Source organism: Pelobates fuscus, chromosome 3, assembly GCF_036172605.1.
Source record: "Pelobates fuscus isolate aPelFus1 chromosome 3, aPelFus1.pri, whole genome shotgun sequence".
Classification (NCBI taxonomy): Eukaryota; Metazoa; Chordata; class Amphibia; order Anura; family Pelobatidae; genus Pelobates; species Pelobates fuscus.
In genome coordinates this window covers 265,418,989-265,491,077 of record NC_086319.1, presented here as the reverse complement: position 1 = coordinate 265,491,077, position 72,089 = coordinate 265,418,989, and the positions used below count along the sequence as shown (strand labels likewise).

The following is a 72,089-nucleotide window of genomic DNA, read 5'->3' as shown; positions in this document are numbered from 1 at the left end:
CTCAAAGAGGAAGATAAAAAAAGATGAGAAGAAGGAGGAGGAAGAGAAACGGAAGCGGTATCAGAAGATACCGAAATCTTTCGGGAATTGGTTACGGGCATTTTACGTGCTGGCCAGTGTATTGGGCGAGAAATCTCCCGGTTTATGCTCCCTGTTCTGCTACTTGGATGGAATTTGGGAAGCGTACCGCACCTATGGCGGATTGTCATGGTGGCGGTACGATGAGCAGTTTCCGGGAAAGGGATGGGGCGGAGGGCTGCGCAACCTAAGGTCGGTGGCGGAGTTCCCGGGAGTAGTGCGGGACAAACTGGGTAGAGAGGTACTGCTGGGTAGGATGGCGGGACCGTTCCCAATACCGCCGTTGGAGGGTCTCAGGGTTTCCCCCCTTGGGGTGGTCCCCAAGAAGGAGCCGGGGAAGTTTAGGCTCATTCACCACCTCTCCTATCCGGAAGGAGCGTCGGTGAACGACGATATCGACAGGGATCTGTGCTCGGTCTCTTATGCATCATTTGACCGGGCGGTCGAGCTGGTAAGAAGGGCCGGGCGTGGGGCACTGATGGCTAAGGTGGATATTGAGGCTGCGTTTCGGCTGCTTCCGGTCCACCCGGCTTGTCATCACTTGTTGGGGTGCTTCTTCGAAGGGGGGTATTTCGTGGACTTATGCCTCCGAATGGGATGTTCCATCTCTTGCGCTTACTTCAAGAAATTCAGTTCCTTTCTCGAATGGGTGATGCGGGTTGAATCGGGGAGCGGAGCGGTGGTGCACTACCTGGATGACTTTCTCTGACTGAGGGCCGGCGGAATCCCTGGCGTGCCTGCATGTGCTGAGAACCGTCGAATGGGTGGCGGGTCACTTCGGGGTGCCGCTGGCAGCGGAAAAAACGTAGGGCCAGACGGCCTGCCTTAGTTTCCTGGGGCTAGAGATGGATTCGATGCTCGGGGAGTGTCGGCTGCCGGTAGCGAAACTGGAGGGGCTGTGGGGTACGGCGGTGGCGCGAGCGCGCAAGGTTACCCTGCGTCAATTGCAATCGCTGGTTGGAATGCTCAACTTTGCATGCCGGGTGATCCCGATGGGTAGGGTATTTAGCCGCAGCCTGTCGCATGCGACGGCGGGGGTGCGCTCCCTGCACCATTTCATTTGGGTGTCCGGCAGGAGGGTGTATCGGCGGCGGTATTGGAACTGTTCACCGACGCATCGGGTAGCGTGGGCTTTGGGGCCTACTTTGGGGGGAAATGGTGTGCGGAGAGATGGCCGGAGGCAAGGGGGCTGAGCCCCCTCATGCGTAACCTGGCTTCCTTGGAACTGTTCCCGCTGGTCGTTGCGATGGCTCTGTGGGGAGAAGGGCTGAGGGATCGGAAGGTGGTCTTTTTCTCGGAGAACATGTCCGTAGTGCACACAGTCAATAACCAGTCCGCGGTGTCGAAACCAGTGGTTCGGCTGCTGCGGCGCCTTGTTTTAATGTGTATGTCACTTAACGTAGTCTTTCGCGTGAACCATATGCCCGGGTACTTGAATGAGGTGGCTGACGCTTTATCTCGTTTTCAGTGGTCCCGATTCCGGACGGCGGCCCCGGAGGCACTGGAAACGGGCCAGAAGTGCCCGGACGAGATATGGCAACTAGAAGCGTCTTGCTTGGGGGATTAGTGAAGGCTTTGCTGGCGCCGGCCACTTGGGCCGCCTACAATAAGGTTTGGAGTTCGTGGGAACATTCGCTAAAAGGGCTAGATCAAGTGTTAGTGGGGGAATCGCTCCTTGACGCCTTTCTGTGGTTCGCCTTTCGGCTACTGGCGGGGAGGCGTCCCCCGCGTTGGTTGACAGGTCCATGGCAGCAATGGCGTTCTGGTTTAAGCTACACGGGAGGGAGGATCTGACTAAGACCTTTGTCATTAGGCAAGCGCTCAAAGGGTACCGAAAGGGGGCGCAGATCTCCCGATACTAGGCGCCCGGTGTAGGTACGGGTGCTGGTGGACCTAATACGGATCTTGACGGAGATTTGTTTCAATGGGTTTGAGGTGTCGCTGTTCCGGGCTGCTTTCCTCCTGGTCTTTTTCGGGGCCTTCCGGATTGGGAAATTGGTGAGTGCCACTCGGGCGGCTTCGGGGGGTCTGCAGGTTTTCAGGAGTTCGGGTTCTGGAAGGAAGGTCCAAGATGGACGTCACAGGGGTGGGCCGGGACGTGACGCTGGGGCCCAGTGGCCACGGTGGCAGAGTATGTGGCCAAGAGGCCGGCGGGGGATCGTTCTTGGTACAGGCGGACGGGTCGTCCCTGTCCCGGTTCCAATTCACCAAAGTCTTTCGGTCGGGCCTGGGGAAACTGGGTTTACACGCGGATAGGTTTGGGACGCATTCCTTCCGCATCAGGGCGGCCTCGGAGGCCACATGCCTGGGTTTGGGGGATGATTTAGTAAAACAGAATGGGAGGTGGGAGTCTGTGAGGTTCAGTTCCTATGTTCGTTTGGGCCCATTGGATTAATACGATGGCCGTTGGGGATCCCGATGGGGGTGTCTTACAGTTTGTTTATTTCTTCCCCAGGCCGCGTTGCATGGATCGTGGGACATTCCTTTGTCGTCGGGGCTGAAAGGAGGGCAGCTCGAGCTCAAGGCCAGCAGCTGGGCTTTCCGAGGGACCACCTGGCGGTGCGATAGTTTGGGTACAGGGGAGGTTGCTGGGGAGATGTTTGCGGGGCGGTGTTCAGGATGGTGGCCGGCGGGCAGAGGCCGGATCTGCTGGTCCTCCATGCCGGGGGCAACGACCTAGGCTTGACGCTGCAGCGTCGGTTGGTGAAGTGGATGAAGCAGGACCTCAACAAACTGAGGGACCTGCTTCCTGGAGTGATGCTGGTTTGGTCAGAGATGGTCCCGAGGCGTCGATGGCGCCATGCACGGGACCCGGGGGCCATCGATAAGTGCAGGAAGAAAGTGAACAGCTTGATGGCAAGCTTTGTTAGGAAATTGGGGGGGTGTGGTAGTGCGGCATGGTGAGTTGGAAGGTGGGCTGCAGGGGTACTACCACCCGGATGGTGTTTATCTCTCTGCAGTGGGATGGGACCTACTGAACTTGGGTTGGCAGGAAGGGATGCAGGAAGTACTTTTTCTTCGGGGTGGCGGAGCTCAGACGGCTTAAGGGGTCAAGGTCTGAGCTTTGGCGGGATGGGGAGCTGAAGGAGAAGAAATAGGCTCCCCGTGAGGAACATGATGGAAATGGAAAATCGTGGTCATTGGTGGTTGGTAAGTTTTGAGTCCTGTCGGTGGCTCAGAACCTGGTGGGGTAGGGGTATCCGGGTGTACCCCTGCCGTGGTTAATTTATGTTTGGGCACTTTAAGTTGGTTCATGTTGGAATAATGTTGGTATATGTTATGTATATGTATATATGTGTTATTTATATTGGGGTCATTGCCTTTTATATTAACAGAAGGATACGGGAGCAAGGGCGGAGTATGGGGGGCAATGACCCATGTTTATATGTTAAGTTTTAATTGGTTATATTATATTATTATAATTATTCTAATTGTTATTATTTTAGATTTTTTAACCCCTTAAGGACACGTGTGACATGTCATGAACCGCTTAAGGACATGTGACATGTCATGATTCCCTTTTATTCCAGAAGTTTGGTCCTTAAGGGGTTAATAAAGCTGTGGACAATTTTTCCCATATACCCTAGTGTCAGTGCATTATTGGGATAGGTATGTGGGGTGGTTGTCCTGGATTCCGACTGCCCATATGGCGACTATACACCGGTCATGTAAATTGTAATTCTTTTATCTGTAATTCTTCCGTATAAGTACAGTTCCTTCCCCCCAAAATCTGGATTATGTTTTGTTGCATCCACAATTCATATTTTTACCTTTTCCCTGTATTTACCTATTCCTGGACCCCAGTGCTATCTTTATTCATTGCCAGTCATTGTTACTAGCGCTGCTCCTTGCACGCATAGAAGAGAGGAGGAAATTATTTAGTTTTTCTTGATCCAATGCAAGGTGTGCCCTCTCCTTGCTGTGATCTTGATTGTGATGTAAATTGCAAAATCTTTAATATACATATACCTGTAACACAAATGGAGCATCATATGAAACAAAGTTCAACATAAACTATGTTATTTTAATGTTTTATCAAAGGGAGTAATCTCCAGAAAAGCAACAGCAGAGGCATCTGATTGAAATTGAAACCATTTTGTCAAGTAGACTGTGTGAGTCACAGCCAGGGAAGGTGTAGTTAGGGCTGCATAAACAGAAACAAAACTGATTTAAGTCCTAAATGCCAGAGAATTGAAGAATTAGACTGCAGGGGCATGATCTATACATTAGAAATGCTTCATCAATCTAAAGATGTTTAGCTTTAAATAGATGCAGATAACATTTACTTGGAAAACTTGGACTTTTCATTGTTATAATAACCGTCTTTCTCAGTTACTTATTTATATGTGTAAATTATAGTTGAGAAATATGATCGTACGTGGATGGAAGCCTTCATTAATTCCCCATTGTGGTTTGTAGCTTTGTAAGTTGCATTAATACTATAAGTTGAGATACTGCCTATAAATGCCTTAATAGCCCTAATGCAGTAAGATGAATTAAATAGCACTGATGTTCCTAGTGGCAATCTATATACATAACAAGGTTTACCAGATGAAGATAAATAGAAGTTTCCAGCTGGCAGGTGAGTCTTGCCATCTAATCAATAGTGCTTTGTTTTCTGTTATGGATGTTCTAGGCCTGGATGGATCAGCAGCAGGTGATAAATCGCAACAACTGCAGTCTGTCAGCATGCTCGCTTTCAGTCCGTTTCCTATATTCATGGAAAGCAGGTACAGATTGGCTTTAAATGGAAATGAAGTGAAAAAAACTCAAGGTATTCACTCTTTCACTGACAAAGGAAAATGCATACAAAGATAATAACACACAATAGTAAGACAACAGTGAGACCTGTTCAGACGTGACTTGAATCCAGCTTGCTAAAAAGAGTGATATACACTGGTCTAGTATCTATGTAGATGTTGAACGGTGCTGAGCTGCTAACTAATGAAAACAGCTAGGAGTAAAAGTGACAATACAGTGACTGTATATGAGAGCCAGGTGCACTGTCCGTGATAGAGAATCTCCATGAGTACTGCTCGTGAATGTTACTTGGTGATTTGGTTGGAGATATGCATTTTGTAGTGTAAACCGCATAACCTAACAAGATGTAGAACTTGACTCAGTGGGTCTCAGGGGTATTGCTGGGGGCTTGTTGAGCTAATAGTAAAACTTGAGGACTCATACCTTCAAGGCAATACGGCTCTCTTGCTATTTATTAATTCCCCTTTCATTTCATGCCTGCCCTAAAGTCCTATGTTTGCGGATTTTCATATTATCATTCACTATTAATCTCACATGCTCACTCTTTCATTTTATACCCCCAAGATTTTACACATAACCTAACCTTTGTTTAATCTCAGATTGTGTTTTATATATCCAATCTTTCATTTCATGTTCCCCAACCATCCCATACCCCTTCTTTTTAATTTCAGGCAGTTTTGTCACAGAAAATAAACTTTATCTAAACTGCATCTGAGTCTCCTTTTATATTTTTTTTTCTTGAGCTCTTGATTTTTTATAAAACACACAATGTAAACTAGAGATTACGTTTTCTTATGTATAGTAGTCAAGTTGACGAAACCTCACAATGGGCAGAGCTTGAACAATCCTCATTAACAGGCCCTTCATAAACAGCATAAACTGTAAGTAATTGGGAAAGTGCCCTGTGATCTGCCTGACCTCACTCCACTTTATTAAAGGGACATTGTAGGCACCCAGACCACTTCAGCTCAATGAAGTGGTCTGGGTGCAGTGTCCCTTTTGCATTACGTGCTGCAATTTAAAACATTGCAGTTCCAGAGAACGGCAATGTTTACATTACAGCTCTGAGTCTGCCCTCAGTGGCTGTCTACCCAGGCACACACAGATTCTTCAAAATTAGTCAAGGGGTTTTATTGATTAGTCAAAGGGTTTTATTCTTGTGATAACGTTAAAGCAGTTGATATCTTGGAAAAATGCCAAAGCTACATCACCTGTCATCGTTTCCAATTTTCCCATGTAAGGAGGTGGTGAGAGGTTCCTATTGGGTAGGAGCAGAGTGTATAGGTGGGAGATGGCTTGTAAGAACGGGTCTTACAACGGGTAAGAACGGGTCTGGGCTTTCAAACAGGGTCAGGGTCCTAGTGTGGTCAGGTTGCTGTGGTATAATTCTCAGGAACTGTCGGATCTGTTCATATTTTAGTCTGTGTAGGAAGGTAATGCGTGGGCCGTCAAGGTAGTCACTAAGGGGTTTGATTTTGTTGTCCTTCATCATGTGTCTGACTTGAATGTGTGTCAGTGGGGTCACGAAGGCAAGCCCGGGGTAAAGTCTGGGTTGTTCGTGATTGGGTAAAGAGGGAATGGAAAGGATGAGGCCCATCTGTGCCATACTTCCAGAGTAGCCTTCACCAGTGGTTGATGTTGCGAGTGTCAGGATTACAGGTTGATCCAGCACGCAGAACTGTGTCACATCTAGGACTAAGGATAACGTATAACTGGACCTTAGAATGGCCGGACTTAACGTATCCAAGAATAGTCAAAATCCTTGCTGAGGTCAGGAACACAGAATCAGACACAACGATGAAGGAAAGCCAAAAGTCAAGGATACCAGAATTCAGGGAAGTAAAAACGAAGCCAAACTCAAATACCAGAAAATCAATATCAGGAACGCACTCTCGGATTACCATCAAGATAAAACCACGACAGGGCAATGAGCAAGAGGAGAATTGGGTTTAAATACCCCTCCCGTGTATCTGATTGGCTGTAACTGACCTATCACCCTAAAAGCAATCACCAGGTTTCCATGTGCATGATTGCTGCTCGGCACAACGTTTCCTGTCAGGACGGTAATGTTGTTCGCCACAACTTTTCCTGTCAGGAAAGTAAATGCCATCAATCACATTTTTATGTGTGGATGAATACGTGACAGCGAGATACGTCTTCCCGTTGTTGGGTTCATCCATGTCAATGCTGTCAGGGAGCCAGCCCAGAGTGAGCGCAGGACTTACCTTTTTATATTTGTATTTACTTTGTATCACAGAGCCTTGTTAAAATGCTGCCGGTCATCCCATGTGTTTCCTATTAAGGGTTAATAAGTATATAGGGGTGTATATAAAAAATACCCCTTTCTGTCTCATTAGAGATATTTTTTGCCAGAAGCTCAAGGAAGCAGGCTGAAGGGTCAGTGTAGGACCCGCTTTAGGGTGGTCTGCCTTGATGTTGGCAGGCGGGCATTCCTTCCAATGGCCATTGGAGCAACTAAATGACCTCCATTTGTCTAAATATGCATAGGGATTAAGGAGAGAGCGCAGGTAACTTTTTCTTTTCTTTGGTTTTTACTATATATTGGGGCTGATGTGTACTGTAGTCATTGCTGCCAGCCCAGTAGTGATGGGAGTGAGCGCAGGACTTATCTTTTTGTATCTGTCAGGGAGCTGCCAGCTCGAACTCTCCTGATCTCTTTCCACTGGTTTGACTTCTCCATCCTTGACCCATTCCAAGACACGTTGCAGGTGGGAGGCCCGATAATAAATTTGGAAGTCAGATACTGCCAGTCCATCTTCCAGTTTCGGACGTGTGAGTGTTTGGTATTCCAATCTCTGTGTGCCCTGGCCCCAGATGTACTTAATCATCAGAGATCACATAGACGCGAAATACGCTGTCGGGATCAGTATGGGAAATGTTTGAAACAGGTACAAGACACGGACAAGAGATTAATTTTTATCACTGCAATGTGGCCAAGCCATGATAAATGAGGCAGCTTCCATTCTTCAAGGTTTTTCTTGAAGTTGTTGAGTATCGGAGTGAAGTTTAGACTATATAGTTGACTGAGGTCTTGGGGTATCCATGTCCCTAGGTATTTGATCACCCTGTCGGACCAGTTAGAGGAGAAGCTCTGGCAAAGGGCCTCTGCCCTATCTGCCGGGAGGTTGATACTGAGCATGTTGGATTTTGTGAGGTTAATCTTGAAGTTTGAGATCCTTCCATAGAGTTCAAATTCTCGCATGATGTTGGGAAGGGTTTTCTCAGGTAGGAAAATGGAGATCATGTCGTCCGCATACGTGTCCATCTTATGCATTGAGAGTCCTGACCAGGGCCGGTGCAAGCATTTTTGGCGCCGTAGGCGAAAACAAATTTGCAGACTAACACACACGCTGACTCACGTAGACACACACTGACCATGCAAACTGACACACACGCACTAACCTATATAGACTGACACACACTGACCCATATGCATACACTGATCCATGCAGACACACACATTGACCCATACAGACACACAATGACCCATACAGACAGACATTACACACATGACATACACACACACTGACCCATACAGACTAAAATAGTAACAAATCTTGCACTCCACTCAAACAACTAGTATCACGCCTGGTGCTTGTCCAGACAAAAACATTAAAAAAATATTGAAGGATAGCACTCCAAGGACTTAATATAAAATGTAACTTTTATTACCTTCTAAATAAAAACGGTCAACGTTTCAGCTTGATCCCCTCAAGCTTTCCTCACATACATAAACATACTGACTGAAGCAGACTAACACACATTCTCTGACATACCTTGCCTTCATTGCTGTTCGTTGCCTGCGCCTGGCTGCCCATCACATCCGTTCTCAGCATATTTCCTGTCTCTGAGGGCTGTTGAGTATGCCGCCGGACCGGTATGCTACCGGGTGCTGGTCAGCAATAATGTAAAAACAGTGTAACAATGAACGACACTCCCACATACATTACACAATCTCTCCCTCTCCCCTCTGCCTGTGATACAATTAAGTTAGATAATACAATAACCTGAACAGCTGATCTGCGTTACCGGATGTGATGTGGGGCAGTGAAATCTGACAGAACACCAGCTGTTTGTGAGCTTTAGTCGAGACTGGAAGTGGTGCTCAGCTGACCCCAGGTAAGTCAATAATCTCAAACAGTTTGACAACTTACAAAAAGAGGTGTCTGGGCTTTCATGGCACCATAACCACTACAGCGAACTTCTTGCTTGTTCTTTAAAGATGAGTTTTCCCTGTATCTCTAGTATGTGGCAGTATGTGATTAAAATTCAATTTACAGAGAAGGATACAATTGTTTAAGGTAAATTACATCTGATTGAAAGTGAAACAAGTTGTTTTTTCATGCAGGCTGTGTCAATCAGAGCCAGGGGAGGTGTGACAAGGGCTGCATAAACAGAAACAAAGTGATTTAACCCCTTGAGGACGGTTCAGGACCATCATCGGCATTTTTGCGTTGCCGACCGGTGACGGTCCTGAACCGTCCTAACCGTCCAATGTACTTACCCGATTGCCGTCGTTCCCCCGGCGGCGATCGGCGGTGCTCCCGGTGTGGGGAGACTGCCTGCAGCCCAGACAGTCTCCCCATGGTGGTTTAGGACCCCTGTGGCCATGTGATCGCCCAACAGGGCGACCACATGGTCACAATAGGTGTCCAAGTATCTGCCTGCAGGGGGACTGCCTGTGCTGACAGGCAGTCTCCCTGCAACTGTAAAATCATTAAAAAAAATTAAAGTGAAAGTAACTAAAAAAAATAATATTATTATATATGTGTATATATGATATATAGACATATATTATACCTATATAATATGTCTATATATCATATATATAATGTCATGCTAAGTGTATTTTTATATTAATATGCACATATATTAATATAAAAATACACTTATAATTAATTTACACACGTATATATATATAATATATATAATAACTATATATATTGTATATATATATATTATTATAAAATACAAATAATAAATAATTTAAATTAAATTTAAAAAATTAAAAATAATAATAAAAATTAAAAATAAAATGATATATCTATACGAAATGTTATTCTAACTGTATTTTGATATTAATATATATATATTTATATCAAAATACACTTAGAATGAAATTGTATATATATCTATGTATATATAAATAAAAAGAATGCGAACTATTCATATGTCCATATACAAAATTACATAAATAATTATATAAATATACACATAGACTTCAAATATATAAATATGCATATATATTTAAATTCTACGTGCGTATTTATGCAATATTTTTACATAATTAAGTTATTTTATTGATTGCAATTTAAGGGACCTGCCTGCCAACCCAGGCCGAAAGTCCAGAGAATTTAATTTGCTATCACTGTATTTTACCCTGTAACGTTCTACGACTCCCTAAAACCTGTACATGGGGGGTACTGTTTTACTCGGGAGACTTCGCTGAACACAAATATTAGTGATTCAAAACAGTATAACATATCACAGCGATGATATTGTCAGTGAAAGTGACTTTTTTTGCATTTTTCACACACAAACAGCACTTTTACTGATGATATAATTGTTGTGATACATTTTCCAGTTTTGAAACACTAATATTTGTGTTCAGCAAAGTCTCCTGAGTAGAACAGGACCCCCCATGTACAGGTTTTATAGCGTTTTTGAAAGTTACAGGGTCAAATATATGGGTCAAATATTTTTACATTGAAAATAGCCAGGTTGGTTAGGTTGCCTTTGAGAGCGTATGGTAGCCCAGGAATGAGAATTACCCCCATGATGGCATACCATTTGCAAAAGAAGACAACCCAAGGTATTGCAAATGCGGTATGTCCAGTCTTTTTTAGTAACCACTTAGTCACAAACACTGGCCAAAATTAGCGTTCAATTTAGTTTTTTACTTTTTTCACACACAAACAAATATGAACGCTAACTTTGGCCAGTGTTTGCGACTAAGTGGCTACTAAAAAAGTCTGGACATACCCCATATTGAATACCCTGGGTTGTCTACTTTTAAAAAAATATGTACATGTGGGGTGTTATTTAGCAATTTATGACAGATAATAGTGTTACACTGTCACTATTGATACATTTTAAAAATGTATGTTTTGAAACCGCAATATCCTACTTGTACTTATAGCCCTATAACATGCAAAAAAATAGCAAAAAGCATGTAAACACTGGGTATTTTTGAACTCAGGACAACATTTTGAATGTATTTAGCATTTTTTTTCATTCGCTTTTGTAGATGAGTAAAAGATTTTTCACCTAAAATTCAAAAAACGTGTATTTTTTTCAATTTTTCATCATATTTTTTCATTTTTTTTAAAATTAAATTACATGAGATTATATAAATAATGGTATGTAAAGAAAGCCCCTTTTGTCCTGAAAAAAACAATATATAATTTGTATGGGAACAGTAAATGAGAGAGCGGAAAATTACAGCTAAACACAAACACCACAAAAGTGTCAAAAAGATGCCTGGTCGCAAATGTACAACATCGCAAAAAAAGTCCGGTCCTTAAGGGGTTAACTCCTAAATGACAAAAAATTGAGCAGTAAAACTTGAGAAGCATGATCTATACACTAAAACTGCTTCATTAAGCTAAAGTTGTTTAGGCGACTATAGTGTTCCTTTAACTGCTCACCATTCGCTTGTTAGTTTTTACATTTCTATAGGAATAAATTAGTTTTGTCCACTTACAATATCGCAAACCTTCCAACATTTTAAATAGACAAAGCGGGACACTTGAAATTTAGGGGTGTGAGTTGGGTGTGGCCAGGCGCATGGCTTCTCTTAAAAATTTGAAATGTCTTACACATAATTTATGCAGCTAAAATGTAATTTAGAATAAGAACAATGTATCTTATTTACACAGACTGATTTCTAAACACATTTATTGTAGTTTAAAGACACATTACTGTATTATTACTGTGAAGCTCTGTTATACACTCAGATACACGAACAATATAAAAGAAGGACTTTAGGAGAAAAAAATAGGGACTGCCCCTCCTAAATAGGGACAGTCGGGAGGTATGCTATTGCCTACCCATTTTGTTTCTTTTTCCTGTATAAATGATTTCCTCGCTGTGATATGGAAATAGATGACAAATGAAAAAAGGATCTCAAAAGGCCTCCTAACAATCCCACTTTTGGAGGGACAATCCCAATTTCAGAGTCTGCATCTGGGGACACAAGTGAACTAGGCGCCACAGTGCACTATTATTAGAAGCATTTGTACTGTGCAGGGGGCACTGGAATCATACAGTGAGTGCTTCAGCAGAACTGCATGGTTCTAACTGGGAGGGAAGGGCAGGGCAGGCCAGGCAGCCTCTCAGGGAAACACCCAACATGTCTGATTCTCTTTTTTCTGCTTGATAGGAGGTGATGGAATTGATCAGTTGACCTTTCATTTTCAGGAGGTATGCCTCAGTGTGGGATATTTCCCTCTCCCATTTTGTGATAAAGTCCAGTTACAGATGGTAGACACTGGTAAAAGTGAGTGTGCAATTTTAAAAGTGTGTTTTTGCAATGGCGAACATAATTATATATTTGAACAATGTGTATTGTGCTTTTGAATGCATTTAAATGCATAAGATAAGAATATAAATATATTTTTCTCTTTGTGTTTTGCATCCACTATATACACACTACACGAACACACTGCATTCACTATACACACTACACGAACACACTGCATTCACTATACACACTACACAAATACACACTACACAAATACACACACTGCAATCACTGTACACACACTACACAAATACACACACTGCAATCACTGTACACACACTACACAAATACACACACTGCAATCACTGTACACACACTACACAAATACACACACTGCATTCACTATACACACACTACACAAACACACACTCTGCATTCAATAAATATGCATAACACAAACACACACACTGCATTCACTATACACACACTACACACACTCTGCATCCACTACACAAACACACACTGCGTTCACTATATACACATTACACAAACACACACTGTGCATTCACTATACACACACATTCTGCATTCACTATACACACACTACACAAACACACACTCTGCATTCATTATATACACATTACACAAACACACACTGCAATCACTGTACACATACTACACAAACACACATTTCATCCACTTCACAAACACACACACACACACTGCATTCAATAATCAAATACTCTTACTGCATCCACTACCCACACATATATTCTTGACAACATAAAAAAATCTGACTGGCATGTATATTTTGTGCATTTACCTTAATAAAAAAAAAAGATTTGCAAAAAAATAAATAATAAACATGTTCAGTTAACAGTAGATTTGTGTAGAAATAGTTTATTTTTTTAAATGGTAAATGTACAGAATATCGGTATTGGTAAGTTATCGGCTATCGGCCTGAAAGTTCACAGATTATCGGTATCGGCTCTAAAAAATCTATATCGGTCGATCCCATCCTTGAGCAATGGTGGGGGCTATTAACATACCTGGGGTGGGAGGCATGTCTGTGTCCCATCCAGCCCCCACACTCTTGCTTGGAATCTCCAAACCCTTAGCCACCTCACCAACCTAGTCTTCTCACCCTAATTTTAGTGGTGGGGAGCGGGGGACATAAATCTAATATCTGTAAATAAAGAGATGCTTTCAGAGATGCTTTCAGCCAATGAGCAAACCCTGCAATGCGGAACTTAGTTCAGAAGAGCTGACAGCAGCTCCTGAGCAGGAGTTTTGTGTTCTCAATCAGCTGTAGAGCAGGTGGGAAGTGGTGTCTGGCAGACCCCAAGTAAGAAGTCAAACTACAGTTGAGTGGTATGCTCCTGCATACTGCATCTCTAAAAATATACCCACTGTAGAATTATAAACACTATAATGGACTTCCTGCTAAAGTAGTTTTAAATACCTTAATGCAACAGTGACACCCACAGGTTTGTAGAAGGAAAAACACTAGGGACAAAGATAATACATAAATATACATCAGAGCTATGCAAAAGAGAAATTAGCTATACAATTAAATAAATTAATTTCCTTTACTTTGCTAAACACTAACTTAACATTTTGCTTATCTCCGGGAGACAGCTTCTCTGAAGATGCAGTAAAATTCAAAGAGTATTATAGGTTAAGAGGTACTTCATGCACAATAACATACACATGGAGCATTTTTAAAGTCTCAGCATTCTCTTCAGACTTAAAGGGACACTATAGTCACCTGAACAACTTTAGCTTAATGAAGCAGTTTTGGTGTATAGAACATGCCCCTGCAGCCTAACTGCTCAATCATCTGCCATTTAGGAGTTAAATCCCTTTGTTTATGAACCCTAGTCAAACCTCCCTGTATGTGACTTGCACAGCCTTCCATAAACACTTCCTGTAAAGAGAGCCCTATTTAGGCTTTCTTTATTGCAAGTTCTGTTTAATTAAGATGTTCTTATCCCCTGCTATGTTAATAGCTTGCTAGACCCTGCATGAGCCTCCTGTATGTGATTAAAGTTAAATTTAGAGATTGAGATACAATTATTTAAGGTAAATTACATCTGTTTGAACGTGAAACCAGGTTTTTTTTTTCATGCAGGCTCTGTCAATCATAGCCAGGGGAGGTGTGGCTAGGGCTGTATAAACAGAAACAAAGTGATTTTAACTCCTAAATGACAGTGAATTGAGCAGTGAAATTGCAGGGGAATGATCTATACACTAAAACTGCTTTATTTAGCTAAAGTAATTTAGGTGACTATAGTGTTCCTTTAAGTAGTGCTGTGGGCAGCGGCGTACATACCGCGGGTTGCAGGGGTTGCAGCTGCGACCGGGCCGTTACTCCAGGGGGCCCAGCCTCCCTGCGGACCCACGCAACCAGGTACCAGCTGCCACGTTTTGCAGCTCCGGCCCGCACGGCAAACCACCGGGGCCGCATGTTAAGGGGTCCATCGGGTGGCCCATGCTGTCAGGGCCATCTGATGGATATGGATTGTCAGGGGGCTCGGTCAGCGCTGCCTGTGGGTATAACATCTTAAACCACACTGTAATGGTTATGGTTCCAAGAGTGCCTTTATCCACCCTCATTGTAAGTAGGAAAACCATTTTAGAACATTGTGAGGTCTTACCTGGATGCATTTGGTCACAATTTTGTATACTATGTATAGGGTTCAGATAGAAGAAGAACTGATTTCAAACAAGACCCCAAATGCATCCGGTTGATGGATATCTAGTTGGGTTTACCAAATTCCAACCTTATTTGGCTTATGTAAATATGAGAATTGCTATTTCGCCATTTTAACCTAATTTTGTCCTTCCAGACAAAATTTGGTGTTTAGTGAACCGGCTCAGCATTTGAGCAGGATGAAATCTGGACACAATTCTGGATCATTAAGAATCAAATAGTGTGAACAATATTCCGATTTGGCTGTCCAAATGGCCTTGTTTGGATGAATTTGATTTATTCGGTACGGGGTCATTCTGACTATAGTTCAGATCCTGCAAAAAAAATGGTGGGGTCATTGCATGGATATCTTTACAAAGACATGTGAACTGTTGACATGGGAGTTATTTACTAAACACTGAATTGTAATGGATTGAAAACAAAATACAAATGGCAAGTTAAATAGTCATGCAGTGAATCAAGCTGAGTTGGAAATATAATATAACACATAATTTACATTTGTAGCACAATAATAACATACTGTATCTCCACTCAGGCTTTACCCAAACACTATCATCAGCTCATTGAAGTGGTCTGGGTGCACGGTCCCCTTTTCCCTGCAATTTAAAACATTGCCGTTTTAGAGAAACGGCAATGTTTTGATGCTTACATTGCAAGGTTAAAGCGGCACTGTCATGGCCAAATCCAGTTTTTTTTTTTAATCCCCCTCACGACTCCACTACATCTAATTGTCCCCCTAGTCACCCCCAAATGCCCCTAAGCCCCCCATATTAGCTTTTTTTTCATCTTTATTTCAAGCCTGGACCTAATCTCCCTCATGCTATTATGGGGGACATATTGACCCCCCATAGAGTGAGGTAGGACATGGAGGGGTTAGGAAGTGGTAGGGCGTACTGCTCCCTGACGTTTCTATTTTTAGATATTACAAGGAGGGAGCTGCGCGCCGGTAGCTCCCTCCTTGTAATTTAAACAAATTAACAAATGAACGAATGAAGAGGTCTTCGTTCATTCGTTTGAAATTACTATTAATTTATTTGTCTTTCTGATGAATGAATAGATGAAATTCATGTTCGAATGCACTGGAATTTCACAGCGCTGTCTAGTGTGGGCAGATGACTTCTCTCACAGGGACTTCATCTACCCACACAAAGATGGTGGCGCCCAGGACCTAGGCCTAGTTGAACACTGCCACTTTGACACTTGCCTGGCACTCCACCACAGACTCACACCTCACTCAGCAGCTCTCAAGCGCCTGTCCTGTTCCGACCCTCCAAATAAGCAGGTCTAATTACATAGGGTCGCTGACTGTCAGTTTGATGGCGCGGGGACCATGCGGTGGTAAACTCTTGCTTAACATGCTTCCCACTTGAAAAGCGTTATATGTGCAAATTGCATGAAAGTTTCACTGCTACTCAACAATCCTATGCTGACTTATAGATCAATCAGTAGCCGGTTATACCGGGGAGGCATGATGTAATCTTGTTATATGCCTAGATATTAATTAACACTCTACATAATAAGCATGACATGACAAAGTTAACCCTATGTATTACTCATTATTTGTTTATATCCAGCAAGGCTTAACTTACATAACTTCTTGATATTCTACTTTTACCTAACGTGTAAACTACACTTTATTAGGCATACTTATAGATTAAGATAAGATTGTTTGTGTATCACAAAAACAAAAATTGTGCAAATACCCATGCCACTGTTTAACTGTATACAACGTGTGCACTGTTGTGGCGCTTACTCTCGCAATGTACCTCCCTGCATGACAAAAATAAAAAACTATATGTGAGAAGATAGTGATTTATGTTAATGTTTCAAGCCATGTGGCTTTATTCATTGCTTTTCACAAGAAGAGAGTGGAAAATATATGTTTAAAAAATGGGAAAAAAAAGAAAAACCAAAACAGGCAAAAAAATATTTTTTATTTTGTGTAATTAGCTGCAACCTTAAAATAGCTTTATTTTACTGATCATGGTCCAGTGTACTATCTGACAAATGATGGTAAATTTTCACACAATCATATAATATACAAAATATGGAGAGAATACTCAATAGTATAGACATTACACTGTGTGCAGAATTATTAGGCAAATGAGTATTTTGACCACATCATCCTCTTTATGCATGTTGTCTTACTCCAAGCTGTATAGGCTCGAAAGCCTACTACCAATTAAGCATATTAGGTGATGTGCATCTCTGTAATGAAAAGGGGTGTGGTCTAATGACATCAACACCCTATATCAGGTGTGCATAATTATTAGGCAACTTCCTTTCCTTTGGCAAAATGGGTCAAAAGAAGGACTTGACAGGCTCAGAAAAGTCAAAAATAGTGAGATATCTTGCAGAGGGATGCAGCACTCTTAAAATTGCAAAGCTTCTGAAGCGTGATCATCGAACAATCAAGCGTTTCATTCAAAATAGTCAACAGGGTCGCAAGAAGCATGTGGAGAAACCAAGGCGCAAAATAACTGCCCATGAACTGAGAAAAGTCAAGCGTGCAGCTGCCAAGATGCCACTTGCCACCAGTTTGGCTATATTTCAGAGCTGCAACATCACTGGAGTGCCCAAAAGCACAAGGTGTGCAATACTCAGAGACATGGCCAAGGTAAGAAAGGCTGAAAGACGACCACCACTGAACAAGACACACAAGCTGAAACGTCAAGACTGGGCCAAGAAATATCTCAAGACTGATTTTTCTAAGATTTTATGGACTGATGAAATGAGAGTGAGTCTTGATGGGCCAGATGGATGGATTGGTAAAGGGCAGAGAGCTCCAGTCTGACTCAGACGCCAGCAAGGTGGAGGTGGAGTACTGGTTTGGGCTGGTATCATCAAAGATGAGCTTGTGGGGCCTTTTCGGGTTGAGGATGGAGTTAAGCTCAACTCCCAGTTTCTGGAAGACACCTTCTTCAAGCAGTGGTACAGGAAGAAGTCTGCATCCTTCAAGAAAAACATGATTTTCATGCAGGACAATGCTCCATCACACGCGTCCAAGTACTCCACAGCGTGGCTGGCAAGAAAGGGTATAAAAGAAGAAAATCTAATGACATGGCCTCCTTGTTCACCTGATCTGAACCCCATTGAGAACCTGTGGTCCATCATCAAATGTGAGATTTACAAGGAGGGAAAACAGTACACCTCTCTGAACAGTGTCTGGGAGGCTGTGGTTGCTGCTGCACGCAATGTTGATGGTGAACAGATCAAAACACTGACAGAATCCATGGATGGCAGGCTTTTGAGTGTCCTTGCAAAGAAAGGTGGCTATATTGGTCACTGATTTGTTTTTGTTATGTTTTTGAATGTCAGAAATGTATATTTGTGAATGTTGAGATGTTATATTGGTTTCACTGGTAAAAATAAATAATTGAAATGGGTATATATTTGTTTTTTGTTAAGTTGCCTAATAATTATGCACAGTAATAGTCACCTGCACACACAGATATCCCCCTAAAATAGCTATAACTAAAAACAAACTAAAAACTACTTCCAAAAATATTCAGCTTTGATATTAATGAGTTTTTTGGGTTCATTGAGAACATGGTTGTTGTTCAATAATAAAATTAATCCTCAAAAATACAACTTGCCTAATAATTCTGCACTCCCTGTAATAATAAAAATCGCTAGGGTGCTATTCAATAGTGGTACTCCCTCAAATACCAAAATAACCAATCATTAAATAAACAAAGAATGCACACCAAAAAAAAACATAAAAAGTCTCTATCTATATTTATTACATCACTAGTAAGTATACAATACTAATACAGCAGTCAGTGACACAATAGGCTAAATAATAAACAATAATAAATATTTACAATTCACAAGCCTAATCGGGCAGAAACAAGAGTCAAACAAACCCCCCAACGTTTCGGCTCCTCCTGGTAGCCTTTATCAAGGGTGTCTATGCAATACTATTCTCTTCATTCTACAATACAGTGGTCTGATTTTATAATATATTCACACTTGATGGCCCTGCCTTAAAATTCAGTCTATATGGAATAGCATTTTGATCATTCTTATTATTATTTATATGTCAAATACACTTGTTGTTATATAAATAAAGCACTATTTTGTTGGTTGAAAAAGCATGTGAAGGTGTTTTAAAAGCATGTCACCCACACTGTTTAGTGTTAAAACAAATAGCTCCACTGAAACTATGTATTTGGATGCCTTATGCCCTCCAGTACAGCAAACAGCAAACAAAATCTACAAGGACAAATTTGTAAGGGTCTGTATGAAACCACATAAACAAAACTCTGCTAAGAACAAAACTAAACTGTTTTATAATAGGATCCAGATTTTTTTTGTAAGCACTACTCAGACATGGTTGTCATATCCGTAACACTCATTGGTATTTTAGAAGGTACATTGATATTTGACCCAACACTAGACATTTTTAAAGCTGACCTCTAATAAATCAAGAACTAATTCACTCCACACTCCTTCTTCATAGATTTGGTATATGAACTAAATAACTAATGTTGTTTTTTTTTTTTTTTTTTTATCTAAAACTATGGAGAAAAGAACAATGTAATCCAAGCACTCAAGGTACAAAAGGTAGCAAGTTTATTGATGAATCAGAACACAGACAGCAACATTTCGACTTCCAATGTAGACTTTATTAAGCTAAAACCACAATAAACACTATCCATATATATAATGCACATAATTAATAAGTGAAATAACAAACATACACTTACTTTATTAGATGAACTGCATCAGACTCTCATTGGTTGAAACTAATAGGCTGAAGCCAAATGAATGAGTGAAAAACATGTCACAAGAAACTATATTAATTACACAATAAATCAATAAGTTGTAGGAGGGGTGGTCAAGGAAAAATCCAATCTTCCTTTCAAACCAAATAAGGATATAATATTGAAAGGAAACCAAGCATCTGAGGACGCATACAAAGCCAGCAATGGCCAAAATGCAGGCCAAAAAACTATTGAGGCATGGACAGAAAAACAAAGTAGCCAAACTAAGAATTATTATAAGAATGTTGGGAAGCCGCGAATGCAGTGCATTACATGGCACAGTCACTTGGCACTCCAACGTCATCACACAAGGCTCCAGCTATAGGGATCATTGCCATGTGGTTCAAGAAATACAGTTCACGCAATAAACATTTCTTTATCATTTGTGTGACAAATGCTCCTTGCCAGAAACGTTTGCCACAAACTCCTGCAGGAGTGTGGAAGCTGGCCTCCAGCCCACTCACTACGTTCCAGGTAGGAGACCCCATTCTGGAGTTACCCTGCTCAGCCACCATTAGCAGTTTTCCCTGGGTGCCCCTGGTTTAGCACTTTCCCTTAATTAGAATGGAACCGAACGCTAGCTCCCTTGCGGCCGTTCGCATGAACCAAACCCACGAATGGTCCTCAGTGGTATTTAGCTGCGACCACTATGGAACTAATTTTGGCATGAGGACTTCGTGGGTCCCCGGTCACCTCAGCGGGATTTAGCCGCAAATGGTATGGAACTGGTTTCGGCATGAGGTGACAGTGCAGTTCCCGGACAACTTGGTCCAGGGTTTTGAACCACTTTGCAACCCGCCAGGAGAGCGCTTTTTGGAGGGAAGGTGTCTGAGACTAAGGGGAACAAACACTACCTGAGAGCCAGGTGGAGCACCCAGTATTTCAGATTGCAGGAGCTCCCAAAAGTTGACCGGAAAACGCATCAAACTCCCTGGAACTATTTTGGGCATAGGATCATGTGTGCGGCCGGTCATAACTTTAACACAGTGGTGTTTCCCCTACACTGTATAGATCTGAGCGCTATTTGGACAACTTAGGTGCTCAGATCAGGGCTATTTGGGGATGTATAATATGTATGGTTATTGTATGTTTTTATTATGTTTTGCGGTACTTTTATGTTTTTATGGCTTTATGTTTGGCTTTCTGTTCCTGGGAGATAATTAGCTTACCGATCATTAACTCCATTATCTCCCTGGCCCAGAGATTCCTGGGAGGGGCTTCTTTTGAATATAATGGAGACCCCATGCTGGGGTCTGTACATAAAATACTGAGTTTGGCTCATTAAAACCAGTTTTACTCCCAGAACTATGTGTTGTCTAGTTACTGGGAGAGGAAAGGACTAGTCACTGCTCAGCATCTTATTCCAGCTTGAGGAGGATTCACCGGGAAAAGTCCTTGTAAGCACTACAGCTCCCAGGACTGTGTGTCGTCCAGTCCCTGGGAGGGAATAGAGCCAATCCCCTATACTATTCCAGGAAGAAGAAAGGGTGCAGGAGGACCCCAGTCAAGCCACGGCGACTGGGGCAGAAGCGGTGAGGTTTTCCCCGATTCCAGCAAGGAATCGATCCTTGGCGGAGGTACCCAGCCAGGATACAGGGAGCTTCACTACAATTTGTTACTCTGTAGATAGTAGGAAAATATTAAGTCTATATTAAGATAAATGTAATAACACTAATAAAAAATGCAAAATACTAAGTATTATTCAGAATCAATGTAAAAAATGACAATTCACAAAGAAAAAGTGCGCTTTAAATTTTATTTTCCAAACCAATGACTGACCTAACCCATAAGAACCTCCCTAGACAGTGGTCTCCAGAGTGTGAGGCAGCATTCAACAGACTCAAGTCAGTTGTGATAAACACCCCAGCGTTGGCAACTCCCATTCCAACTAAAAGAAAATTCTTGTTCACACAGACGCTTTGATGTTTGGATTTGGGGCCATGCTGAGCTAGGTAGGGAACCATGGAGGCAAGTTGTTACCCTGGGAAGTTAGTTATTCGGCCTTCGAGAAAGAAGCCCTGGTTTGGGCACTGAGAAAAATGACAGCCTTACCTATATGGACATTCTTTGTCACTTCTCAAGGATCATAACCCATTGGTTTGACTTAACCATGGAGCTGGAGACAGCGCAAAGCTTCTACGATGGAGCCTTTCCCTACAATTGTATGACTTTACTATACACTGCCACCTGGAAAACTGAATGAGCTGTGTGACAGAACCACAGGGTTGGGTTTAGATGGTTCAAGCCGTGTAGGGGCCGTGTGTATACCCGTTTCTAAATAAACCAGTTCTTATATACCCTTTACTAAGTCTTGGCTTGTGCTTGGCTGAGACAGCTATAACAGCTATAATCACTCCAGGTATCCAGCGCTGAAAGTTAGGCACCATTGCTGGAGACATTTAAGCTGAGTTCTGAGCACCATCACATACATCAAACACCGTGCTGGACCATGGGAGTAGAAGAGAATTTTCAGGAACTCCTGAGTTTAATCTTCATTATATATAAGCAGTCAGCTCAAACTTTGAGCTGTTACCAGGTTTCCTCAAATTGAACAGTATGGAAACGTAACTTTCCCTGAGCTAAACTACTTACTTTACATGAAATGAATTGTCATTAAGCTATAATTAATTCACTGTGATTATGTGGGAGTGGACCCTAAAGGATATGCTGGGTTATGGCATAGGATGTGAGAACATAAAAATATCTGAAAATATGTCAGAGCATTTCTGGGGTAAAGTTCTAAAAGAAGTGCAGTCAGCATTGGCACCAATGCAGTGTTCCACTTTTCTTCTCCAAAATGCTTCTTTCACATAACCATTAATATGTTGGTGTCTTTATTTACTGCTGAGTTTAAAGGGAAATATTTAAATCTGTGTGCTCTTTCATAGCATGTGAACTAATTTATCTGCAAACTATGTAGTGCATTAGTAGCATATTTACTCCCAGTGCTTTCTGGTCCCTGTGCAGACTGTTTCAGTTTGCACTTGGATGTTGCAGTGTGCACTGTGCAGCTTACACAATAACCAGTCAAGGACCTCGAACTGGTTATCCTACATTCACTGTTAGTTCTTCTCTTATCATTATATCTGGTTGATTTATTTCAATCTTCTTTTGGGAAGGTCCATGAGGGCAATTCTCTAAGTTTACTTCATGTATCTGTCCAGCCACTGAATTTATTTTCTTTGTTGTAATCCTGCTTCATACCATGTTGTTGCGGATTATGTCTTGTCTTGTCTTGTTCAGTCCTTAACTTGACTTGACTTTTTGGCTCTTGACTTGTTCGCTTCTCTTGCTCCAGCCGTATCTGCCTATATTTGACTCATAAACTTCCCCAATCTTTGACCTGTAAGTCTGTGCTCATTTTGGTATTAAAATTTGATTTGTAAAATTCTAGACTGAACAGTGAACAATAAATGATTGCTTCTGAAATCTTTCATATATTACATATCATGTTACCCTCCATCTAAAGGAGTATAATAGTTCATATATTTTTTTTTACATATCGGATAATCAAAAATATATTATAATAACATTCATATGCTATTGCACCAAATTATTTTTTGAATTTTGTTTACTTAGAGAAACAGTATTGTAACCTTCTATTTATCACAACCATTCTTGAACTCCCTTTCTAGGTAAAAAATATTACAATATCCCTAAAGATACAGAAGAAAGTTTTATAATACCTTACAAAGAGTGGCGTACACATGACCTATGGGGCCCCGGTGCGAAAATTGATCCGTTGCCCCCCCTCACCCCCGCACGCTTACTATGCGCAGGCCGGGGCCGCAACACATGGCGGCGGGCACCTGGTTGCAGGGGTTGCAGGGCTGCAACCGCGGTATGTACACCAGTGCATGCAGATGCACACACACTTAAAGGACCACTACAGACACCCAGATCACATCAGCTCAATTAAGTGGTCTGGGTGTCAGGTCCCTCTAGTTTTAACCTTGCAGCTGAAAGCATAGCAGTTTCAGAGAAACTGCTATGTTTCACTGAGGATTAATCCAGCCTCTAGTGGCTGTCTCACTGACAGCCGCTAGAGGAGCTTTCGCGATTCTAAGACACTGAACATCCATAGGAAAGCATTGATTAATGCTTTCCTATGGGCGGCTTGAATGCGCGCACGGCTCTTGCCATGCATGCGCATTCGGAGCTGAGAGGCGGAGGGATCCCCAGCGCCAAGGGAGTCCGGCGCTGGAGAAAGGTAAGTGCTGAAGACACACACACACTCTCACGAACAGACACATACACACTAGCTAACAGACACACACATTTACTGACAGAGACACACTCGGCGACAGACATACATACACACTCACTTACAAAACATACACTCTCACTGACAAACACACACTCACTAACAGACATCAAATAGACTCACCAACACAAACACACTCAGTAACAGACACACACAGTAACACACTCACTGACACACACTCAGACACACACACTAACACACACACTAACACTAACACACACACTAACAATTTTGTTTTTAAAATTTAATCCCCCCAGCCTCCTTACCTTTTGGAGTGCTGAGGGGATTCCCTGGGGTCCAGTGGTGCTTCTGGGCTCCTGGGGGGCCGGTCACCCGGCGGGCAGGCTGGCGGGCGCGCGAGGGAGCACTCTCCCCTGAGTGCTTCCTCTTCAGCTCCCTTGCGCGCCGCGTACTGATACCGGCGCCGGTAGATGACGTCATCTTCCGGCGCCGGTATCAGTACGCGGCGCGCGAGGGAGCTGAAGAGGAAGCACTCAGGGGAGAGTGCTCCCTCGCGCACTGGCCAGCCTGACTGCCCGCCGGGTGTAAGCAGGGCCAGCCTCGGGGGGGCCGGAGGTGGCCGGCTCCTGGGCCCCCCAGGAGAAGAGGCTGGCCCAGTGCGTACATACCGGGTCGCAGGGGCGGCCGGGCCCCCTGGTGGGCCGGGCCCGGTCGCAGTCGCGACCCCTGCGACCCTGGTATGTACGCCACTGCTTACAAATGTATTTTCTTGAATGTCTCATCAAAACATGTCAAATAATAAAGTACTTCTTTCTCTTTAATTCCTTCTTTTAGGTCAATTTAACTGTGTTTTTTAATCTTTTTAAGATAAAAAAAAATCTAAGTTATTATAGACTCTCAGTGTAAAAATGTCTAAAGCTTCCATATAAGTAAATGGCTATTTTCACTACTTCTCCTTTCTCCGTCATTGTGTTCTTTTTATTCAAAAGCACCACTTATTAGACCAACAAATGTTAAGGTAACCAATAGCGGGTGCACATACATTATTCCTAAAGTTATGTGCATAACCCTAGTATCTCAAAAATGCCCTCTGAGCTGGTTTTAGATAGACAACTTCAGCATGATCTGAGAATGAATAAGTGGTGTTTCCGAGCACAAAAGATTTAAAGGAAAACTGTCATATGTGTCTTCCAATGAAAAATGTCTGATTGCCTGGTGGTGCTCAGGGGAAGAATGTTAGTGGGAAATAAGCATACAAGTCTTTTTTAAAAACTTAAATAAGTTAATCTATTGCATGATCTGTATTTTTTGTACTGGTACATTCAGGTTGTTAAACATACTGTATGTATTGTCTCAGTTATGTGTACGGTTTTCTATTTTGTGTGTATTGCCTTATTGTGTGTGAGCCTCTTGATTACCGCTCCCCTAGTACCTAAACTTGGTTTTGCCATATAAACGGTAAATTGATGTATACAGTTGTAATCAAAATTATTCAACCTCCACTGAAAATCTGATTTATTGTCAAAATTTGCAGACTTTTCACTGTTTGCAATAAACAAATTAAACAAAAGCAATTGAAAATAGCTCAACACAATGAATGCTTCAAGTGGTTTCCCCAAATTCAAGTGAAAATGCAACTTATAATGACTTCTCCAGTCTCACAATTATTCAACCCCTTCATGGCAAGCATCTTTAGTACTCAGTAGAGCACCCTTTTGCTATTATGACCTGCTGAAAATAGAATGCATAGTCAGACACTGGCTTCTGGCAGCATTCCTGAGGAATCTTAGCCTATTGCTCATGAGCAATGGCTTCCAGTTCAGTAATATTCTTGGGTTTGTGTGCTGCAACTGCCTTCTTCAAATCCTACCAGAGATTTTCTATGGGCTTCAACTCAGGTGACTGTGATGGCCAGTGTAGAATTTTCCAGGATATCTTCTTCAACCAAGCTTTGGTGGAATTTGAGATATGTTTGGGATCATTGTCTTGTTGGAAGGTCCGATGACACCCACATTTCAGCTTCCTCACAGACAGCATGTTTTCTCCTAGAATTTCTTTATACTTTAATTAATCCATCTTGCCTTTCACACGCTGCAGGTTTCTAGGGCTAGAGGATGCAAAGCAGCCCTAGAGCATCACCGAGCCATCACCTTGCTTAACTGAAGGCAGAGTGTTCTTTTCAGTGTATGTTTCATTCTTCTTCAAGTATTGCTACAGGTCTTTTGCAGTCACTCAAGGGGTTTTCACAACCTGCCTTCTCAGAAATCTGGTTGCAGCCATTAATAGCTTCCTCTTTCTGTCCGGTTCAGATAGTGTAACCACTGTTCCTTCAACTCTGATCTTGCGAACTATGCTTCCAACGGTGTCTCTAGGAACACTTAGTGCCTTTCCTATCTTTTTGTATCCTGTTCCTTGTTTTTGAAGGGCAGTGATCTCTTCTCTTAACTTTGTGGACCATTCTTTAGACTTAGTCATATTTCTAATATGCAGTCAAGTGTGACACTCAACAAATCCCTAGCCAGTTCAGGTATTTCAAGTGTTCCAGCTCAGGCAAACATGGTGCAACTAATGAAGCCCTTGATTAGTTGCATAAAATGTGCTTGAGACAACACCTGTTTGCATATTTGTGCTGTTGTGAGTAATTCTATTCAGGAGGTAAAATAATTTAGAGACTGGATAAGTCATTAAAAGTTGCATTTTCAGTTGAATATGTGGAAGCCACTTGAAGCAATCGTTGTGCTGAGCTATTTTAATTGCTTTTGTTTGATTTGTTCGTTGCAAACAGCTGAAAGTCTGTAAATTTCAACAGTGAACCCGATTTTCAAGGGGTTTAATAATTTTGCTTACAACTGTAGTTCTCTATTGTACAGGTTTCTCTTGTTAAGATCCCAAACCAAGATTACAATGTTGAGGTTTATTGCTGTTATGTATTAAATTGGTTTAACCCTTTAATGTTATTGATAATGCCATAAGTCCTGCAAACAATTGCATTACTTTCTATGCTGGCTTAGGCCCAGAATGTGAATTTGGCAGGGGGAGATTTTTTTGATGGTGCAGCAGATATTAAGCAAAACAAAAACAACAACAACAACTGTTTATAGTTTCTGTTTTACATGTTTATTGCATGTTATTGTTTTATTGGAAATGTGCTACATTCATATGCAGTGCACATTACTGTAAGATTGTAAGCAGCCATTTGATACAAAAATATATGCAGCACTCAACTGTGATTTTAATTACATGGGAGCTTTGTGAGAAAATTATACATACCTCACATTGATTGCTATGGAACTATGTAACATACGTATACACACTATACATTACTGTGAGTTTTAGTTATTTGGAGCTCTGTGATACACTCATACACACCACGCATTACAGTAAGTTATTTTTGGGGAGCTTTTTGGTACACTTTTTTCATTCATCCTCACCACTCCCTCTCTTTTTTCATCACAAACCAATCATATCATTCTATCCTCCTTGTCACATGCTTTCCACTGAAGTACGATATTAATATTTAAACTGCTTCTCTTATAATATGGATCTAAATACTCTTAGGTAGAATTTTACATGTGTTATTCAACATAATTTAAAATGTATTTAGAAATCTAATGGCACTAGCATGACAAACCTGGAAAACAAAGGGACAAAGTACTTCTGTAAACATATTTAATATGTCAAATACTCTCTCCCTTCACAGCTCCATATAATATATAATTGCTGCTATCTGCACTGGTAGGCCACTTATGGATGCAGCTTAGTACTACAGCAGAGTGAGAGAGGCTCAGAGCATTGCTTGCCCACTGGTACAGAGATTTTATGAAGAAACTTTATATTTATATTATATTTCACCTCAGTAAGTGTACTTGCACATCAGCCCAGATTGGAGCTGCTCTGTGCATGTGTGGAGAAGTTGTGAAGCCACTGGCAAAGCGCACACACAACTGTTTGCAGGTGACTCACAACTCTTATAGTCTGCAATATTATACAACCAAGTTCCTAAGCTGTGCCTGCTTGGAGTGGGTACTTGACTTGGTGCTTCCCTTGTTTCTGCCACTGCCTGTGTGTCATCAATTAGCACATTGTACCAGAGTTTATATATTGATACAATTTTATAACTTTGCTTCAGTTGCACTCTTTTTTTGTGCATTTGCCAAGAAAAATAAATAAGTTGAACCATAAAAACAAAAATGCAAATTCTATTGGGATAACAAGTATAATTAGGTATTGGTCAGATAAGGTCACATGTCACTCCCATGATGATGATGCATATATTCCATACAACCCCAAACCAACTCATCCCTTTGCCTTTTCCATTTCCTCATTAACAATATAACTTATCAGGTTTCCTTTTCTTTTCATATGAACAATGTGACTCCTGGTACATTTTAAGTATGGCAGTCTTTCAGCAGGAAGTTGCACTTATCGTTGTCTTGTGTATTTATACCACCCCATTTAAGCATGTTCAGGTGAGTGCAGCCAGCCCCTTGTTTTCCCATATATATCTAGGAGTCTAGCCAGCTCCTTGGTTTTGCACCCCTCCCTGTCACAGGTGCCTCATCTCAGGACCCTATTTAGCCTTGTACTGCAGAGAACTCGAGATGGAAGGATTTCCCCAAGTGAGTAGCTCATTTAGCAGACAGTTGGTTATACGCGTAGGACCTGCCGAATATGGGGTACATTGATGTTTGTGGCAGGCTTATGCAATGTATGATCATATAATGTAACTAAACCCCCATTATTTTTTGCCTAGATTAGGTGTTTTTAATAAAACTTACAAAATATGTCAGCACAAAAGTGGCTGTTTAGTAGATAAGGGAGTGCGCTGGATTTTCATTTTTACTTGTGTAGTTATACCAGTGCGAACTCCCATTGTTTCTCACACTCAAAGTATCCTGTCTCGTTAATAATAAATAATAATGAAAAAGGTCACAATAATTTTATAGATGTATGATAAAACAACAAATCACAAATGTAGAAGCTTGGAGTCTTGCTGACAGCAGTCTGCTTGTGTGTTGTGATGTGCTCGACCACTAATACTGTAATTAGTTACTGTTCAGCACCAAGGACAGAGGACTCATGCACGCCGCCATCTTGCTAGCCCAATGAAGTGAAGCCCCGGATGTTCAAGGGGTCTCCTCGCTACAGAGCATCAAGTGTTTACACTTGCACTCGCTACGTGTTTATGGGCTGTTTTTTCATTCATAATGCATCGAAAGAACTTGTACCGAAAATATTCATCAGGGAAAAAAAAAAATGTCACATTGGTTCTGTACAGCCCACCTACTCCCCGTGTACACTGCCAGGAGTGTTCCAATATGGCGGCTGGAACGCACGACTCCCTTCTTCCTGCTTGGTCACCTTCCACGCACGCAGCAGGCCTTGGCGCGGTGACGTCACGGAGGTTATAAGAAGACTGAGTGGAGCAGTCACACGGTTCAGTCTGAGCTGCAGAGAAGATGGCGGTCAGAGTAATGAGAGGAGGTGACACCGGTCCAGCTGCCCGAGAACATGTCCAGGCGGTCAGTAGGGACTACCTGTCCCAGCCCAGGCTGAGTAAGTGAAAGGAGAGTATGTTATATGTGTGTGCATGCTACTGAATGCCTTGACAGCTCTTATTACATGTCACCATGTCACTGCCCTGCTTGTACCTTCATCTATTTACATGGAATACTTCCTGCTGGACAGATTGATTTCCCTGCAGCATTTATTAAATAGGGATTTATTTGCAGTGATCTTAAAATACGTGTTTTGTTCATATCTTATAATGTATTGTGTATATTGACATTCTCCATTCCCTGGCCTGTGTGATGTAGCTGTCATGTTATTGAATTTCTCATTCATACAATGGCTTGGCATTTGTGTGTGTGTGTTATAAGTGCAATTTTACCAAGTTATTAATCTAGATTTGGCGACAAGAAAACATGTATACATGTCCATAACCAAAGTATAACAAGGGAATGTACATGTGTAATTCTGGATCAAGCAGGCAGTGCTGCATTCTTCTTTTCCTCTGTGGTTTATAGTCAAAACATAGAGTATCAGCTAGATGCTTTGTAAACACATTTAGAATTGTCACAATTTATGCCATGTTGACTGAAGATCACAATCTGGGGAATAAGCGCAAAGCTAAACAGAATCGTATGCAGGGGCTCTTTTCATTGGAAAAAAAAAAGAGAATCAAAATGCAATTCATTTTAGGCCACTAGGTATCATGTGATCGGTCACATGAATTCTCGTCATGTGACACACAAGCTTGTAACCACAGTTAGATGGTGTACTAAGAGTTAGAAAATTGGTGATACCAGCTATATATAATAAAGTATTTTTCTGGAACTCATTCATAGTCATGATTATATAATTATATACAAATTGTGATATAGCTATAAAGCTGGATATATAAAATGTTTTACAAAAATATATATTTATGATTGTTTTAAAGATATTATTCACCTAACCATGAAATCTAGGGAAAATCAAATTACACAATTCAGGCTAAAAAAGTCAAGATGTGACTGTAACTGATTTGGAGACTATTTGTATACCAGCTTTTATTTTGCGGTTTGCTTTTCAATTTGTTTATAGCTTAATCTCAGTTTTTTGTTTTGTAAGGAAATTGTAAAATGGTTCGTTGGCCAAAATGTAGCTCCTATGGCTTCTTTGTCCTAAAATTGTCCCAGAAACACATTGGATGTGATAAAGAGCTGCTATTAACATGCTAACATGCATTTATCCCTGGTCTGCATCTCTCCACTTTTTTTTTTCCCCGGACCGTTTTGTCCAGTGATTCTGTTTTGTCATTTTTAAATAGTGGCACTGTTGATATAATACATATTAAAAAAAAATAAAAGACTGCACTTGTTTTTCGTTGACAAACTTTTCACCACAGTCATTTAAATTCCTGAAACAAGTCTTACTCTTTCTTTAAGGCATAGAAATCCTTCAAATAGTTTCTGCATCTTTTTTCTCTACTACTAAAGATTTGTCATCTTGTTTTGAGAATGTAATATATATGGTAATGCAGTCAGGAAAAAAAACAAGATGTAAAAAGTGGCAGATTATTTTACACAAAAAAGGATTGAACAAATTTACCAAATGTATAAATGTACAAGTGTGGAGCAACCGTTTTATACCTCAGAAAATTGTGCATCTGCACAAAAACTGTCCCAAAAGTGAATGTAACTTTAATTTTTTTTTTTTTTTTTACATTTAGCAAGTTTCTGTGTGTGAGGTAGTTAAAACGTGGCGAATGCTTGTTCTTAATTACACCAAGCGTATCGCGGGATGGTAAGATTCTAAGCCCTATTGCTTTCCAGTGACAAAATTATTCCATCATGCTTGTTTGGGATTTATCATCTCATGACAAAATAATTCCTTCATGCAGTTTTTGTACCAGTGAAGGGGTTACTCCATTAGATCTCTGTCCCCCAACCAGCAACACAGTATGGGCTTTGCTTTGAGCACTACTGGTGTGATTTGGCATGGTTATCACAGATAACCCAGCCAGCCATTAACATCCAGTTTCAGAAACAGATATATCCTCTCAGATGAACTACATGATGTAGGGGGTTGCATTGTGTATAAGGTGCTGTAGTTATATTAAAGGACCGTATATCTAAATCAGTTTGTTCCCCAGCCCATACTTTCTGTGGCTGTCAAATCACAGACCTCCCAATGCAGCTCAATAATAAGTCAAGTGCTCTGGGCATTTGCCTGTCTCTCGAGTTTAGCTCCATTGAACTAAACAACCAGGAAATAACATCACTGGTTGTCTGATGGGCAGCAAGGGGATGTAACAAGGTTATAAAGTTGTTTAGGTTGAAAAAGAATAACTCCATCAAGTTCAACCCTGAAGTCCACCATTTTATGCTTTTGATTCAAAAGAAGGCAAAAAAAACCAAATTTTAGCAATTTCCAATTATGCCACAAAAAATGTATTTGGATTAACAACCTGTTTACATACAGATCAATTACATCCATGAATATTCTTTATGCAGAAAAAGCATCCAAGCCTTTTCTAAAAATATTTATAGAATCTAAGACAACCTCTTTAAGCAGAGAATTGCATGTCTTTATCGTTCTTACTGTAAAGAACCATTTCCTCTGCTGTAAGTGAAAACACCTTTCTTCCAGTCTCAACGGATGACCTCTTGTCTGTATAACAGGTTAGCTAGCATTTAGTACTGACCCTGTATAATATTGTATAGAGCTATCATATCCGCTCTGAGGTGCCTTTTTTTTTTTTTTATAAAGTAGACAAATCCAGTTTTTCTAGCCTTCCCTCACACCCACTATTAGTTTTGTAGCTTACACTTTTTCTAGTTCTGTAATATCTGTCTTTAAAACTGGTGCCCAAAATTGCAGCATATATTCAAGGTTGGGTGTCTTGCCATTTATTTATAAAGAGGCAAAATTATATTTGGATCATGCAAATCAAAAACCCCTTTATACACTAAAGCACCTTACTTAGTTTTTTGCAGCAGCAGACTTGCAAGTCCCTTTATCCCTAACTCAAGCCCATTTCATGTATAAATCAGGGCTTGGCAAATTTGTTTTCAATCTAGGAGCCAGCTAAAAAAGTTAAGAGCCAGTCCCCCCTCCCCAATGACAAAAATACAATTCTAAAAGGAACACTACAGCTTAATGGAATGGCTCTGGTATATATAACCTGTCGCTGAAGACTTTTCAATGTAAACGCTGCCTTTACAGAGATAAGGCAGTTTTGACATTACTGCCTAGTAACACCTCTAGTGGCTGTCACTGTAAAGTGTCTCCTATCTTAGTCCAAAATGTGCAGCACCTACATTCTCCACGCTCTTCATGGAGGCGCTGAACGTTACACATTAGAATGCTGGCGGGCGTGCAGAGTGGTGGGCGAGCGCAGTGTGAGGCGGGCGCGCACACACAGTATTATTTATTATTGATACACTCAAATATATATATATATATATATATATATATATATATATACACACACACAAATAAACATGTAGACATATACACACAGACACACACATACAGACATTCACACATGACAGATACAAAAAAAATACATATTTTTAACCACCCTTCTACCTTTTGGGCTCAGGAGGGTGGCTCCCCTGGGGTTCAGTGGGACTGGGAAGCAGCAGGTGACATCTGGTTAGGCAGCCGCTGTTTGACACCTCTGCCTCCTGTCTTTCCAGCCCCGTGCAACTCTGTGTGCGCCGGGATGAAGGGAAGGTAACTGTAATAACTTCCTCCCGGTGCTGAGGTCGTGCAGGGTAAAGGGCGGGCAGCCGGCCGGCCGGCTCTGCGGCATGGGGGGCAGTAGGCGGGCGGGGAGCAGGGGCGGCTATGCGGCTTGTGTCCTGCCAGGTTAGCTTGCCATTCTCCTGCACTGCCTCTGCACCGGGAGGAAGTAATTACAGTTCTTCACTCCCTCCTGGCGCAGAGAGCTGCATGGGGATTGAGACAGGAGGAGGAGGAGGAGGAGGGAATGGGCTGACCAATCCCAGGCGCCAGGGCAAAATATTTAGTTGCCATGGCGACCTGGCATCTAGGATTTGTCAAGCCCTGGTATAAGTGGTTTATGGGTTCCTTATTCCAAGATGCATGATGCATTTATCTGTATTGAATCTCATTTGCCACTTGCCTGCCCAGTCTCCCAATGTATCCAAATCCCATTGAAGAGAAGTTATTTCATGTTCAAGCTGTATTTTCTTACCTAGTTTTGTATTTGCAAATACTGACAAATGACTTTCATAGCCCACTTTGATTAAAGAGAAGGGGAAACAGTGGCATTCTATTTACCACTTTTGTCCAATTAGTAAATTTCCCATTTGCAACTACGGTTTTCTCTGCACTCTCTTTAAAGCGGCACTGTCAGGCCAAACTTACCTTTCTTTAATCGATTCCTCTTCTCTCCCTCTCTCAGGATCTGTTCTTCATTTCTTCCTGACTGCTCTAGTTTTCTTTAACACCTAAGACAAAGTAGGGACTATTTGTCTTATGAAGGTTTCCAACGCCTGACCATCTCTGACCAGCGGAGGAGCTAAGTGGGCTTCATTAACGGTGGTCAGAGAAATTTTCCCATAATTCTCACCTTTCCTCCGTATTCCCGCGATGCTTCCTTTCACTTTTCTCAACCGTCTTGTCACTTAGACAGAGCGCCGGCAAAACTACCGAATTGCGTCCTAACAGAATGAGAACAGTTTCTCCATTCGTGTTAGGAAGCAATTCAGGACTTTAAGGTCAGAATTTCATTCAAATGGAAAAACTCTGATCTGATTCATGCCGTGGCTGCATCTTGCAGCCGCTAAGTAGATAACGCCTAATACCCACGTTATTAGGGAGCTATTTACCAAAAGGCTGAAAGACCTAAATTGGTCTTTCAGCCAAATTTACTAATACTAAGTAAAGATTACTTAGTATTACTAAATTCTGCCCCTACTCGCTATATCACGAGTAGGGGCATGTCCAGTAAACAATGAGCAGCCTGTGGCTGCTCACTGTTAAAAAAAACAACAAGCAAACAGAAAACGAAAAAAACCCTAGTACCACTCTCAAGCCCCCACCCGTGCTGAGCGAGTGGGGGCTTTTTAACTGAAGGGGGGACCTAGAGCCCCCCTCCGGTCACTACCCCTGAGTAGCAGCCCTTAATGAGATTGTGTGAGGGGACGACACACCGGTTGTGTGTGGGGCCCTAAATAACATTATTCAATGCTTTTCTATGGGATTCCGACAAAGTTGGAGATCCTCATGCATAGCGTGACCAAAAGTTGTCTAAGAAGCCAGAAGTGGTAGACAGCCACTAGAGGAGGACATAACCCAACGGCAATACTTACACTTGCAGGGTTATAGGTGATGGGAGTTGCACTCAGACCATTTCAATGGGCTGATGTAGTCTGAGTGCCTACAGTGTCCCTTTAAATGTTACTAGTAACATACAAAAAGATAAGTCCTGCGCTCACTCCTATCATTCCTTAGCGGCAGCAACAACCACAGTACACATCAGCCCCAATATATACAGTAAAAACCAAAGAAAAGTTACCTGCGCTCTCTCCTGAATCCCTATGTATATTTATACAAATGGAGGTCATTTAGTTACTCCAATGGCCATTGGAAGGAATGCCTGCCTGCCTGCCAACGTCAAGGCAGACCCCCCCCCCCCCCCCCCAGGCGGGTCCTACACTGACCTTTTGTAACCTCTTGTGTGGAACTGTATCAAATGCTTTAGCAAAATTAAAGTAGATTAGATTTACTAGATAATCCTGATCTTTATTCTACTAACTTCTAGAGATTCAATGCATCTCTGAGCAGATGATGATTGGCCAGGCCGGCATTTGACTCTGCCCCCAGCCCGCCTCCTTGGCTGAGATCATCAGAATTAACAATATCACCAAAATCCAAAGCTTTCCTATGGGAAAGCATTGTGATTGGCTGGGATCATTACTTGTGATGTCAGCCAAGGAAGCAGATCAGGAGCAGAGCTAGCACCAGCAGACTGGAATAAAGATATTTTACTATATTCAGGGGGGCTAGATTGTGTTTTTAACACTATAGGTTCTGGAATTCATGTTTGATCTTCAACACTTGATCTTTTGTGGTTTATCCTGCCTTGGATTCGTTTTGTCACTTCGCATGACAATTTCCTGGAAAAATTGTTTTAGTTCTGAGTTACACAATGCATAAAAGGAAGTGAAAAAGAGTTGCAGTAATGGAGGGGTTTTGTAAGTTTCTTCATTTATGAGTTAGTGTCTTAAAGGGAATCTCCAGTGCCAGGAAAACAATCCGTTTTCCTGGCACAGGAGGTTCCCTCTCCCTCCCACCCCCCCAATCCCTGGTTACTGAAGGGGTGAAAACCCCTTCAGTCACTTACCTGGGGCAGCGACGATGTCCCTCGTCGCTGTCTCCTCCTCCGCGACGCTCCTCCTACTGGCTCCGTCGGCCGGTTGGCGAGACTGATCCCGCCCACCGGCCAAGGAGACCTAATGCGCATGCGCGGCAATTCCGCGCATGCGCATTAGGTCTCCCCATAGGAAAGCATTGAAAACTAATTTCAATGCTTTCCTTTGGGGATTTGAGCGACGCTGGAGGTCCTCACACAGCGTGAGGACGTCCAGCGATGCTCTAGCACAGATAATATGTGCTATAGAGCATGAAGTTCCCTCTAGTGGACAACCACTAGAGGTGGAGTAACCCTGCAAGGTAATTATTGCAGTTTATAAAAAAATGCAATAATTACACTTGCAGGATTAAGAGTAGTGGGAGTTGGCACCCAGACCACTCCAATGGGCAGAAGTGGTCTGGGTGCCTGGAGTGTCCCTGTAACTCTTTGGTTACATGAATAAACTTTTTTTTATGTATATTTTATTTTGGAGTTCTGTTTGATCAATTAGTGGTCTTCCTACATATTCCTTCATTCAGTTTTAAACCATTTTTTCCCCCAAGCAGTTTAACACTGAGTGAGGGTCCCTGACTTCGCATAGCCCCATGTCGTCCATCTGTCACTGAGGCAGTGATTAAACGGCATGAGCACTGTGATAGGTTCAATGCAGTCGTCTGACACAGGCCAAGTCTTCTTAATTAGCCCAAGCAGCGCTGAGGACACTTCTTTAGCATTAAAGAAAAACTGTAGTGTTTGGAATACATATCTGTATTCCTAACGGTACAGACCTCCCACCTCCCAATCCCAGCTTAAATTTTAATTTTATACCTGCCCTCCCTCTTGTTCCATGCACTTCCCTTCCTCTGCCCTTGTGGGCCGAGCTCGTTAAAACCTCCATTATATGGTTATTGCACCACAGAGTGGCTCCCGTGACATCACACAGGTTTTGCAAAGCAGCGCTGGGGAGCTTTGCCTGGTACTGGATTGAGGTAAGTAAAATGTTCCTTGAACTTTTCATTTAGAGGGGCCATACAGAATAATGCCAATATGGCGTATCTCTATCTTACTAGAAAGGGATTTAAAAACCCTTTAACATCTGATTTGAAAATGAAACCATTATTCTCATGTCCGAGTCACATGCAGGAGAAGAGAAGTGTGGCTAGGGCCGCCTAAACAGAAACAAGTGATTAACCTCCTAAATGGCAGAGAATTGAGTATTGAGGGGCATGATTTATACACCAAAACTGATTAATTAAGAAAAAGTTGTTTTGAAACGTATATCTCGTAAGATACAAATGACATAAGAAAAGGAAAACCAAAAGAACAAAGGACAGTTCTGCTTTAATATTGTCTGCTATCCATGCTATCCAAGTATATTTTACTGTGAGGTTTGACGATTTGAACATTTTTCAAATTGACTGTGTAAGTCCATTACAACCCTTCAAGCTTCTTCAACTCTTTATTTTCTACTTGTCTTAAGTTAGTCAATGATTTGTAACTCTGCTCAAAAACCTGGTACCAATTTAGAATTGTGACACAGAAATGTGACCTGGCGACAAGGATGTGTCTCTCTGGGTTTCAAATGCAGATATCTGCAAGAGAGAAAACTCTTCATGTGTCTGTAGCAGCATCAACTTCAGGTATCTTTTACGCTCCCTAGCAATATGACACGCATCATAAATCATCACGCTCTTGGCGCACAGAGCACTGTGTTTGCCGATCTGAAGGCTTGTCTCCCGGGATAGCTCACTGTGGTACTGACTAGGAAATCCCTACTATCCCTTCCACTTGGATTGCTCCCATGGGAGTCAACGGGCAGTAGGTCTTGCTTCCATGACCATAATGTCTTATTGTGAGCTGCTGTAGCTCTTATCAAGCAAGGAGTCCTAGAGTAAATATTGAAGCCATTCTTGATTAGTATTTTTGCAGGGTGCCAGGGGGCTTTTGGCTCCATAACTGCAGTCCGTAATGGCTATGTTGATGGGAGGGTTCCTTTAAGACTAGATAAACACTAAGGGCAATTGAAACAAAGTAAAAGCAACAAAGTTATTTAAAACCTCTTGTAAAAAAATATGTAAATATAATGAAGTAAAATGTGCTAACAGACTGAAATTGTGACATTGTGTAACCCCTTATTAAAGAGTAAACCTCAGATAGTTGTCACATTCTTAAGATGTTTTCATCTCCTTTAAAAAATACACACACCTTTTTGTGAAACCACATGCAACTCCATGGTTTAAATGCAAAGCATGTTTACTTATTTCCCTTCATACTTCATTGGTAAAGCCTCATTTAGAATACTTTGTCAATTTTTGAAGATCAATACTTTAAAATGACATGAGCTTAGAAAAGGAAAGCTAGGCAGCTATGGACTGTTAACAAATATTAGAAAAGGCAGCAACATCTTTATAAATACATTTTTGTAAAAAATATATGACCTGGTAGAAACTTCCAAATGTATTATTGGTAAATTATATTTCATATTTCAATGATATGCCAAAATCTGTCCTGAAAATTTGGAAATATCATTGTTTTGAATTGTCTAAGTTAGTGGGCAGTAAGAATCAAACTATGGCATTGCAATCTGTATGTGAAGATGACCCAGGAGGGACTTAAATATATTAAGTACTAGGTAACGGGCAGAGATCAGTTGTGGTGTTAGTACATATTCTAGGATTATTTAATTCACCAGATATTCTTTGAATTGGTTTTCTCGTCTAGATTAACCTTTGTCCTGTATTTTGCCTGACCGGTTACATGGATCATGTGACACAATTAATTTATGTATGATCAGTATGCATCGATGTAGAGTATTTTACTCTTTGCTCTATCATTTTAGACTTGGTTGGTGTCTTTCGAGTTTTTGTGTTTTGTGCCTAATAAACAGTTTGGTTGTATAGATCTTACTCCTGAAATCTCACTGCTTAATTATATGCCATTTAGGAGTTAAATCATGTTTGCTTCTGTTTGAGACCCTACCTACACCTCCCCTGGCTCTTACTCAAACAACTTACATTAAATGTTTTTTAATTTTTAATCAAATGTTAACTTATTTTATAAGTTTTTACCCCCTGCTCTGTAAATTGTGCTTTAATTACACGCAGGTGGCTCCTCAAAGGTCTAGAAGACTATCAGCAGAGCAGGAGAGAATACATTATAAAGGAAGTGTAAACATTAGATGACTCTTTACAGGAAGTATTTAGGAAGGCTGTGTAAGTTGCATGCAGGGAGTTGTGACTAGGGCTGTATTAACAAAGTGATTTAACTCCTAAATTACAGATAATTGAGCAGTGAGACTGCAAGGGCATGATCTATACACCAAAACTGCTTCATTAAGCTGAATTTGTTTTGGTGACTAGTGTCCCTTTAACTTGCTTCAGAGGTTTTTATCTCCTCTTCTGCAAAATGAACTTTATTTACATAAATTATATGTGTTTATTACATAAATTATGTTTTTTTGCAGTGTCTAGAAGACTATTAATAGAGCAGTGTGTGTGTACCGTCAGCTAAGTAGTGCATCGTTTATTAGCTGTTTGTGTTGAATACATCAGCCTTAATAGATCTATTGTAAAACAGGTATTCCTGCTGTTCAAATTTGCTTTTGGTTAAAGGGACACTATAGTCACCTGAACAACTTTATCTTAATGAAGCAGTTTTGGTGTATAGAACATGCCCCTGCAGCCTCATTGCTCAATTCTCTGCCATTTAGGAGTTAAATCCCTTTGTTTTTGAACCCTGGTCACACCTCCCTGCATGTGACTTGCACAGCCTTCCATAAACACTTCCTGTAAAGAGAGCCCTATTTAGGCTTTCTTTATTGCAAGTTCTGTTTAATTAAGATTTTCTTATCTCCTGCTACGTTAATAGCTTGCTAGACCCTGCAAGAGCTTCCTGTATGTGATTAAAGTTCAATTTAGAGATTGAGATACAATTATTTAAGGTGAATTACATCTGTTTGAAAGTGAAACCAGTTTGTTTTTTCATGCAGGCTCTGTCAATCATAGCCAGGGGAAGTGTGGCTAGGGCTGCATAAACAGAAACAAAGTGATTTAACTCCTAAATGAAAGTGAATTGAGCAGTGAAATTGCAGGGGAATGATCTATACACTAAAAATGCTTTATTTAGCTAAAGTAATTTAGGTGACTATAGTGTTCCTTTAACTTGAATTATATAGGTGTTATTACATAGTTTCACAAAGCTGTTTAGAACTTTGTAATGTTACCGTCAGCATGTAGTGTTCCACTGATCACAATTTGATTGTTAAAATGCTTTTATAAAATAAATTGTCACTTGGATAGATGGGAAACTGTATGTTTGTGTCATATTACCCTATATGAACACTGACACAGTAGTTGCTCTGGTTAAATACCATGTAAACATCAGCAGACTATTTATTTTCATTCATAATTTTCTCTATTCACATTTTAAATGCAGGTTGCATTGCATTTTCAATTTAATAACAGTTTCTTTTGTATTCTTACAGCCTATCGGACAGTATCTGGAGTGAATGGGCCTCTTGTTATCCTGGACCATGTTAAGGTAATTGTTAGTGCAGTGCTTGCTATAAGCCTGAACAATTATTTTTTTCCCTGCAGTTGTAATCTGTAATTCATTTCTGCGTAGAATCAAACAAGTTAAAGGAACACTATAGGGTCAATAATACAAATGTGTATTCCTGACCCTATAGTGTTAAAACCACTATTTAGGTGGCCAGCCCTCCCTTGCCCCATTAAATGAGTAAGAAAACAAAAATCTCTCGGGATGGATGGCAATGGCCCTGCCCCCCGATCTGCCTTTGTGTCCATTGTGATATACAAATGTTTAAAATATACATGGCAAGTCAGTTGTACAAAACTAAAAAGCACACAGACTACATATGAGGAGGTTGACAAAAAAAGTACAGTTAACACATGTCTATGAATACTGGATGCATTTCACATCTCTGGCAGATGCTTTGTTAACAGTTACATGTCACTACGTGCTGACTTCACTTGTACTCAATCATCACCAGAGGTAGTGCTTGGTTTGTTCTTGCTAGGTTTCATCCACAAGTGAGGCTGACCAGGTCTACTTCAAATGAATGTTAAAACATAATCTGTCTGTTGTGCTAGCAAAATGAGATGTGTATATTAAATGTTAAAGGGACACTTCACTGCCCTAATAGAAATAAAATAATCACCATAATGAAAACATGCATGCATTTAATAATGCATTTTTTTTCATATAAAAATAGCTTGCAAAAGTTGCAGTTTTCTTTATTTTCTTAAAACCCAACTTACTTTGGCTGTGCAATCACAGGCTTCCCAATGCAGCTCCATGAGAAGTCTTTGCAAGGCAGGTGCTCTCGGCAGTTACCTGCCTCTTGAGTTTATCTCCGCTAGACTATACAACCAGAAAGTAACTGGACCTATCGGACAGCCAGCGGGTTTATTTAAAAAAGTGCCAATTTCTCTTGAAATCAACATATATTTTTTTGTAAAATGAGGGGATGCACTCTTTACACATTAAATGTCAGCAACCTGAAGTGCTTTAGGAGTATGGAATGTATATATGAAGCTTGATTCAGTGCTGTTATTAAGGGCTGTGTAAATATTTTTAAATTACCAAGCATGATTGCAGAATTTTGTAAGACATTATTGGAATGCACCACAGTCTCTAATAGTTGTATAACGCTATAAGAGACATACAGAAGTGCAAACTAAAATCTCCAGGTGTATAAAACTTAAGTAACTTAGCTCATACTATGTCTTGTACATTGCGTGACTGAAATGTAATGATCTGTAAATTAGAAGTACAAGCATGCCTCTAGGTGTTGTAGATGACAGGAGGTGAAGCTAATTATGTCTCCTGTTATATTTTTCTCATTAGAAAGACCTATTTTGTTTCTTAGTTCCCTAGGTATTCAGAGATTGTACACTTGACTCTTCCGGATGGAACAAAGAGGAGTGGGCAAGTGCTGGAAGTTAGTGGGTCTAAAGCTGTAGTACAGGTAGGTCTGAAGAACCTTGCTCCATTTTCTAGAATCTTATAATACATTTTGTCACATAACTGCTCATCTTTTCATTGATGTAAACAAAAATCTGTTTGCCTTCATCATACTCAGTCCTTATTTTGCTAAGTAATCTTCAATGCTTGCAGTCCTGTGATATTTTCTTATTCTCTTTTGTTTCTGTCCATCTCAATGCCTTATTTCAAATCTGTTTCTTGGTCTCTGAAAACAACCTCTTCTTTTTAGGTATTTGAAGGCACTTCTGGTATTGATGCCAAAAAGACCTCCTGTGAATTCTCAGGGGACATTCTGAGAACCCCTGTATCCGAAGACATGCTGGGTATGTACTTTGCTAGTAGACTGAGCATCTTGTAGAATTAAATGGCAGAATATTTATGAAAGCACAAAACTTCTTACTCTTCAAATGCCAAAATTTCATATACTGTTGATTTTCCAGGTCGTGTTTTTAACGGCTCAGGGAAGCCCATTGATCGAGGACCAACTGTCTTGGCTGAAGATTATCTGGACATCATGGGTAGGTGGACAGTTCACTGCTTCTGTAATGACAGTTCTGTTGTATACTAGGTAAACTGTTTAAATTGGTGAGAATAAATGATCTAGTCAAAATCCAGCACATAAAGCCTCACATTTTTATTTTCTCTAACACATTTCTATGGCAAAGTTTCATTCAGTCTCTCATACTGTAAAAAACATAATAAACTTTATTCCTAGCATGTGTTGTAATCCTATCAATCGGTAGAAGGGATAGACTGAAAGAATGCTTAGTGTCCTTCAGCACAGAAATGTATTATTATTTTTTTTAATGTTATTTGGCAAGCCCTCTGTATATAGTATACTTTTTATTAGTTTAGTGTAATTGTACTTTTACATGTGGGCGCTAAGCCCATATACAAACATTATTTTTCTATTCAATATATCAACATTGCTACAAATGCAGTATTTGACTATTTTATCACCGTTACTCTAGCAGAATTGGTATTTATGCTTCCATGCAATTATTTCAGTCCCTGTTTAAACTATTAAAGACCAGGGACATTATAGATGCTTGGGCCCACTCTTATGAGAGAAAATACAACAATATTTATTTTAGTGAAAACCTGACCTCCAGCATTGGAGAATTACTGTATATACTAGAGTATAAGTCGAGTTTTTCAGCACATTTTTTGTGCTGAAAAACCCCAACTCGACTTATACTCGAGTCAATGTCTGTATTATGGCAATTTACATTGCCATAATACAGACAAGGGGCTGTGTAGGAGGGGGGGCTGGCTCACACCACTGGACCACCAGGGAGTGAGAGCCCCCCTCCCTGACCAGCTAACAAGCAGGGAGGAGGGACGAAAAAATAAATAAAAATTTAAATAATAAAATATAATAATAAAAATGCCCACCCCCCACCAAGGCTCTTCATCACACACACACACACACACACACACACACACTGCACTCATACACACACACTGCACTCATACACACACACTGCACTCATACACACACACTGCACTCATACACACACACTGCACTCATACACACACACTGCACTCATACACACACACTGCACTCATACACACACACTGCACTCATACACACACACACACACACACACACACACACTGCACTCATACACACACACACACACACACACACTGCACTCATACACACACACACACACACACTGCACTCATACACACACACACACACACTGCACTCATACACACACACACACACACACACTGCACTCATACACACACACACACACACACACACTGCACTCATACACACACACACACTGCACTCATACACACACACACACTGCACTCATATACACACACACACACACACTGCACTCATACACACACACACACACACTGCACTCATACACACACACACACTGCACTCATACACACACACACACACACTGCACTCATACACACACACACACACACTGCACTCATACACACACACACACACACTGCACTCACACACACACACACTGCACTCATACACACACACACACACACACTGCACTCATACACACACACACACTGCACTCATACACACACACACACTGCACTCATACACACACACACACACTGCACATACACACACACACTGCACATACACACACACACACTGCACTCACACACACACTGCACTCATATTTACACACACACACACACACTGCACTCATATTCATACACACACACACTGCACTCATACTCATATACACACACACACTGCACTCATACTCATACACACACACACTGCACTCATACACACACACACTGTGGCGAAACCGACCTCGCCACGTGTCCTTGGAGGGGGCTGCTTGCCCGCCTCTTGCCTTTGGACTATGGACCAGACCTTATGTGAATGTGTTAACCCAGATAGTTATGCCATGGAGCCCATTCGTGTAGTTAAAGACTTCGGCTCCTGGGCGAGTGAACTGTGTGAGTAGGATCTGCGCGCTATTCGGTAGTTTTGTGCACGCAGATCCCAGCTATCTGGGGATAGGTGAAATGTCTGTGTGTTATGGATGAAAAGTAACTTTATGTATTTGAAAGTGTTTTATGTCTTTATGTAACCATGTGGTTAATGGAGTCTGTCTCTGTGCTGGAGATAATTGGATTACTTCTCCAGCACAGAGAAGGCTCTGTAAAAAACGGTCTGAGCTGGAAAGCTCTAGGGGTTTTAAAAAGATACTTTACTAACTTTTGAACCCCTGGTCTGATCCATGCCATTTTTTAATATGTTGTTCCCCTGAATGGATTGATTGTGGATATGTATTTTTATGTGAATGTGATGTATGGTTTTGAAGTTACAGATATTGTGTAAAAGTTATGTTTTAAACTGTATAATAAGTGGATTATCTCTCAGGCTAAGGGGAGGGGATGTGTGGGTTGTACCATATCTCGGATTGGTTATTTTATGCCTCCCCCTGGGTCTGGCCTGTATGTGTGAGATGGAAATAAAAGCCAGGCTGGATGAGCCAGTCCAGAGTTCCTGTTTTACCCTCAAAGTGAAGTGTCGTCTCATTATTGGGGGAGGATTTATTGCATGCTGTTCCAGTTGACTGGTAGGAGTGTAAGCCTATTCGTATGGTTCCTATTCAACGGTCTACAGCATTCAGAGGCTTGAGAGGATTTATATGCTTCTCTGATTCGGTGATTGTGGTGTCTGCCAGAGTGCTTGGAGTCCTCAGGAAGCGCTAGGAGCATCCATTAACGGAGGTACCAAGTCGGGGTGCCAGGCGATCCGTTACACACGCACACACACACACACACACACACACGCACACACACACTGCACTCATACACACACTCATACACACACTCATACACACACTCATACACACACACACACACACACACACACACACTGCACTCATACACACACACACACACACTGCACTCATACACACACACACACACACACACTGCACTCATACACACACACACACACACACTGCACTCATACACACATACACACACACACACACTGCACTCATACACACACTGCACTCATACACACACACACACACACACACACACTGCACTCATTATATACACACTGTAAATAAATATTCAATTAATATAATTTTTTTAGAATCTAATTTTATTTAGAAATTTACCAGTAGCTGCTGCATTTCCCACCCTAGTCTTATACTCGAGTCAATAAGTTTTCCCAGTTTTTTGGGGTAAAATTAGGGGCCTCGGCTTATATTCGGGTCGGCTTATACTCGAGTATATACAGTAAATACTGGAGATCTAATTCCTGGTCTGACAAATTATTTGTATTTGGTACAGGTAGATTACATTGGCAGCCTGGGATGTTTTCTTGGTATCAATTGAGCTATATTTAAATGCCAAAACATTGTTGCTGGCAATGTTCACCTTAAATCGGCAGGATCTGATATTATCTTTAAAACTCCTATAGGAGTTTCCTAGAACCTTGTTCATTTTTTGACAAATCCATGATTGTAGCCCTCCCAATACTAGTATATATGTATATGTGTATATATGTGTGTGTGTATATATATATATATATATATATATAATATTTCTTATGTGAAATTAATTGCATTATTGCAGGACAGCCCATTAATCCTCAGTGTCGTATCTACCCGGAGGAGATGATCCAGACTGGTATCTCTGCCATAGATGGCATGAACAGCATTGCTCGTGGTCAAAAAATCCCAATCTTTTCTGCTGCGGGGCTTCCCCATAATGAGGTGTGTAATTATGACAAGAAGTATGTGTGCGAAGACATTTGAAAGCTACTGTGCTACAGTGTTAAGTTTGTCGACTAACAATTTTAGTCAACAAAAAATTTTGAGATTTAATCGACTAAAACCAGACCAAAACTAAAGAATTCAGATGACTAAAATATGACTAAAACTAAAATGGCATTTTAGTCAAAAGACTAGGACTAAAACTAAATTGAAATTTGCAGCCAAAATTACCACTGCACAGAGGGGCCGTGGAAGGGGCAAAGGAGACTGACCGGTGCTGGGAGGGCACAAAAACATAGAGGATTTAATTAAACCTATTAGATTTTGTCATGCCAACTAAAATCTCCAGTAGATTTAGTCGACTAAAACTAAAGCCATTCAGATGAATATGTAATTGATAAAAATTCACAAACTACAAATGACTCATAATAATATTAAATGTATGCTTACTAATGCACGGAGCCTATATAACAAAATGGGGGAACTAGTCAATAGCATACACTAAACAATACGATATAATAGGCATAACAGAAACATGGTGGGATGAGACACGACTGGGCAGTTAACTTAGATGGGTACACGTTATTTAGGAGGGATAGGATAAACAAGAAGGGTGGTGGGGTATGTTTGTATGTCAACCATGAGTTAAAGTCAAATCTTAGGCATGTGGAGTGTGATGAGGAAAATGTGGAAGCTTTATGGGTAGATATCTGCTTGGGGCAAACTAAGGGAAATCAATTATTGGTTGGGCTATGTTGTAAACCACCAAATGTAAATATTAAGAACAGCTGTTAGAGCAAATTGGGAAAGCTGCAAATTGGTGGAACACGTTAATTATTGGAGATTTTAATTACCTGGGCATGAATTGGGATAGAGTGACTAGTACTTCAGCAAGGGGAATCAGGTTTTTGAATGTGTTAAATGACGCCTTCGTGTCACAACTGGTACAAGCACCAACTATAAAGGATGCTTGTCTGGATCTTGTTATAACAAACTGATCATTTGACCAACATTCAAGTAGGAGGGAGCATTTGGGATATAGTGATCACAATATGGTAATTTTTTAAATAAACTCAAAGCAAAAGCATGTGGGGTATACTAAAACTTATAATATTTAAAAAGCCGATTTTAATAAAATTTAGGGCAGCTCTAAAACATATCGTCTGGCATAAACTCCTTAGTGAAAAAAACACTGAGGATAAATGGAAACTATTCAAACAAATATTAGGTCCATTTCTCAGTATGTACCATTGGGTAATAAATATAAAAGAAACAAATTGAAACCAATGTGGCTTAGTAGAGAAGTAAAACAGATTAAAAATAAGAAAAGGGCATTTAAATTGGACAAATCAGAGGCATCCTATTTAAGATATAAGGAAGTCAATAATGCTTGCAAAAAGGCAAAGTGGATAAACTAGAAAATTAGAAATTGATGGCCAAAAAATGCAAAACAAACCCCAAAAATTTACATCAATTCTAATATAACAAAAAAATCTAAGTGTAGGTACACTGGAAACAGATGGGTATTGAAGACCAGGAGAAGGCAGAAATTTTAAATCATTTTTCTTCAGTATATATTGATGAGGATCCTATGGCAAGAGATGCAAATTATTGCAGTTAAAGAAAATTAATGTAAATAAAGCTCTGGGGCCTGACTGTATTCACCCACGAGTACTTAAGGAGCTAAGTGGGGAAATAAGTGAACCTCTGTATTTAATCTTTCTAGATTATTTTGTTTCAGGTATTGTACCGGAGGATTGCAGGAAGGCAGATGTTGTTCCTATATTTAAAAAGGTTTAAAATCCTTGCCAGGAAATTATAGACCTGTGAGCTTAACTTCTGTGACTGGGAAAATATTTGAACGGCTATAAAGGGATAATATTCAGGAATTAATTGGGAAGAACTTTATTAGCAAAAATCAGCATGGTTTTATGAAACATAGGTCATGTCAAACTAACCTACCGTATATACTCGAGTATAAGCCGAGTTTTTCAGCACATTTTTTGTGCTGAAAAACCCCAACTCGGCTTATACTCGAGTCATAGTCTGTATTATAGCAATTTGCATTGCCATAATACAGACAGGGGGGAGAGGGGGGCTGGCAGAGCTGTACTTACCTCTCCTGCAGCTCCTGTCAGCTCTCTCCTCCTCCGCGCCGTCCGTTCAGCACCTCGGTCAGCTCCCAGTGTAAGTCTCGCGAGAGTCGCGGCTCTCGCGAGACTTACACTGGGAGCTGACAGAGGGAGCTGCACAGACCGCGCGGAGGAGGAGGGAGCTGACAGGAGCTGCAGGAAAGGTAAGTACAGCTCTGCCAGCCCCCCTCTTCCCCCCACTGAACTACCAATGACACTGGACCACCAGGGAAGGAGCCCCCCTCCCTGCCATGTATCAAGCAGGGAGGGGGGACGAAAAAAAAAAATAATTAAAAAAAATAATAATAATAAATAAATAATAATACAAAAAAAAATTAATAATTTAAAAAAAATAATTAATATATTAAATGCCCACCCCCACCAACACATACACAAACACACTGCATCACACACACTCACACTTCATTCATAACACACACTGCACTCACACACTGCATTCATACACACACTGCACTCACACACACTGCATCACACACACTCACACTTCATTCATATACACACGCTGCATTCATACACACACTGCACTCACACACACTGCATTCATACTCACACACACACTGCACTCATACACACACACACACACACACACACACACACACACACACACACTGCATTCATTATATACACACACTGCATTCATTATATCCACACACTGGAAATGAATATTCAATTAATATATACGCACACGCACTGCACTCATACACGCACTGCACTCATACACGCACTGCACTCATACACGCACTGCACTCATACACGCACTGCACTCATACACGCACTGCACTCATACACGCACTGCACTCATACACGCACTGCACTCATACACGCACTGCACTCATACACGCACTGCACTCATACACGCACTGCAAATAAATATTCAATTAATATAATTTTTTTAGGATCTAATTTTATTTAGAAATTTACCAGTAGCTGCTGCATTTCCCACCCAAGTCTTATACTCGAGTCAATAAGTTTTCCCAGTTTTTTGGGGTAAAATTAGGGGCCTCGGCTTATACTCGAGTATATACGGTAATTGCATTCTACGAAGAAGTAAGTAGAAGTATAGATCAGGGCGTTGCAGTGGATGTGATCTGCTTGGATTTTGCCAAGGCATTTGATACGGTTCCTCACAATAAGTTAGTCTTCGAACTAAAAAAAAATTGGTCTAGATGAATATTCTTGTTTTTGGGTAGAACATTGGCTTAAGGATATAGTACAACAAGTTGTCATTAATGGTAAATTTTCAGGCTGGACAAAATGTATGAGGTGTCCCTATTTTGGGACTGCTTCTATTTAACATATTTATAAATGATCTTGAAATATGCATTAAAAGCAATGTTTCAGTGTTTGCAGATGACAAAACTTTGTAAAGTAATAAAATGTGAGCAGGATATTACTTTGCTGCAATTGGATTTAGGGGGACTGGGCACTAAAATGGCAGATTAAATTTAATATAGAGAAATGCAAAGGTATGCACTTCGGGGTCAAGAATGCACAGGCAATTTACAACCTAAATGGTAGTGAATTAGGCATAACCACACACGAGAAGGATTTAGGAATTAAACCGCAATATGCAATGTAATTCTTCAGTTGCTACGGCCAGTAAGGTATTGTCATGTATAAATAGGGGCATAAATTCTCGGGATGAAAATATAATTTTGCCTCTTTATAAATCGCTGGTAAGATCACACCTTGAATATGCTGAGCAATTTTGGGCACCTGTTCTAAAGAAGGATATCATGGCACTAGAAAAAGTGCAGAGACGAGCTACAAAATTGATAAAAGGAATGGAACATTTTAGTTACAAAGAAAGGTTAAAAAATGTAAATCTCTTGAGTTTGGAAAAACGGCGCCTCAGAGGGGATATGATAACATTATACAAATATATTCAGGGCCAGTACAAACCATTATCTGAAAACCCATTAATAAACAGGGCTATACATAGGACACAAGGTCACGCATTAAGGCTGGAAGAAAGGAGATTTCAAGAAAAGGCAAAGAAAAGGGTTTTGTTTTTTTTTACAGTAAGAGCAATAAGGATATGGAATTCTTTGCCTGAAGAGGTGGTTTTGTCAGTCTATACAGATGTTTAAACTGCAATTGGATAAATACTTGCAAAAACATAACGTACAGTGATATATTTTCTAATTAGTGGTGTAATAGCTGCTTGATCCAAGGAGACATCTGACTGCTATTTTGGGGTCAAGAAGGAATCTTTTACTAGTTTGTTGCAAAATTGGAAGTGCTTTAGAGTGGGTTTTTTGCCTTCTTTTGGATCAACAGCAAAAACATATGTGAGGAAGGCTGAACTTGATGGATATAAGTCTCTCTTCAGCTATGTAACTATGTAAGATGACTTAAAATACAACTAAAACGGCTTTTTAGTCGAAAGACTGACTAAAACTAAATTGAAGTTTGCTGCCAAAATTAACACTGATTAAGTGTACATAAATATGACTCGTGAAATTGACAGGAGTGACTGTTAGAAGTAATCTTTGTCTGATCCTGTCATTTACCCATTCATCAGTGATGGGGGCTGTTAATACAAACTTATGTCTATTTAAGTCATGTTGCCAATCTTTTGTCTTCAGATTGCGGCTCAAATCTGTCGCCAAGCAGGTCTGGTGAAAAAATCTAAAGATGTAATGGACTACAGTGAGGACAACTTTGCTATAGTTTTTGCCGCCATGGGGGTAAGTATCTAACGGTATTGGTCGTTTAGAGCCATCTAATATTATTCACATTTCTGATGCTTTTACAGCGTTTCTATGTCTCACATAGCACTGCTTCAAATTTATTGTGAAGAAAAAGCATTCTGGAACAGGTTAGAAGATGCCGTGCATTAAACTTAAACGTAGTTGGGAAATGACTGGCAAGCTTGCCCAGTTTTTTGTAGAATATCTATACATTTATTTAGCGGTTTGACAGAGTAAAGTAAATGGATGCAGTAAGAGCTGGAAATATTTGGACACTGACATTATTTTCATACCACACAATGGATTTAAAATGAAACAGACTTTCAGCTTTGATTCAAGGGATTGAACAACAATATCGTATGAAATGTTTAGGAATTGCAACCATTTTCATACACAGTCCCCTTATTTCAGGGGTTCAAATTTAATTGGATACATTTTTAATACTTTGTCGAGAATACTTTGCAGGCAGTGACTTCTTGAAGTCTGGAACGCATGGAAATCACCAAATACTGGGTTTCCTCCTTTGTGCTGTTTTGCCAGGCCTTTATTGCCGCTTTCTTAAGTTGTTTGTGCATGGGTCTTTCTGCCTTAAGTTTTGTCTTCAGCAAGTGAAATAAATGCTTGATCGGGTTGAGAACATGTGATTGACTCGACCATTGCAAAATATTCCTCTGTTTTTACTTAAAAAACAAACAAAAAAAAAACCTCCTGGATTGCTTTTGCAGTATGTTTTTGATCATTGTCCATGTGAACAGTGAAGCGCCGTCCAATTAACTTCTATGAATTTGGCTGAATCTGAGCAGATAATGTATCCCAATACACTTCAGAATTCATCCGACTGCTTCTGTCTTCTGTCACATTATCAATAAACACTAGTGACCCAGTGTCATTGGAATCCATGCATGACCATGCCTTCACACTGCCTACACTGTGTTTCACATATGATGTGGTATGCTTAGTATCATGAGCTGTTCCAAGCCTTCTCCATACTTTATTTTGGGTTTTTTCTCCCCATCATTCTGGTACAGACTGATCTTCGTTGCATCTGTCCAAAAAAATGCTATTCCAGAACTGGGTTGGCTTTTAAAGATGTTTTTTGGCAAACTCTAATCTGGTCTTTCTATTCTTGAGGCTTATGAAAGTCTTGCACCTTGTGGTGAACCCTCTTTATTTCCTCTTGTGAAGTCTTGTCTTTATGTAGACTTGGTTAATGATATGCTTACCTCCTGGAGAGTGTTCTTCACCTGGCTGGCTGTTTTGAAAGGGGTTTTCTTTACCATGGAAAGGATCCTATGATTATCCAAGCATTTTTGTGTTGCAGAACTCACCAGTGTGTTCCCTTTTTTTTTTTCTCAGAATATACGAATATACCAAACTGTTGTTTTGGTCACTCCTAATGTTCCTGATATTTCTCTGAGGGATTCTTTTTTTTTTTTTTTTTTTTACAGCCTTGGGGGGTGGCCTGTTTCACTTGCATTGAGAGCTCCTTTAATCGCATGTTGTGGGTTCACAACAGCTTCCAAATACGAATGCACACACCTGAATAAACTTCAGACCTTTTACCTGCTTAATTGATAAATAACAAAGGAATAGCACACACCTGTCCATGAAACCGCTATTTGTTCCTTGAAAAAGAGGGGGCTACATATTAAAGAGCTCAAATTTTTAAACCCTTCTTCCAATTTGGATATGAATACCCTCAAATTAAAGCTGAGAGACTGCACGTAAAGCCCTATTGATTTTTTTTAACTGCAACTTTCATTTATTTTGCTAAACTACCTAAATAACACAATTTGCATTGGTGTCCAAATATTTAGGGACCTAACTATGTACAATATGTAAAGATATTTAGATATGGAACTTAAGAGGGCATTAAAAACCAATGTAATTCACATACCAAATTATTATGGTTTGTGTTATGATGCATGTGCCTCTTTGTTCTCTACTTCATTAGTCTTTTTCTTGCCTATCCAGGTAAACATGGAGACAGCTCGCTTCTTCAAGTCAGATTTTGAAGAAAATGGTTCAATGGACAATGTGTGTCTTTTCCTGAATTTGGCAAATGACCCCACGTAAGTCTTTTAAATGTTTGTAACGGCTCTTATTAGTTTTGTTTTCAACCCTATATTATATTAGGAGACGGTGTCTTTAACATTACCTCTTGCTGTTAATTGCCTCCTAGTGCAAAGCAGCCTCCTATGTGAGATTGGGTAAATTAGGTACAGAACAAAATATAACTTACCAGGAGGAAACCGTAATTATTTGAAACCTGCAGACCTGTTTGCACTATATATAGGACATTTTTTTGAGACATTCAGCATTATTTAATACGTTTCTTATATATACAGCAATGTATCTGTTCTAAATTTTGTTTTGTGTTTTTAAAGTTTTTTTTTGTTTTTTTTGGATTGGGCACTTTTGCGTGAGTGCCTGCAGCAACATCCTGTGTGTGATTAAAGTTCAATTTACAGAACAGGAGATAAAACTTCTAAAATAAATGAGAAACTCATTGAAATTAAAACCATTTTTAGTGCAGGCTGTGTGAGTCAGGTGTGGCTAAAGCTATATGGACAAACTAAATCGATTTAACTCATAAATTGCAGTGAGTCATGCAGGGGCATGATCTATACACCAAGTCAGCTTCATTAAAGGGAAACTAGTGCCCGGAAAACAAACTTTTTTCCTGGCACTATAGCTTCCCCCTTTGTCAATGCCCACCCCCATGGTGCAGAAGGGGTTAATAACCCATCCTGTTACTTACCTGGGTCCTGGCTCGGCTCCGCCCACACTCCACCCTTGCAGACGTTTGCGGGCAGGGGGACCTAATTCGCATGCGTGGCAATGGTTGCACTCGCATTAGGATTTCCCCATAAGAAAGCATTATTCAGTGCTTTCCTATGGGGATTCCAGGGACGCTGGAAGTCGCCTATACACCCGGAAGACGCTCTAGTGGCTGTCTAGTAGACAGCCAATAGAGGAGGAGTTATACCTAGCAGGTAATTATTGCAGTTTATAAATACTGTGGTAATTGCATGCTCTGGGTAAGGGGGGTGGGATTTTGCACCCAGACCCAATGAGCGGAGGTGGTCTGGGTGCCTATTTTCTTTTAACCTAGAGTTTGCATGTAAGGTCTAACCTGCTTATATGGTCAATCCAGGGGCAAGTTTGCCTCTTTTTGTTTATTTTGGATAGAACACCTTAAAAATACCTGCAAAAATAAGCTAAAAATATAATTTACAAGTGAGGGATACATTTTTCTCTTTTGCTGCAAATCCCCAGAGCTTGTAGGTTCCAGATGATTGCCCAGGTTTCTCCCCCGATCCTGTCCACCAATTTTTATCGCAAAAATCCTGTGCATAGTCCATAAATATCTCTGCCACACGGGAAGTCGCATACAAGTTATATTTTGTACTCCCGAACAATACTGGTTGTATCAGTGGAAAAATGTTTCATCTGTCAGTGTGTGACTGCAACCTTGTTGTTGTACCGTTCTGCTAATGTATTGAAAGTAAGTGTACAAAGGTTTAACAATCTTTGAGTGTGTGTTGTAAGGATGAATTAACAGATTGTTATTGTGTTGTGTGGGACATATTATATGTTCTTGTTTTGCTAAAAGATATATGCATTCTTTTACCCACAGTATAGAAAGAATCATCACCCCACGTCTGGCTCTCACTACTGCTGAGTTCCTTGCCTATCAGTGTGAAAAACACGTTCTGGTGATTCTGACTGACATGAGCTCCTATGCTGAGGCCCTGAGAGAGGTAATGCTGTTTTTACCCTTGCTTATTAAGTGCAAATGGTTCTTAAAGGAACACTATTGTGTTAGGAATACCAAGCTAGTGTCTCTCTGCCCTGCAGAGAAATGATGCATTGAAATAGTGCATCTCTATGAGGAACATTCAGCACCTTCATGCAAAGCATGGAGACACTGAATGTCAGTGCAGCACTGTCTGAAGAATCACCTCTTGTGGCCTTCTGAGTGACTGCCACTAGAGGTGTTGCTAGACAGTAATGTAAACACAGCCTTTACTCTGAAAAGTGGGTGTTTAACCCCTTAAGGACCAAACATCTGGAATAAAAGGGAATCATGACATGTCACACATGTCATGTGTCCTTAAGGGGTTAAATTCAAAGGCCTACAGGAACAGTCTGTAGACACCAGAACTACTACATAGTTGTTGTGGTGACTCTAGTGTCACTTTAAAGGAACACTATAGTCACCTAAATTACTTAAATAAAGCAGTTTTAGTGTATAGATCATTCCCCTGCAATTTCACTGCTCAATTCACTGTCATTTAGGAGTTAAATCACTTTGTTTCTGTTTATGCAGCCCTAGCCACACCTCCCCTGGCTATGATTGACAGAGCCTGCATGAAAAAACAACTGGTTTCACTTTCAAACAGATGTAATTTACCTTAAATAATTGTATCTCAATCTCTAAATTGAACTTTAATCACATACAGGAGTCTAGCAGGGTCTAGCAAGCTATTAACATAGCAGGGGATAAGAAAATCTTAATTAAACAGAACTTTCAATAAAGAAAATTATTTATTTTCTTGAAACAGATTAGTGTTTAGTATCATAATTACAGATTTAGTTCACAACTCTGCCTTTTATTCTTAAAAGGGTCAATAAAATAAGTACCATTCAGTTAGGTTATAAAATCTGAATCCAAGGACATGGTTGGAAACTAGTGAAAATCTGAATTCATAAGTAAATACTTTTCTTTGAATTGCTTAGTAATATAACAAATTTAGTTTCTACAGAGAATATAACATTAGCAGTGATTTAGACAACTATTAAGTACTGCCATCCTCCCAAACAAGGTATCCGCTGCCAGAGAAGAGGTCCCTGGCCGTAGAGGCTTCCCAGGTTACATGTACACAGATTTGGCCACAATCTATGAAAGAGCTGGACGTGTGGAGGGAAGAAATGGTTCCATTACCCAGATCCCTATCCTGACCATGCCTAATGATGGTAAATAATCACATTAAATGATGTATGATTAAAACAAAAATAAATGTGTTCCTTCATTTGTATGAATTGTGGCAATTGGAAAACGGTGTTTTGCATTTGGATATTCAGTGTTTTACTGATTTTTCTATTTTTTTTTCTTCTTTAGATATTACTCATCCCATCCCTGACTTGACTGGATATATTACGGAGGGTCAAATTTATGTGGAAAGACAACTGCACAACCGGCAGGTATGGTTACAAGATACATGCCTCACTTCTTCTATCTATTCCTGTGTTTCTCCAAACCTATCCTAACTTATCCATTATGTTTTCCAATAGATTTACCCACCTATTAACGTGCTGCCCTCACTGTCCCGTCTCATGAAGTCCGCTATTGGTGAAGGCATGACCAGAAAGGATCATTCAGACGTTTCTAACCAGTTGGTAAGTTCACAGGTTTTAGCATTAGGAATGGGCAGTGTTGATGTCCTTGAGCCAAAATAGAATATCCTTTGAAGACAATAAAAAGGGTCCCTATGGGCCCCAGGGGCTGCATCAAAAGGAAATGCATGTTTTTAGAGCTTGGGTAATATCTGCACATTTTAGTAAATGCATATATTCTAATTTTTGCCACAACTATATACTTCAAAAATAAATGTATACACACACATTTAAAAAGTTTACTTTTCTGTTCAACTCATGGCAAATGGCTTGCAAGTGCTTTGTTACCCAAAACACGAATCTGACAGCAAACCGGAAGGTCCTTCATAGATTCCTTGCATTACTTGTAAGGAGATATTGTTTCCCATCAGCCATCATCAATTACTGCTAATGGAAAACGGCAAAATATAAAAATGAAATTATTCCATCCCACTTTCTATTTGTCGCCTTTGTAGTCATGCGCAAGACCATTCCCTTGGTTTCGTGCATCCTTTGACTGCAATGGAAACTCACTGAAATGATTACAATATATACACCGTTGTCTATCTGATTTTTTTTTTGATTTTTTTTATTGATTTTTTTTGTAGACGGTTCAAGTGTGCCTGCTTTAAATTAAAAATCATACAATTGTATCTGTGTATATGGTGGTAGCATTACTGCTAGTAAATGTATTTCTCATAAAAACCGTTATAAACGTATGGTATGTGACCAACCCATCTGTCCTTGTCATAGAAGGCTATACTGCGAACTCGTTGATAGAAGAGAACCAAGACCACTCCTGCAAGCAGTACCCCTGTTCTCTATTCTAAGAAACACAGCTCATTTGCTGTCCTTATTCTAACTATCACATTGTCAGCTGTTCTAGAAAAATATAAGAATGAATTAAGACCTCATTCCAATCCAGAGCCATCGCACTGGCATATAAGCCAAAGTGACAGTGTCATGGAGATGTGTGCACTGCTGGAAGCTATCCCAAGCAAGGCCAATCCAATAGGAGGAGAGCAGGACATAGGTAGGAGCAGAGCTGGCTGCTAATTTAATACCCATGCACACAAAAAGGGGAAGGCACTGGTGCAAGAGAGGATATACATTTTTACTTTTTTATATATATATATATATTTTTTTTTTAAATATTCAGATGCCAGTGAAAGTGGTAAATTAAACATACACTGTTGAAGTGGGCAATTGGTAGTTAATGGACCTATCAAGACTGATTCACTTTAAGATGCAAATGTCAGAAGCAAAATCCCAGTAGAACTATAACATTATTTACAACCAATATATGCTTCTGTCATGGCAACAAGGGCAACTCCACAATTGTTGAAAGCTGCTTGCCTTTTTGTTGAAGGGAAAAAAAGAAGCAAAAGTGGTGTACATTCTTTGATCCTTTGTTGTTGTTTTTGTTACCATGCTAGCACTAATCTAATTATTTCTTATAAATGCTAGAATTGTTAAAGGTATTATTGCAGCCTCCTGGAGTACTCAGAGCTGCCCTAAAGTGAACAACAAATTAATCACGAGACACTGCTGTTTTGCCAATTTCCCAAAAGTATGCTTTCAAATTTGAAAGCAACCTTATATTTCAGTGCACATATACATCCATTTAAATGCTTCCTGTGAAATAAATATTCTTATTGCTCCGTGATTGATATTGACTCACACTGTTGAAAAGCACAAATGGAATCATATTTAACTTGTATTTTTTCCACCTACCACAGCAGTACTTACAGCTCAGTATTGGTAACTACTCAGGATCTAGATTTTAAATCCAACCACCCAATTACTTTCAAAGTCCCTCGCCTTAAGTTTTTGTCTGTACTATCAACTGGATGAGTAAATATTGTGGGGTTTTGATTAGCAGAGGCTGGGGAGATAGTGTCTGCTCCCCCCTGCAATGTTATGACTTTGCCAAATGCTGATTAGACTGCTATAATCTGGACACCCCCGATGATGCGTCTATGTTGTGGATGCCTTTTTTTCCCCTCAAGATAACTTTCTAATAGTCTTCATTTTTTCTTTAAAATGTTGCATGTTGTTTTGGAAGAAGACATTTCTAAAATCAAAGATTTTAAACAACGATGCGAATATTATGTAATGCTATTTAAAGAAAATAACAGGGCTAATGGAAGTTATGTGGCAATTATGTTGTGCTATTAGAATTCCTTGCCAGCTTTTTCTCATGGTAGTGATTCGATTTTTCATACAGATACCAGTTGAGATTGTTCTGATTCTGCAGCACTGTACAATGGGGATATTAAAGATACTATGAGACAAAATGTGATGAGGATCCTGTTTAAGCTTACAGATTAGAGGAAATCAAACAAACTGTATTGTGATTTAACATTGAAATGTAATTTGGGGTGAAGTGTGGGAAGCTCTACTTTTTTATTTTATCTGGTATAACTGCTTGTTCAGTGCTATATATCCTTTAATTTGAACATGCTTTTAAAACCTTGAAAACCTCCTCACCATCTAGACAAAGGTAGTTCACATATTTGACTGGCAAAGAATCTTGAAAAGTGTACTTTTACATCAGCTTTGGCCACCCCCTGCTTAACCTATTTGAGATGCACCAGTGTGAATGTTTTGTTGGAACCTTAATTAACATATTTTGAAGATGAGATCTGACAATTTCATTTTATGCTGGGATGCCCTTGCACACAGTGTTAATTCATGTGACTTCATTCATGCCATTTATTATATTCATCAATTTTTAAAGGTTCTTTATTCAAAGGTTGATTACACCTGTTACAGGTTGGTTTACAAAGATCCATGTTCCATTATATAACAACCCTATTTGCTCTTTCTAACAGTATGCCTGTTACGCCATTGGAAAAGATGTGCAAGCAATGAAAGCTGTGGTGGGAGAGGAAGCTCTGACCTCTGATGATCTTCTCTATCTAGAATTTCTGCAGAAATTTGAGAAAAATTTTATAGCTCAAGGTAAGATTAACCCCTTAAGGACCAAACTTCTGGAATAAAAGGGAATCAAGACATGTCATGTGTCCTTAAGGGGGTAAAGCGCTTTTAATAATAAACTGGTGGTACTGGCTTTATTTAAAAGGGGACACATGATTTATTTTTGAATAGGAATGAACAGCATTTCTGAATTTCTAACTTAGAACAGCTAACGGCAAACCCAGGCAGATACAACGATCACCTGCTTAAATATAAATATATATGTTCACTTTTTTCACGCAAGAACTATGCCACATGCAGCAAAAATGGTAAACTTGTGATTTTAACTGGGGAAAGCATTGTTTCAAGGAAAAAATGCAGTGGGCAGATGAGAACAGGTGGGTAGTGATGGTTAGGTTGACAATCAGTCCTGCTGAGTAACAATCACATATGTATTTTAGCGAGATTGTAAATTGAATTACCCAATTAGAAACATTGTGTTAAATAATTGTTCTGATATCAGACCTCATTGAATCAATGAATAACTTCCAATGTCTGGAGGGAGACCTTTTAACTTTGAGTTTTAGATTTTTATTTTCTTTAATTAGATGCATGTAATTCTTACACCCACTTCTAGAACACTGAATATCTGGACACAGTGACTTAGACAATATAACGGGAGAAATATGTAACTCTGTCAGTGGGTATTGCCCACAATTACACTTGAGCTGGTATTGGATTGTACAATTGCCTACAAAATGTCTTACCATTTTAAAATTTTAAATAGGATAGGAGTAAACAATACAGGTAAGCTTAAACAAATATTCATTCAGCAAAAATAAATATAATTAATACATTACATGCAACACTAAAAAGCGGGTAGTATCACTTGAGTCTGGTCAGTATCTTCATTTATTTATTTTGCTTTATGAATTTGGTACAGTTTATCCATTATTTTTTTGTGTGTATTTGTGCAAAATTACGTTTCTTACGTGCAGTTACCACTTTTTTTAAACGAATTGTGGATATTGCATAAAAAGCAGTTAATGTCTCCCTCTTGCTGAAAGCTCTTATTAGATCTCTGTACAGTAATGTTCTCTTCAACCAGGACATGGCTAAGATCACTTAGAATTCCAGAGCATGTGCACAGACGTCATGTCTGCATGCTCTAGAACTCCTCATTGAAGCAAATCAAAAAAAAGTTGTGCGTGTACATTTTATTTAATAAAAAAAGTTTTTAGGGTAGAGTTACTGGGATGGTTTCCCTACCCCGCCCCCCAAAAATAAAGAAAAAAAAAACGTTCTTGGATCCTGTTCTGAGGTAAAGTTCTCTCTATGGCATGATCCTCCTTCAGTAATATAACTGTCAATCATTGCAGTGACAGACCTCACAAAGGATGGACTGAAGGAGCGTACACTTGAGTGGCATGAAGCGGTGGGGACATGCCACCATTGGTAGTCTGTTTCCTGCATGCTGTCCATGCTGACTTCTGACACCAAACAAGCACAACATTTACATTAGCCAGCCCAGAACTCTTGGAATAAGAACTTCAAGCTGAAACATTTGAACATACGGGCTCCAAGGCACCTTTGTCATGGTGTTTGGATTCACACTTTTTATTGAAGGAAATTTTTTTTTACATATTTTTGAGGGGCTCTTGTTAAAATGACCCTCCACTGCCCATATACTAAAAGAAAAATCACTATTTGTAAATATACTCATAATGAAAATATGCCTGCATTTAAGTATGTGTTTTTTCATTGGGTTTATATCTTAAAACAGTTGCAGAAGCTGTAGATCTCTTGTACGTAGCCTTTGGAAGCCCACCCTTCCAAACCCGCCTAGACTTTCTGTGTCGTCCAATTATAGACTTCCTAGTGCAGCTCCATTAGAAATGCTTGGAGCAATTGCAGCCTCTTGAGTTAGATCCACTTTTCTAAACAACCAGTAACAGGACTGGCTATCTGACAGCCAGGGGGTATAGAAGGGGTTATTTATAAAAGTGTGTATAAATTTGTTTTTAAATCTGGACCTTTTTGTAAAATGAAATGTAGAGGACACAATCTTCACAATATAGCACTGTTGCAAGCTAAAGTGCTTTAGGGGTCTGTGGTGTCCCTTTTCAAATAAATCTCTTGTAGTTGCTGTGGTTTAGGACCCTGCTGTATGAAATGAGTGATTCAAATGATGTGCAATATATAGGGGCACCTTGCCATCATAGTAGGTAGCAAAGACAGATGCGGGATGTAATTGAACGAGTGTGACAGTAAATCCTTCATCTACAATCTGTGATGTAATCCCTATGTTTTACTCTTGGTACTTCAGTGTTTTTGGCCTGAGCCAGATTTCAGAGTCTATATCAGTGAGGACTAAGCTTAAGCCTCTGAGATGTAGCTCAGTGTCTGCCTACAATGTAGCTGGCTTCCACAATTGCGGATATTGTGCCAGATATGCACTGGCATCCTTGATTATAAACACTTGTCCATCAGGAGTGGCAGCAGTTCACTGCACCCAGACCACTCCAATGAGCTGAAGTGGTCTTTGTCCTTATAGTGTGCCTTTAAACTTGCCTTTTCTCCACCACCTTCGTGGCTGAGAACCAATCTTGATGATCTCAGCCAATCTAATGCTTTCCAATAGGGAAACATTTAGAGGCTATTGCGAATGTGTGGCAAAATGCTGCATTTTCATGCAAAGCATGGAGACTCTGAACGTAGGTGCTGCACACCATGAAAAGGCAGTGTTTACAGTGCTCAGACCACAGGGGCTTGCTATAAACACCACAACCTATACATTAAGTTGTAGAGGTTCTGGTGATCGTATCCCTTTAAAATAAGTTTAAAATCTTTCCTATGGTAAAACTAAATATGAATACCTTCAGCATATAGAATAAATGATTCTTTCTTGCATATACATCGGCATAGGTGGTGCTTCATATAACAAGCAGAATAAACCAGTGAAAATATGCCTTCAATTTTATGACTCAACCATGGATGGTAAAAACAAAAATATGATTCCGAGATGAAAATGTGTGACTTGTATCATTGATTCAGACGTAGCACTTTTGAAATTGACATGATATGTATATAAGACTGCTTTATGTTTGGCACACCTTCAAGCATTCTGATTAGCAAAACATGTAGTGAGGTTTGTGTGTGGGATCAGTAACTAAATTAGCCTAGTAGAGAAGCTGTTGGAAATCGGGGAGAATTAATACAATCTGTGTTCATTGTTAGCAGAATTTAGGTTTATTTTGTTGCAGCACTTTAAGCCTTTTTAAGCTCTGGCAGTGAAGATGTTAAGCAGTTTGGCAGTAGGGTAGCTGCAGGTGGTTCTGAGCAGTCACCCGTTATCAGTACAGATCCTGCTGTTCAACTCCTCCTTTAAATAGCTCACACAGGACTGTCACATGGGGGATGTGTATGTGTGGGCGGCCGTCAGTTTCCTTGGCAACCAGTGGCTCGTTAAGGGATAATAGCAGCTTTGGTACACATGGATGGGAGCAGCAAGGGGCACCAGGGGGTTCTGACGTGTCTCAAAATTAACCCATTGATTTACACCCTTTATAATTTATAGCATAAATAGATCTGCCTGATTTGAGTAAAAGATGTATTAGAGAGTTACCACAGGATGGCACTATATGTTCAGTGTTGATTTACAGGCAACTTTGTATAATCTAAAATTTGAGATTGTGATTTAATATGTTGCAATAATTGCAGGTCCAAAAAAGACATACTAGCAGTAGCATGTGTTCCGTTGATGGAACTGACCGTTTTTTGTTTTTTTTGGTGAAACTATACTTTGCATACCTTCTTTTGGTCAGTAAGAATTAGAAATGATTTCTTTCCTCTTCTCTAGGTCCGTATGACAACCGCACAGTGTATGAGACACTGGATATTGGGTGGCAGCTCCTTCGAATCTTCCCCAAAGAGATGCTCAAGAGAATTCCGCAGTCTACCCTGACTGAATTTTACCCGAGAGATTCATCTGCTAAGCATTGAGCTGAACTTTCATGACCCGTCATCCATCCATCTTCTCTTACTTCATCACCACCTCATCCTGTGCTGTTTACATATCCTGGCAACCCTTGCAGGGGCACGGTTAAAACTGTATACCCCATAGTCCTTTTGGGATCAAAATAAGTCAGATTGTCTACAAATAATAAATCAACACATGTTTATAACCTCAGGAGAGGGCATTTATGGGCAATTCAGCTGCTGCTGGACTACATCTCTTAGCAGTTTTAGTCCAGCCACACCTGAGTTGCCACTAGGAGGGTATCTACTGACCGGTGGCAATTGTAAAACTGTCCCCTACACACATTTGTAACACGCATGTATTTATTGTGCAGGTAATGCACATGTGGTTTTTATCGTGTCTTTGTGTGTAAATTCTACAGTTTAGCTTTTAAGAGCCATTTTAGTCTAATCCTAGTACAATTAAATGCCTAGTGAAAAAATGGCTGACCATTATCTTTGTTGGTATCATTTATTCTTTAAAGTCTTGGGGATAATTAACAGCTCTGCTCCATTGTTAAAGACTTCTGAAATTAATTTTCTAAACCTATACTTTGTCAGTGTTCCAGGTAATTGTCGTATCCTGGAGCATCGGTAGCCCTTGATGAGCCATTGGTCTGTATTGTCCTTTCTTCGTTTTGCTTGTGTTTTAGCATCTCATACTTGGTCTTCATGTATTGCCCTACTCCTATGCCCTTTTAATGTTTTACCTTCTATCCTACCAAGTTAGTGATGTTGGCTTATATTTTTAATGGCTATACTTTCTATATTATTTTTTCCTTTTTTTTTTTTTTCCTTGCCTCTAAAATCCCATTATACATATGAGGTTTCTTACCAGTGGGCATACTTGTGTTATTTTGTTTGTCAGGTTGGTGCAATAGGCTGCTCTTTGCTTCATTCCATCTGTAAACGGTGTATAAATTTATTGCAGAATGTCAGATTTAAATAAATATTACATGTACTGTTTGAACCTCCAACCTGCCTCTGACTGTTCCTTGGATTGGCAGTATAATAATTCAAAGCTATACTGACACTAAATCTACACTCCTGCTTGCATTTACCCATTAAATGTTCTTCTGCATACGAATTTACTTGTATGAAACCTGAAAGAGACACTGAAACCCCGCTCTCAAAGATGGAAGTGAACCAATTTTTAATGCATTATACAGATTTTTCATTATGTGCACAAAACTGCATTAAAATGATACTTTAGCAAGTTGAAGCAGGCCTTAATAATCGTAAAAGCCTCCACCGATCAGAGCCTCTCACTTTAGTCTATGGGGTGAGCCATCTAGTTTGAAATAGCAGAGAGGCAGTCAGACATGAGTCAAGAGTGGCAAGAAGAGATCAGGAGAGGACAGATTATCTGCTAGTCATCCATATAGAAATGATTGTGAAAGGCAAAAGGTCCATGGGCGTCCGCGGGGGGGCGGGGGGCAAGAGGGGGCACTTGCCCCCCCTCTCCTGGATTTTTCAGTTTGTGCTGCTATTTTTGGTTTGTGTGAATACAGTGCAATACCAGCGCCGGCTACAGCTTATCCCTGCCTCTCTCTCATGACTGAAACCGCAGGGGAGCAGCACAGAGGCAGCCTACAGGTAAGGTAAGTGAGGCATGGGGGGTGGGTGGTAGCCTACAGATCAGGTAAGTGAGGGATTGGTGGGGGGAGGGGGTGACAGCATAAGTAGAAGGTAAAGTAGAAGGGGTAGAAAGGTTATGCAAGGGGCAGGAGGGGTCAGCAAGAGGTAGGAAAGGTTTGCAAGAAGCAGGAGGATATAGTAGAAGGAGCAGAAATTAGCAGGAAGGGGTAGGGGCGGTCTGCAAGATGCAGGAAGGGCGCAAAATAAGCGGAAAGTAGCAGAAAGTTAAAGGAGCAGAAGGAGCCTCAGAAGAAAGACTGTCAAATGAAGGAGAAGAAAATTAGTTTGGAGCACTTCATTCTGGACACCACATCACAAGGCGTTGCTACCTGGGCCTGTCAGGGAAACTTTGGACCGTCTCATCTCCCCAGGTAAAACAAATATCAGTGTTAATGTGTTCACTTTTATTTACAGAGTGTCAGGAAACACAGACGGATGGGTAGGGGTGCCGCTGATTGGCTAGAGGGTCAGCTGGAACTCTAAGCCAATCAGTAGCTCCCCATTCATAAAAACGTAAAACATTTTTATGACTCGGGAACTAGCGATTCTCTTAGAGCGTCAGCTGACCACTCTAGCCAATCAGCGGCACACATGCCTGACCTCAATCTGCACTTCCTGACACTGTTTAAGAAGCCGAATACCACTGAGCGACCTGGAGATCTGGGACTGGAGGAAGCCTTTGGGGGTAAACCATTTGAGAGCTGTTTCGCTCCTTAACCCCTTAAGGACACATGGCATGTGTGACATGTCATGATTCCCTTTTATTCCAGAAGTTTGGTCCTTAAGGGGTTAAAGGAAAGAGAGCACCCAGGGGCTTCCTAGCATCATAGCATTTTCATTTAGATGAAGTTATGGTGACCAGAATGTTCCTTTAATTTGATTAAAGGAACACTATAGTGTCAGGAATACAAACATACATTCCTGACACCATAGTTGTGAAAACGCTATTCACCCTGGCTTTATGTGAAAATGACTGCTCCTTCCTTTTCATGACACTGTCAAAAAGGGGCCAAGCGAAAAAAACGCAAGCTGACCCACTCGGGAAGCTCTAAACAGCCTGACATCCACGCGTCCTTCGACAGGCCGCAACAACAGGCGCAGCCCAAGATGGTGCCCGAGCGGACCCGAGACTCTAGCTACTCAGACGAATCCCCGGAGGAGGATGACAACAGGCCCTCGATGACCCCAAACCGGGTGTACATGAGTGAAGATTCAGACTCCGACACCTCACCCTCCACTAAAGGGGACATTAAAAGACTGCTGGTTGACCTGCGGGAGGTCTGGAAGGCCGACCTGGTGGGAGTGCGGTCTGAAGTGGATGGCATAACCACGTGGATCAGTGCGGTGGAAACAAGGGAGGAGAAGAGAGATCAGGAGCTGGCACGAGCGAAGGCCCAAATAGAGGCCATGTCCCAGCAACTCACCAGACTCACACGTACAGTCACCTCGCTGGAAGCGAGGCATCGTAAGAAAAACGTTAGGATTCACGGTGTCCCGGAGAGTGTGGGTATAGAGGCCATACTAGGCTTTGCCAACTTGGTCGCAGAAACACTGGGCGTGCGACCCACAGCAGGAGCCTCACCCGTTACAGCGGCATTCTGAATTAGAAAAGCCTGGACGGCACCGGCTGACGCCTCAAGGGACGTCATAGCAGTGACACACCAATGAAAAGGGCTTATGAGTTTACCGAAGGAGGCAGTATAGATCGAAAACCGTATGAGACCAAGGGGAATGTTGGAGAGAAGAGACAGAACCAGAGAAAGAAACACTGCTCTGTCTTGGTGCTCCTCTTACCTTTCCCAGTGCTCTTTCAGTATCTTGTAGACCACGATTACAGTGGATGAGCAGAAGCTGTTGGTAATTAATAGTGTTAAAAACAGCAGAAAGGTCATGCTGAATTAGCATAGAATAGTGACCAAGAGATTTTGCAGCATTAGATGATTGGATACTTTGGTCAGAGCCGTTTCCACAGAGTGATAAGCGCTGAATCCAAACTGAAGCGGGTCAGGCAGAGGGTTGGATTTGATGAAGTCTGTCAGTCTTGCATGCACAACTCTCTGCAGGGCCACCACCAGAAATTTTGGGGACCCTGACAAAGCACAAGGTTCACTACACTGTGTCAGTGTAGTGAATGCAGTGTGTGTGTTAGTGTAATGAATGCTTCTTACCTGGTTCAGGGAGGGGAGAGATTCCATCCCTGGTGGTGCGGTGGCATGGTGGGGCCCCTGGCTCCCTATACTTGCAGAGGGGGCCCAGTAGACTGCAGGAGCACATTACAGCATTTCCCTCTCTTACTCCCGCAAGCGTGGCCTGCGTGCTGCATGGAGCGTTGCCATGGTAACCCGTGGCAATGCTCTGGCGGCCGCGGGTCTCGCGGGAGTTAGAGAGAAATGCTGTAATGTGCTCCTGCAGTCTGCTGGGCCCCTTCTGCAAGTATAGGGAGCCGGGGGCCCGTGGCTGTATGTATGTGTGTATGTGTGTGTGTGTATGTGTGTGTGTGTGTGTGTGTGTGTGTGTGTATCTATCTATCTCGATCATCGCTTTATATATGTGCAGAGGGGGAATGTGGGGCCCATGACAACCATCATGGCTGTCACCCCCTGATGGTGGCCTTGTCTCTCTCTATGATTTAAAGAAAACTAGAGCTGTAGTAAAGAAAAGAGGAAGTGAGTGGGAAAATGTACGTTTTGTGTGACAGTGCCACATTAATGGGAAACTCACTTATCAGAAAATTGCAGTTTTGAATAAAACATTGAAAATGGTCTATAACATGTTACCTTTTTTTTTTTTTCTTCTAAATAGCCAGTTTTCTTTAAAATTTATGCTAAAGATTTGGAAAATTACATCACAATCAGTTATATCCTCGCACAACAAAAATTGCAAATGAAAAGATATAATATAAAACATTTTTCCCCTCTTCCTTGTATGCGTTCTGTATATACCAATGGTGGGTGGTAAGGTAGCGCCAGGATGGATGCATTTTTTTTCACATCTTATAAAAACATATTTGTTTAATATAGTGTATGTGAGGTTAACATGCAGAACCTATCATGGGAACTGCACAAGTGGGTCATTAAGGTTATTTACCCAAAGGGGCATTACCCAAAACCTTAAATACAAGAAATGTGGACCTCTATTGAGGGAAGAGTTTAAGTAGAGAAGAAGCCAAAGGGTAAGCATACAAATTATAAATACTTCATTTAGAACATATTTTAAAATGTGACCTTGTGTCCACATATACACAATCACTGGATAAACAGGTCTGTACTCTTAAATACAAACATTTATTCCTGACCTATAGTGTTAAAATCACTATCTAGCCCCCACCCCCCCCCTAAATATAGTAAAATCTTACATTTATTCCAATCTGCTGGTGCTGGCTCTCCTTGGCTGACAGCATCAGAATGATGAACCCATAGAAAAGCATTGCATTGGCTGAGATTGTCATGGAGGTGTGCCCGGGGCGAAGCCCAAATACCAATAGCCAATCTGCATCTCCTCATAGAAAGGAATTGAATCAATGCATTTCTATGAGGAAAGTTCTGCATCTGCATGCAGTGGGTGGAGACACTGAATATCAGTGTTGCACCTCTAGTAGCCACCTCCAGGAGTGGCCACTGGAGGTGTCACTAGGCTGTAATGCAAACACTGCATTTTTTTCCTGAAAAGACTGTGTTTACTGCAAAAAGCCTGCAGGGACTGACTATACTTACCAGAACAACTACATTAAGATGTAGTTGTTCTTGTGACTATATTGTCCCTTTAAGTGTAGCAAATGTGTGCTATTTTGAAGTAATAACTACACTATAAAGGTACAGATAACTATCAATATATGCATAGTATTCTCTGCTTTTCAGCTTATATCCCCTTCTCTTTGGATGTAGTTGCTGAGTTATAGCAGATATTTACCTTGTACACACTACTTTTGTATCATAACTTCTTACATATAATTATTCTGAAAAATCACATGTATGCTGCATTTAGGATTATAGATCTGTCTGGCATGTGCTTTTGTGTATGCAGACTGAATATAGGGTTTACAGTTATACTCACAGTTCGGGTTCTTCTCCACTTCACCCCTTTGCTCACTAGGGGTATGCTATAATAAACAGAATATTGAGAATCCCTTTGTGTGTGACTTTATGATCTTTGAACATTGGGGAGCACATGGAGCAGCAGGACATGGCATTAAGTTGTAACAGGATAGCCTATCCCGCTTTGGTTAAAGGAACATTATAGCATTAAGAATAAAAAAAGTATTCCTAACCCCATATTGTTCTATGAACGCTTTAGATCATTGCCCCACCCACCCCAGAATAAATAAATAGAGCTATGTGGAAATTAAGTTTCTCTGTATGTCGTGTTAGCTGGGTGTGCGGATTGGGGTCTAAGGAAGAGGAATGGATATAAGACACTGGTATTTATTGCTTAGAAGTGCAATTTATGGAGAGTGACTGGGTATGGGAAAGCAAACATTTGTTGCATACAATGGAAATATTTGCCAAACAAATTCTATCAGCCAAAATATTGTACATGCACATGAAATATTAGTGAAAAACAGTCAATGAAAATAAATGAGAACTGTATGAACATCAAATTACAGTTCATCCAACCTCCAGTTGTTTACATGTGCATAGGGATTTGGGATAGTGCGCAGGTAACGTTTTTGGTATTTATTATAAAATTACAGTTACAAACTGTAGTTAGAAATGGTAAAACTGTTTTAGTAAAAATAATATAGTAAAAAAGGTAGAAATAAACAGGTCCAAGCTCAGTCAGTACCTTAAAGTTGCAGGGAGAGGTGGAAATGAAGTTTATCTATATTGTTCCCTCTGATATGCCTACAGACAACTTCAATGAATTGCTGATACCTTTAAATATTATAGTAGTTTATTTAATTTGTCTCCTGCAGATAACGTGTGTTCTAGATTGCAGAGAATAAAAGTTAGGAGTGAATTTAACAACATAACAATCACCTGCTAATAATGATAAAGTAGTTTATTATTATAGTACAGACTGCAGACATCCTTTTAAAAACTGCAAAGTATAAAGTGATAGCTGGGGCACAATGTATTTATGTATTTATTTTAAGATTACCAGCTTTGTAAGGATGGTAATGTATTTGGATTCCCACGTACTCCAGATTTTTGAAATGTCTCCCTGGCTAATTTCCCAGGCAAGCTTTGTTTAGATTTATTGGAGAGATGAACAAAACCAGGTTCAAAACCCACATTATCAAAACGCAGATCAACAGACGTGGAGGGGGAGCTGTTGGAGATAACCTCTAATGACTCAGTCTTGACTGCATTTTGACTCCTTAACCTTAGAATGAACAATCTTTGCTTGTATTAGTTAATCTGGGGGTGCAGGTAGTGTATGTTTTATATCGTAGACATTGTAAAGATTAATATGACTACTAATTTACAGCAATGGATCTAGTGAGAGTCACCATACCTGCCCCGTCTTATTCTAACATAGTATTGTGTTAGATTTCCAAGAACAAATTAAAATGTAGTTTTCTTTTTAAATAGTGGCAGGGCCGCAACACCATTAAAAAATTGGAACACTCCCCACCATGTCTTCCACCATACCTTAAAAAAACAAAGTTTTACCAGGATGAGTCAGTTTGTGCAAATAATGCATCACTCATATAGGTAGGTGACTGCAGTGGGATAATCACAGACAATTCTCTGCAAGGTTTTGGACTCATAGATAGCCAAGTGGAGTTCTTCTGGCTTTCATTTTATCATACTGGTATTATGATATTTAATAACGTTTACAGGGTTCCAGCTTGGGACATATATAGTAATATATGCACACACTTCAATTCAATTGTGATCCATTTTGATCCAGCGGTGCTGCTTTAACCAGTCAGATCATTTATTTTGGTGGGGACTTATCTGACTCCAGGGAAGCATGTCTCACGTGCCCTCTCATATTGATAGGAGCCTTTTAAGGTGAGAGATAGCTTCTCTTTACTTTGAAAATACCACTTGTAAGGTATTATGAATAATATAATTTCATTATTTTGGATATCTACTCTGGCTTCTCATTACACACCTAAAAAGAGAGTTGAAAAGCTACAGCCGCCTTCCCACAAGCCTAAACCCATTGCTAAAACTGAAAAGATTGTGGGTCTGGATGAAAGGAAAATGTTTGAGATGCCATTACAAGCCTCCAAGAACAGCTGATCTATTCAGAAAAGATGAACCATGAACATGTAGGATCTACTATTGGCAGCTTTTCCATGGACAAGTCAAGAATGAAACCTCTTCAGGGAGAAATCCTCAAATCTTAGAACCAGACAAAAGAAAATCTGGATTCGGTAATGGTATGATGTAAGAGGTCAAGATTTTTGAGAAGAGGCCTGTCTTTTCTCAAGATACTTTGGAAAACGATTACCACTAATTAGCAATCACTCATAATTAATGGAATATGGTCTTCAAGACAAAGTTGTCAATTTTCAGATTACAGAGAGCTAAAGACAGGTCTGAAAGCACTAAAATCTTTTCAGAATCAGTTTCGGGACAGAGCTCTCTAGATTCAGCTGCACAACAATACCGTGGTGGTGTACTTGAACAGAAAAGGAGGTACAAAAGTCTATGCTTTATCCAAACTAAGTGCAGAAATTATTACCTGGGCCGAACATCATCTGTACTTTACCTGTATATATCAGAGACCTTGACAGTATTATTGCAGACAACCTACGTAGGTCAAAATAGTGGCAGAGTGGTTGCCGCTCTATCATACCTTTAATGAAGTGGTGGCCATGTTCAAGCATTCAGTTATCGATCTAATAGCAACACAGGAAATTTAGGAAAGTCCCGGTATTCTCCTTGTGCAGGTCAGATTGCCAGGATCAACTGGATTCACTCTTAGTCTCTTATACTTGTAAAATCAGATTAGATCAAAATAGAGTGATTGCCATAATTCCTTTCTGACCAAAGAGAAATAAATTATTAGTGTTCCTGCAGTTGGCAAACAGAAATTATTAGAATAATATAGTTATTATATATTAGAATATTATAGTACCAGAGCCAATGGAGGAAATGTATAAAAGTTTTTTTTTTTCTGAAAAAATGGAACAAAAAGTTTAAAAGGGATGAGTAATCACTGCAACCTGCCCTCTAGTTCTATTTGATTTCACGGTGATT

At 40.5% G+C, this 72,089-nt stretch overlaps 1 protein-coding gene across 1 annotated transcript; it reads left to right on the top strand.

The window, feature by feature from the left end:
* Window positions 1-29,450: 29,450 nt before the first annotated feature.
* ATP6V1B2 (ATPase H+ transporting V1 subunit B2) lies at window positions 29,451-64,274 on the top strand. Its single transcript, XM_063448492.1, has 14 exons — window positions 29,451-29,582; window positions 40,379-40,434; window positions 41,786-41,884; window positions 42,131-42,224; window positions 42,342-42,419; window positions 45,997-46,136; window positions 50,878-50,979; window positions 52,957-53,054; window positions 54,623-54,746; window positions 55,812-55,962; window positions 56,108-56,190; window positions 56,281-56,385; window positions 59,196-59,325; window positions 63,140-64,274. The coding sequence occupies exons 1-14, from the start codon at window positions 29,486-29,488 to the stop codon at window positions 63,280-63,282; spliced, it is 1,500 nt and encodes a 499-aa protein (XP_063304562.1). The 5' UTR covers window positions 29,451-29,485; the 3' UTR covers window positions 63,283-64,274.
* Window positions 64,275-72,089: the final 7,815 nt, after the last annotated feature.

Bases quoted from the DNA above. Each gene is read 5' to 3' on its own strand.
- ATP6V1B2 (XM_063448492.1), top strand. From the start codon at position 29,486: ATGGCGGTCAGAGTAATGAGAGGAGGTGACACCGGTCCAGCTGCCCGA. The intron at 41,885-42,130 runs GTAGGTCTGAAG...TCTTCTTTTTAG, and splicing joins GGTCTAAAGCTGTAGTACAG to GTATTTGAAGGCACTTCTGG. The intron at 53,055-54,622 runs GTAAGTCTTTTA...TTTTACCCACAG, and splicing joins AATTTGGCAAATGACCCCAC to TATAGAAAGAATCATCACCC.